General features: G+C 34.6%; 6 protein-coding genes across 7 annotated transcripts in view; 5 read left to right on the top strand and 1 right to left on the bottom strand.

Moving 5' to 3' along the window:
- LOC131602503 (glucosidase 2 subunit beta-like) overlaps window positions 1-5048 on the top strand; it is a 15168-nt gene extending 10120 nt beyond the window's left edge. Inside the window, exons 8-17 of the mRNA XM_058874633.1 lie at window positions 2526-2835; window positions 2919-3023; window positions 3111-3212; window positions 3300-3357; window positions 3478-3546; window positions 3686-3773; window positions 4216-4277; window positions 4393-4444; window positions 4526-4610; window positions 4686-5048. Of these exons, the coding sequence (XP_058730616.1) occupies window positions 2526-2835; window positions 2919-3023; window positions 3111-3212; window positions 3300-3357; window positions 3478-3546; window positions 3686-3773; window positions 4216-4277; window positions 4393-4444; window positions 4526-4588 (909 nt within the window). The 3' untranslated portion in view covers window positions 4589-4610; window positions 4686-5048. The remainder of the gene's footprint in view (window positions 1-2525; window positions 2836-2918; window positions 3024-3110; window positions 3213-3299; window positions 3358-3477; window positions 3547-3685; window positions 3774-4215; window positions 4278-4392; window positions 4445-4525; window positions 4611-4685) is intronic.
- A 10852-nt stretch (window positions 5049-15900) lies between these two features.
- LOC131602500 (pyruvate kinase, cytosolic isozyme) lies at window positions 15901-18333 on the top strand. Its single transcript, XM_058874630.1, has 3 exons — window positions 15901-16235; window positions 16450-16911; window positions 17186-18333. The coding sequence occupies exons 1-3, from the start codon at window positions 16008-16010 to the stop codon at window positions 17996-17998; spliced, it is 1503 nt and encodes a 500-aa protein (XP_058730613.1). The 5' UTR covers window positions 15901-16007; the 3' UTR covers window positions 17999-18333.
- A 5206-nt stretch (window positions 18334-23539) lies between these two features.
- Window positions 23540-27143, top strand: LOC131602499 (pyruvate kinase, cytosolic isozyme-like). The gene is made up of 3 exons (XM_058874629.1): window positions 23540-23861; window positions 25314-25775; window positions 26071-27143. The coding sequence occupies exons 1-3, from the start codon at window positions 23634-23636 to the stop codon at window positions 26881-26883; spliced, it is 1503 nt and encodes a 500-aa protein (XP_058730612.1). The 5' UTR covers window positions 23540-23633; the 3' UTR covers window positions 26884-27143.
- Window positions 27144-27795: 652 nt separating this feature from the next.
- On the bottom strand, window positions 27796-32823 carry LOC131602501 (uncharacterized). 2 transcript variants are annotated; one of them, XM_058874631.1, is made up of 5 exons: window positions 32393-32823; window positions 32110-32303; window positions 30835-31153; window positions 29614-29710; window positions 27796-28383 (listed from the first exon to the last, which is right to left on the bottom strand). In XM_058874631.1, exons 1-5 carry the CDS (start codon window positions 32498-32500, stop codon window positions 28346-28348), a joined length of 756 nt encoding a protein of 251 aa, XP_058730614.1. In that variant the 5' UTR covers window positions 32501-32823; the 3' UTR covers window positions 27796-28345. The 2 variants fall into 2 exon arrangements, with proteins under 2 accessions (XP_058730614.1, XP_058730615.1); XM_058874632.1 differs by having other exon boundaries at window positions 29618-29710.
- A 3959-nt stretch (window positions 32824-36782) lies between these two features.
- LOC131607365 (RGS1-HXK1-interacting protein 1-like) lies at window positions 36783-40074 on the top strand. Its single transcript, XM_058879382.1, has 8 exons — window positions 36783-37051; window positions 37375-37441; window positions 37922-37999; window positions 38779-38831; window positions 39052-39188; window positions 39276-39340; window positions 39469-39527; window positions 39618-40074. The coding sequence occupies exons 1-8, from the start codon at window positions 36884-36886 to the stop codon at window positions 39705-39707; spliced, it is 717 nt and encodes a 238-aa protein (XP_058735365.1). The 5' UTR covers window positions 36783-36883; the 3' UTR covers window positions 39708-40074.
- Window positions 40075-46738: 6664 nt separating this feature from the next.
- Window positions 46739-50306, top strand: LOC131602498 (transcription factor Pur-alpha 1-like). The gene is made up of 5 exons (XM_058874628.1): window positions 46739-47344; window positions 47416-47463; window positions 49168-49308; window positions 49421-49663; window positions 49761-50306. Exons 1-5 carry the CDS (start codon window positions 47033-47035, stop codon window positions 49911-49913), a joined length of 897 nt encoding a protein of 298 aa, XP_058730611.1. The 5' UTR covers window positions 46739-47032; the 3' UTR covers window positions 49914-50306.
- Window positions 50307-72089: the final 21783 nt, after the last annotated feature.

The following is a 72089-nucleotide window of genomic DNA, read 5'->3' as shown; positions in this document are numbered from 1 at the left end:
ATAACTTGTGAGCAGAAAGAACATATCATGAAAGTGTCTGCCTTCCTTCACGGAAAGTTACCATTGTGCGTGTGTGTGTGTGTTAGGAACCAAGGAATTGAATTCAAAGGTAATAGCTATTTTATCGAAAGATCAAGAAAGAACAAAAGATAGAGAGAGAATAGGAGAGAAGAGAAATATATCCTCCAAGGGTCTCCCCTTCTATAATGGAGTCTACTATATTCACAAAAGTTTACAAATCTAAATGACTCCCTCAACATCCATGTATGCTCCTATTTATACATGAAACTCTTTTAACTAATCAATTAACCAACTAACTTCTCTAACTAACTCCTCATTATCCTATATTGTTACTAAATCCACCTTTACCGCATCATAACATACTCCTCATTATCCTATACCCTAACAATACACCCCTTCTCAAAATAACATCATCCTCAAGGTTGAAATCTACGAAGTTCTTGTTTCATGGTTGTTAAAAAATGAAAAAAAATTCTCCTCTAGGATCCCACTGTTGGGAACTTAACGAGCCAAACTCTGTTTCAGATCAGCCAGTTTCAGATTTTGAAAACACCGGGTCTTTGCTGGTGCATCTCTAATTTTGATTACAACCTCGATGTCAACCAATGATTCTTGATCTCCAAAAAGTCATTTTCATTTATGTCTCGAGTTAGAGTTCCTTTAGAAAGAACAATAGAGGAAGGGAGTTTATTTGTTCCTATAGTTTTATTGATAGAAAAAGTAAATGATACACGAGAGGATACTATAATAGAGAAAAAGAGTATATACGTTTCTATAGTTTTATTGATAGAAAAAGTAAAAGATACACAGGAGAGGATACTCTCCTTACGCCGGTTTGAAGCCAGTCAGAAACTAAGATTTTCCATCGATCCTTTCATTGGGAATGGAAGTCTTTACTTATAGACTTCTTGTACACAAGGATTAAGGACAAAAATCAAGAACAACTACCCTAAAAACAGAAAACAAAAACTCACTATTATTAACTAAGGCTAGGGAAAACCTTACCGATTCCCTTTATTCCTAAATCTTTTCATGTGATAGACCATTGTGGGGTTAGTCTTTACATTATTATTCTTATCATCTCTATCACCTTGCTCCCAAGAATCCATTATTTTCTCATCATTTCACATCCGTTTATCCATCCCTTGATCCTTTGCAATTTTGTCTTCTACATTTCCTTCTCTCAGAATTTAGGTTGGGCCGCCTAACTCATCCCTACAAAATTGGCTTGTTGGATGAGGATTGCCTCCATTTATAAACGCAACACATGCCATATCTCTAAGCAATGTGGGACTAAATCCACCCCTCAAACCCAACACAATGAAGGTGGTAGGGGCTACAATGAAGACAATCAAAATGCCGCAATTAAGGCGACTAGGGGCGGACCTCAATTAAGGCAGAAATTCCAACACAATGAAGGTGTTGGGGGCTACAATGAAGGCAAGCCAAATGCCACAATTAAGGCGACTAGGGGCGGACCGCAATTTAGTGCCTTTATTAAGATACTCAATACCAGCGCTTGGAATTATTTAACATTTACAGTAAGAAGCAATAGTATTAAAGGGTCCCTTTACCCAATTTCTCACTTTTCGTGAAACAAATAGTTTCGATAAACATTTACAATCATATAAAAGCTTTCAATTAAGATAAATTCAGCAACTCACCTCTATGAAACACCAAAGTCTATTCCAGTTTCAATGGATAGCTTCTATTGACCAGCCTTGAGAGTTGTGACATCCAATAATTTGCTGTCTCAAAATTTAACTTAAAAGCTTAACCACATTTTCTTCGTCTTCAAACACTTTAACCGCCTCATTAACTATTTGAGCTGATGATGAACTATATTATAAGAGTGTTTTTGCATCAAGATAAATACAATGGTTTGTCATGTGTTTAAAAATGCTACTAGCTTTTGGTGCCACAATATATAATCAAGCCATCATACCATCTTAGAATTTGGGTTGAGCTTCTAACTCAAGCTTATAAAACTGACTTGTTCGGTGAGGATTGTCTCCATGCATAAACATTTGTTCAAGACATATCTCATCCGGTTTTAGACTTTTATCACGCTTGGAATGTTAATATGAATGGTGGGTGGTCCGACAGAGACCCCCTGATAGCAGGTGGCCCAAGTAGTCTTGAGTAGACCGATACCATCTTAAAATTTAGGTTGGGCTTAACTAAACTTTACAAAACAGGATTGTAAGTTGAGGATTTTTCCCACTTACAAACATTTGTTTAGGTCATATCGCATCCGATGTGAGACTCTTTAACAAGTCTTAAACACGGTCATTTTTAACGTCTAACTGCATGTTTTGTGCCCTTTAGAACTCATCTTCAGGTCTTCTGATATCCTTTCTCTCAGGGGAATTCTTCTTTCCTATTTGAACTGTTAAATTGTACGAAGTTATGTATATTAGTTTAGTTCAGAAATAACTTAACAATATTCCTCCACTTTTCTCATCTGTTTTTTCTTTTCTCTTTGCGCGTATATATATCTTTAGGGTAAAGATGTATCTGAAAATACTGATGGATTATCAAAGGCAGAATTGGGCAGGCTTGTTGCTTCTCGTTGGGTCAAAGAAGATGTTGGTGCAAGAAGTGCTGAAGCTGACACTGCATTAGACAATGAAGATCAGGAAGATATTGCACACGGAACAACTAATGGCGAGAGTGAAGGATATGCTTCTGAAACTGACGATGAAAACAACAAATATGACGAAGATGTAAATGACGACGAATTTCAAGATGATGAGAACGATGACCTTAGTTCCTCATACAAATCTGACATTGAGACCGAACCAGACTTGTCAGGTTTGTTATAGATATTACTACAAATGTTTATCAAAGTGTGGTATATAACAGATTTGTGATTAAGGTAATTCAAATGAACTCAGATGTTAGCACAACAGTTGATCCTTCTTGGTTAGAGAAAATACAGAAATCTGTATGGAATATTTTTCAGTCTGTCAATATATTCCAGGCACCTGTGAACCAGTCAGGTACACATTAAACATTCCAGTGTTCCACTACCCATATATTTTTATCCAGATTGATATAACTTACACCTTTTTCTTTGGTGGCTTTAGATGCTGCTCGTATACGCAAGGAATATGACGAATCAAGTACTAAGTTGTCTAAAATACAGTCTAGAATATCAAGCCTGACACAAAAGCAAAAACTTGATTTTGGTTAGTATATGCTGGTAACATTTGTATTGTAGAGGTTTTAAGTATGGATTTGGCTTGAGTAACTGAAGCAAAACTTCAATGCTACAGGTCCAGCAAAGGAGTTTTATTCATTCTATGGTCGTTGCTTTGAGAGCAAGCAGAACAAGTTACATTTTTTCTTTCCTAACAGTTTTTACTTTATGCTGTATTTGGCATTTTGTAAATCTGAAAGTTAGATACTCCTCTCCTTTTCATCTCACTTTCTGGGATGCAAATTTTTGTTCAGGTACACTTACAAAGTCTGCCCCTATAAACAGGCTACTCAGGAGGAGGGCCATTCCACCACCCGTTTGGGGTAAGGTTTTGGTAACTAGTTGATAAATTTTAGCAGACCGCTTTTCTCCAGTTCAAATTAATTTAAGCATCAGTTGGTGAAAACAAACAGTTTCATATTCCCTGTAAAAGAGATGAGAGTAATTCAGTTTTCTTTTCAGTGGCTGGGACAAATTTGAGGATTCATACAAAGTAATGGTGTTTTCTAATGGTGATAAATGCTGGAACGGTCCTGATAGGAGTTTGAAGGTATATAGGTTTTTGAATTTTAAAAATTATGCATCATTTCTTTCAGTTTTGAGAGGACGATATTGCATCTATTCATTCTAAAACAATTAGATTCAAATATACTGGTATGCTACTTATAGGACTATTCTGTTTGTATTCTTTCTAAAGTAATTATATTCATTTGGGTTAGATGCATAAGTGTTTGAGACATACTTAAGAGTTAAGAACTTATTAATAGATATCTCAATTCATTTTGGGTTTGAGACGTACTTTTGGTGTGTTATAGTTGGTGAGCCTTTTGCAACAGCAGTTAAGTTCAATTTCAGTTTCCTTACATTTCCCATAAAAAATAATCATAATAAATTAAATTACTAGACTGTGGAGTTTCTCATGGAAATAAAAACATGAAAGGTGGTTCAGATTTGTGGACGGTCAGTAATTAATGGCTGTTTTTTTTGAACAGGTCAAGCTAAAATGCGGGTTGTCGAATGAGATTACTGATGTAGATGAACCAAGCCGTTGCGAGTAGGGATTGTTATTTTTTTTTCTCTGCTCCTTTCCCCATTTTTCTTCCTTTTTGTCAAATTTTTCTGTCATGTTTTCCTTTCTCTCATTGCTGCATCTCATGGACCTATGGCAGGTACGTAGCTTTATTAGCTACCCCAGCCCTTTGTCAGGAAGAAAAGCTGAAGGTATGTAAACTGATTATTACATGATAATTAATATTGTCCTTACCTCAATATGGTATTAATGGTGACTGTGGAACGTAACAGGAATTACAACACAAGCTAGACTTACTGAATTCAGAACAACCAGAAAGCCATGATGAGTTGTGAAAAACCAGATGGAATTTAATTGGTAAGTTTACTGGCATTGTGATTCCTTTTCTTTAGTGATTTGAATCCCGAGATGATCAAATTTTACTTCGAACAGATAGTATGAAGATCGCGGAACAACCGAAGAAATCGTGCCCTTAAATTTTGTATGCTAGAGCTTACCCATATTTGATATTGGTTGAGGTTAGGGAGGGGCTAGGACTAGAAACGAGTTGGGAGTCCTTATGGCTCGTGCGGTTTGGCAATATTCTGATATGACTAATTCCTTAGCACATTTTTCTTTTATTAAAATCACAATGACTACCTGGTATGTGACTCTCCTTCAGACTGTCCATTCCATTTTCAAAGGAATGATCTTTATACTATTCAATCTACTAGACGGCCAGAGGTTCTAAAACAATTTTTTGTTCAAATGAGTTGACATTATTAATATTAGATGGCCTAGTGGTTTGAACTACCATCTTATACCGTTTTAGTGTGATTTGTAGTTTTTTCATATTTTGTTTTCTTGGACTTGTGAACGGGTTCAAGTTATTCTGCTGCAAATAGTTAAATAATGGGGAAAGTTCTTTCACTGAATTTTCAGACGATAACGAGTTATCGGCTTTTCTGAAGTGATCAACACATCTATATAACCTCTATTTGAAACTACGGGTGTGCATGGTTGGTTATTTTTAAAAATCAAATCATAACCATTTTAAAACCATTTAAATGGTTTGGATTTATAACCATATCCACATTTTATTTAAAATTGGTTATAAAACCGGTTATAAATTTGGTTATGATTATATAACCGATTTTTAAAAAAAATCCAGTTTTAAAAATTATTTTTTCCGAAATTTCTTTTTCCAAAAAAAAATAATTTATTTTGAGAATTAAAATATTTGGATTTGGATATTAATCGGGTTATTACCAAATCCAAAATAATTTAATCGGTTAATAACCATTTAATTATATCCAAATTATATAAGCGGATAACCAAACCATTAATAATTAAACCGGTTGTTAATCATTTAATTATATTCGAATATTTAAAAATAATTTAGATTTGGTCATGAATTTGGGCATCACAACCGGATATTTTGTACACCCCTATTTGAAACTACATTTTTCTTGTGTCTCAACAAAGCTTCCCATTTTTCAATACTAATTTTGAATTTTATCTTAACTAATAATTTATTAAATCAGATGCCACATCATCGCATTAATACTTCAACTCTCCTTGTGCCTCATCACTCATAGTATTTATGTGTCATATTCCTAAACTCATCTTTACTTCTCAAAATGTTAAAGCATTTATTTATTCTCTATTGGAGATTATACCTACGTTCAAACACTAACAAATGTGAAAATATATTAATCTAATAAAATACTTTTTATATTTGTCTTACAATAGTTTTTTAATTATAAAAATAAGAAAATTAATTTTAATATAGGTTTAAATAGTCTTTACATCTTCATGTAAGTTTGCATGTTTTTTTTAGTTCCTAAATCATTTTTTTTATGGAGTCCTTAAATGTTAGTCGTTAACGTTACCAATCCGTTACAAAAAAGAGGGGGTGGAAAACGTCCAGTGACATAGGAGGACGAAATTAAAAAAAAAGTAATTTTACAAAAACATCTTTCTCAATTCATTTCCAACTTTCATTTTTTCTTACCTTTAACTTCCATTTTTTTCCACCTTCACCTTCATATTATGTTCTGCAAGCCGATGAACATATGAAAAAAAAAAACAGTTTAAAAAAATTTCGGGTTTGTATGACGGTTGGGGATGAAGATATGAACACAAACTCAGGATTCTGGATTAAATAGTCATTTTGTCCTTGTAAGTTTGTATGTTTTTGGTTTTAGTCTCTATAACCTACTTTTTTTTATTAGTTCATAATTCTGGGTTTGCATTCAAATCTTCATCCCCAATTTTCATAAAAACTCAAGATTTTTTCAGATCGATGAGAACATATGTGTTTGTTTATGAGGTATTTATGTATGATTATTTAGTGATTGCTATATCTTTTATTGCACCAAGGTGTATTTATCAAATGAACATAGAGTGAAAATGATATGTGCTTGTTTTAATACAATGTGTTTTTAACCAAATTTAATAGAGAACTTGTTTATCGATTAGATTGTAAATACTAAATACATACAATTAAATATAAATCAACATTTCCTAATTGTTTTTGAGTTGTACTTGGAATGGGAGGCTTATAATTGTGTCACCACCTTTATCTTATGTTCTAATGTTCTGTAAATCGATGAAGATACGAAAAAATTGTTGGGTTTGTATAAAGATTGGGAATGAAGATATGAACACAAATTCATAATTCTAATTTAAATAGTCTTTTTTATCCTGTAAATTTGCACTTTTTTTTATTTTATTCTCTAGAGCCTAAATCTTTTTTGGTTTTAGTTCTTAATTCTGGGTTTGTGTTCACATCTTCATCCCAACAGTCTTACAAACCTAGAGTTTGAGCAATTTCATTCTCATCTACTACCCATATATATTCATATATAGTTATTGTTTTGCCGAAGTTTATATTGTCTTTTAATATTTTATTGACTTGATGGACAAACTTTATTATCTCTCTGGTAAGAATCTGTACCTACAAAACAATAACAACCTCAGTCTCAACCTAATGAATATGTACATGCAACACAAGAACAACCTCAGCCTCAACCTAATGAATATGTACATGCAACACAAAAACAACCTCAACATAACTTGGAATTTGAAATGTACATTCTCATTGATCTATTGCAGCCACATATTGAGATTTAAAACGGATTAGAGTTTCCAACTGAAGACATATCCATGTCTCACTGTGTAGAAGTGGAAGGAAACCTGTAAAAACACTAATTTGAACATAGGAAGAAGAAGAAAGGATGAAGGAGAAGAAGGAGTTGAAATACAATTTTATGCAAATTTTGAATTTAGTCCTCTTTTTTAAAACTATCAAACAAGAGTTTCCACGTAATAATAGAGTTTCAGAATAGAAAATTAATTTCACATCATCACTGTTTGTCACATTATTTTTTAACAGAAGTTTAATACTGGGGACTAATGGCAAAAGAAAATCAATAGTTAAGGACTCCATCCAAAAAAAATTTAAGGACTAAAACAAAAAAATACACCAACTTACAAGGACCAAAATATTATTTAAGCCTTCAATATATCTTTTAAAAAATTTATTAATTTTAAAAAATTAAATGGTACAATATTCACTCGTCTTACCATTTACCTTAAAGAATAATGTCATGAGAAGCTGAAAAATGTGATTGTTGCGATGGTTCAACCATGGCCGGGTCCTATATCGTGATCTAGCAATCTAATACCATGTTAAAAAAGTTAGAGAGGTTAGTTAGAGTTCTCATATCCATAGAGCACAAATACAGTTGTTAACGTTATTGCTCAAACAAATATAAACTTGGATACATAAATTTTTTTCCTACTTAAAATATGGGGATGTGTACTATACATTTTGGCATCCCTAAAAGTTAATTTTTAATACCATAACAATTCTAAAGCCTCTAATATATATATATATATATATATATATATATATATATATATATATATATATATATATATATATATATATATATATATATATATATATATATATATATATATATATATATATATATATATATATATATATATATATATATATATATATATATATATATATATATATATATATATATATATATATATATATATATATATATATATTTGTCTTGCACATTGATAATATGTAATGTTTAGCGTTTAGTCTATTAAAACAATTTTGCCTTTATTTTAAGGAATGTTCTTAAAGGCTTAGATTCATGAGTCATTTTGAGCTAAATATTTGAACAATACAATTAACTTAAATAAGTATATTTTCTCAAATTTTAAAAATAATTTCTTTTTGCTTTCTTAAATTTTTTTGAATCTAAACACTAATTTTTCTTTGCTTGCTTAAAATTGGAGTAATGAAAATACCACTCAAAACATATATTTTTAATTTTAAAACAGTTATTACATAATTTTTAAAAATAAATTACATTTGAAGTCTCTTATAATCTTAAAATATGATAAATTATGAATACTTTTTTTTAGCTTATATACATATTTCACTATTATATTATTCATATATCATGATAAACATGAAAACTAAAGACAAACAATGCATTTCTTTTTTAATTTTTAAAATATGAGAATATAAAGTTTGTTTGAAGTGATTTATAATTTGCCAATTTTTTTTTATGATAACAATTACAGAAAGTAATAATAAAAACAAATAATAATACTTAAAATAAAAGCTCTCATATTTCAACTAGTATCACTTCAACGTTAAAGTCAATGATATTAGAGATATACCTATAATATTACTGTAGCATTCTAACAACTAAGTCAATAAGATAATAGAAGTGTAACTTGCAAGAATGAATAAAATCTTACTTCAATGTGGCGTGTAGTCACACTTATAAATGGATGGAAGAAGGTTAAAATCCTTTTCAATGGGTATGACGTGGAATGCAAGAGATCGTATGATTAACTAACAATTGAGATGAATGAGTTACTTGAGTCTATGCAACTCTGTGGTGAGAGTCTACCATTCCTCAGTTCTGAGTAAAAGTATTTCGAATTAAGCTCTGGCCATTATGGCCAGCCCAAGACAACTCTTTTAATTTAATTTCAATGATTTGTATATTTTACAATGTAAAGTGAACAATAATGAACATTAATCATTTATTGATAAATCAATTAATGATTTTTTTAAAAAATAAATAAGCTACAAGCCTGCAACTATAAGGTAGAATAATTAAAACAGTATAAGCTGCAAGGTAGAATACAAACATTTACACATATTTCACATCAATTCAATAAATCCATTCTCACACCCACTTCAACATCATAGACATAACAAATACATATTAATCATTAAATGTATGCAATGAGACTAACCACATCAACTCGAATCATATGGATGTGGTATCATCTCATCTAAAGGTTCTTCATACGAGTTGTGTCCACCCTTCTAGACCTCGAACCCACCTTTCTAGGTTCGGGACAAGTCACGCATCCACCATTCTAGATTCGTAACTCCCCTCTTTCACATCAACGACACAAATAATGTATGACATATAATTGATGCAACAACAACAACCAATATGCTTATGTTCCCCCTTAGAAACATAAACATTATACAACAACATAGTCCCCCCCATTGAAATTACCACCACTACAGCAACAATGCATATTCACATAATTATCCACAAGCATCAACATATGCATTCATACAATCAATAAAAAAATTCAACAATCATATTTAGATTAAACGAAAACCCGAAACACAACCACACAGTAGCATAAGCATTAGGATTCACAGTCAACAATATAGAACAACAAAATTGATTCATGATTATTTCACCTTTACAATAACATGACAACACGTTGCACATGTTCATATAATTTCATCTTCGTTCATCATATATACATAAATAAACTCCTAAACCATCACCATAGGATAGAGCTCCACATTAGCTCTCCAACGCTTCAAACCGTGCATTATTTGGAGTCACGTAGCTCAACTTATGGTCAAAACAACAAGTGAACCAATATACTACACTTTGGGAACAATCAATTACACCCTTCTCCATGTTACTGATTTTTCACGTTTTAAGGGTGAACCAATCGATTACATCCTTTGGACCAATCGATTACACTAAGCTTTCTGCCCAAAATTTTACTATTTTCAAAGGAACCAATCGATTACATGGGAAGCCCAATTGATTACATGTTGTATCAGTTCAAGAATTTCATGTTTCAAAAACTTTTAATCACTTTTAAACTATATCCAAACACACCTTAACATACCAAAATAACCTCTTTCAAAAATCTAACTTTATACACCATTTAATCCACTATCACCACATCATATACACCGATTAACATATTTTTTAGGTTTATTTTTAAAAGTTTCAAGAACACATCCATGGAAGAACAATCAAACACAACACAATAGGTTATTACATGAATCAACTAACGCGACTTCATCCATGATAACAAAATTATTATCACAACTAATCATCGAAATTCAAACTGACACATACCAACAACAAATCATGACATATTCACATAAATCCTATTGGAGGTTAAAGACTCGTTATTCTACCCTTCATGCATTATACCCATTAGAGAAGTAATTCTTCCCTCTTACCTAGCTCTCATAGCAAAAGCAACAAGCAGCTTTCTAAGTGATCTCCTTCCCAAAGCCCTAGCTCTCTCTCCAAAAGCTCTTGCTCCCTATTCTTCTCTTTTTCACGTACTGACAAATACCCTTTAACTATCTCAACTCCTCTTTTTATAATAACAAAAAACCCTAATTTGGTTTTTTCTATTCTATCATCACCTACTCCCAAAATCCCTACTTAATCCTTCTCCTTAAATTTCTATTTTATTTTAATTATTTAATCTAATCAATCAAATATTCTACCAAATACCCATATTTTCTCATTTTAATTAAATAAATCAAATAAATTGTTATTATTTAATTATTAAAAAAATTCTTAATAATTCCAAATAATTCTAACGAACTTTTACTCTCTCTCAACATCCCTATCTCAAGGTTACACATCCTCACAACCCATAATTATTACACACAATAATCAAATAAAATATATGAATTCATCAATAATTCAAATAAAAGAATAAAATTGAACTAGGGTGTTACATCCATAGTCGCCAAATCCTTAGAATCCAAATCACAGTGACTTTGGGTTGCAAGCAACAGTTCAAACATCTAAGAATTTTTATGACTAATTTCTCATTTGTGAATGTTTCCCCAAAGTTCTCATATGACTCACGATGTGAGTGAATCGTGTTTGCATTTGATTTATGTCTCTTCAAGTTTCATTCTGAAGAGTTTATACTCATGGGTTAATGTGCCCAACATTACCCTCTTTAACTCAGTAGTACCTTCATGGGTAATTTGGAGGATGTACCATATTTTCTTAGCCGTTTCGCAGTGAGAAAGTCACAAGTACTCATCAAGACCGAGTGTAGTGGTGATTATGTTCTTAGATTTCAAATCGCGTTGCACATTCTCTTTATCCTCCTTGGACCAGTCCTTTTCAGGTTTGTTTAATACAACAACATTGACGTCATGTGTGGGGACAAATAATCATTTTTCACAGCCTTCAAAATACCATAATTCGTCCCTTCTATGAAAAATTTCATTTTCTCTTTGCATATATTTGTCCCCACACATGATGTTAATTCAGCACCATTAACATCATGTGTGGAGACAAATAATCATTTTTCATAACCTTCAAAATACCATGATTCGTCCTTTCCATGAAAAATTTCATTTTCTCTTTGCATATATTGTACCCTTCTCCATTTAAGGATGAAGGTTTATTTAGTGAATAACTTGAAGATGTTTTTTCTCCTGAGACGATTAGTCCTTAACATGAGTTAGTCTTTGATGCCACTTGTTGGACAAGTGACTTCAAGCACAAGAGGGGGTGAATTGTGGTATTTAAACCTTTCTCAATTAAGATCGTATCAGGAAATTGTAGTTGAGTAATCATAGTGGAAATAAAATACTAAAAGTAAATTGCATAAAAAAAGGATAGGGTTAAAAGGATTGCACCTGAGATTTATATAGGTTTGGCTGAACGTTGGCCTAGTCTTGTCCCTAAAGGTCTTCTTGAGAGTTTCACTATAAACTTTGAGCTTTTGAATGTTATGCCCACGAACCTTTAGTACAATATGATCTAGAGAATTTAATAGGCTTATCCTCAACCTAATGAAAATTTTTATCCCAGGCTGAACTATCAAACCGTTTAGAGATTTATGGTTGATCTCAATAACCAAAAAGCTTTTTCTGGCAAAGCTTAATAAACCAAGAACATAGATTTTTTAAAAGTTGATATCATTAACCAAACTCAATCTCTTAAAGGTATCACACCCTTAAGAATATAAATGACTAGCACGACCACTTACAAAAAATTATCTTCCTTACAAGTGAAGCTTCACTTAGTAGCACTAAGGTAATTCGAAGTGAATAGAATATTTTCTAAAGAGAGGGAGAGAGATAAATTCCAAATAAATATTTAAACGTTGGAAAGTGTCGTGGTTTGAAGTGAGGGAGAGCCTTTCTTAGATAATTGATTGTAAGACCCAAATAAGAAAGTTTGGATATTGATCCGTTGCAAGACTTTAATGTGTTATCCTTATTGATTTTATAATCGATCATCACTCTTATAATCGATTAGCATAGTGTCATAATCGATTGGCTGGTTATAAAAGTTTTACCAATCGATTGACACGTCTTTCCAATCGATTAGAAGGTTAAGAAGGTTTAAAAAAGGTCTTGAATAACTTTTTAATCATTTGATTTTAGCTTAGAAAATCATTTTAAGTGTGTGTGTGTGTGTGTGTGTGTGTGTGTGTGAGTTGCCTTACTACTCAAATGCTTGTGATGAGCTTCCAATTTTTTTTTCATATGCTTTTTCGCTTCTGCTTCTTTCCACCCTTTGATGCACATGATTATGTTTTCTTCTTCTTTCCACCCTTTGATGCATTTTCCTTCTTCTTTTTGCCACCTTTGGGAATGGCTATCCCAAGAGCCTTTTTTCCCTTACTACTCAGTATATTGTGTCCCATGGCACCATATTTATGACATGTAACAGTTTTAAGCTTCCTAGTAAGTACATCGGGATTTCTTGGTTCATCATTCACCTTATTACTCATCTTCTTGGGTCAACCAATGGTCATTCTCAGCACTGGTGGATTGATTGGTAGCTGGCTATCCAAAGGCCACAATTGTGGCCCACTTGTAGGAAGATAATATGTGAGTAACTGTTGTTAAATGTAGACTTCCTTCATACAAAATGTAATACATATGTCAGCACAAACTAAGCCACAAATTTAAACATAAATCAAAGACATATAGTGAATGCATAAACCTATAATATTCAGAGACATAATCTTCTGGTTTTTCTTGTTTTCCATATACATGTTATGGCTACAAGGGATTCCAATTATTCCCATTTTCTACATGCATATGCCTCCTATTTTAGATTTATATAATAGGTTTATATGCCATTGGTCACACCATAGATGACTAAATCATCATCACTATGTTATGTGGGAATCCAATTTTCTGAGTGTTTTTTCTTCTTCTCAAGGACCAATTATATTCTAGGGAAAATATCACTAGAGTAGTTATTCATTAGCTCATTTTGACTAGTAATTCTCTTAGTTAAGTAATGTTTAATTCTTTTTAACACGATAATTATGGATTTATCCATACATTCTAGAATTGTCCTATTAAAAGCCTTACACATATTATTTACCTATATATCATACTCTTTTCCAAGTTCAGCCTCATCTACAACATCAGGGTTATCAATGATGTGCTATACATACACGTCTACCAACTTAAACCAATTAACTTTGGCAACAAATTTTAACACATCTTAATCACAATTTAGGGGTCTAAGACCATGTGAAAAACTATACATAGGATTCCAATATCTTAAACACTTAATATTCGTATATCCCAAATTTTTAATCAATTTTTCCAACGGCATATAGGACATATAGTCCACATCCCATTCCCAATTCATTTTAAAACTGTCTATATTAACGTGCCATTTAACAAGGCTGGATACTAACTGTTCCATATGATGAATTTGTAACCTAATGTGTTGACCCTGACTTAGAATGGAATAACAATAATCAAAATAAACTAATCACGTTAAATAATAATTAGATTCAACAAATAACATCATTGGACGACTTTCAGATCAAAATAATTGCATGCATTTGGGACCACCTTTAGAATAAACTAACTTTTCGGGACCACATGTTTAAAAAAAAGGTAACATTATACAAATCCCCAAACCCAAAACCCATAAATGAAAAATGTGACAACGAAAGAAGCAAAATAGAAGGAACAAATGAAAACCCTAAATCCATAAATGAAAAACGTGAGAGTGAAAGAAGCAAAATAGAAGGAGCGAATGAAAACCCTAAACCCATAAATGGAATTTCACTTACCTCAAACGATATTTCACTTATTCCTTGCTTTTCGATGACGATTGGGGAATATCCATCGTGCCATCCCGTTCGCAGTTCCTTCGATGCTTGAAATAAAATGAAATCATGAATTTATGGATGAAATGTAAACATTCAAGAAATGGATTTGAACGATAATTCACTTACCCAAAAATGGATTTGAACGATAATTCACTTACCCAAAAATACTTTTAGTGCCACCTACACAAAATAGGAAAAGGACTAAAAAATCTGAGAAAAGTTTAATAGAGGGATCAAAAGGTTGAATTATTTTAAAAGGGAAGTAAAACGTTAAAATAATATAAATAGATAGATTAAAATTGCATTCAAAATAATTTTAACATTCGATAACATGCATATTAATTATTAATGATTTTAACTTAATCAAAATAACAAAATTTAAATCCAAAAAAAAAAAATTTAAGAAAAGATTCAAAATAACTTTAATTTTTTTACAAAAATTTGATTTACAAAAAATATCACAGTAAAAAATTAAATATTTTCTATAACTTTATAAAAAATATTTTAATTTAAAATTAAAACAAAAGCGCCCAAAGCTAAATTTATTTTTTGATAAACTAAACTTAGTCTAAGATTTAATTAAAAGAAAGTCAGATTCAATTTTAATTGTGTTAGTCCCAATTAAATGATTTGGCACAGAATCGAATCTTCAAAAGCATCTCTATGAAAGGAAAAAGCACGTGACAGACAATTCCAAACAAAAAAACCTGAAAAACAAGTAATATTATTTATTTATTTATTTTTTATAAAAGGTAATAATTTTTAAATACAACAAGTATAGTAATTGGGAAAAAAATATATATATTGAAAATTTATTTACATTGTCTATCAATCATGACAATGTTAAATATTACGACTATATAAAATATTAAGTCACACTGATATTTTAAAAAAATTATATAACATGATTGATTAATAAATTTTATAATAATTATTTTAGACTGTATGCACTTTCTTTAATCCCATAGTAATTAATTATTTTGAAGATATAAATTAAAATATTCAACATAAGTGTTTGGTTTTGTTTTTCTAATTACCACCCACCGTAATTATTTACTCATGTTTTAATCAGTAACACCACTCAACATCGCAATTAGTTTTTTAAAAAACCAGTAACTATAGTTTTTTGTAATAGGAAAATAAATAAATAAAGTTGACCATTCAATTTTAAAAATAATATAGCTAACTAACTCCTGTCTCTATTTAAAACCAAAAACGACTGCGTCACTCTTATTTTCCATCACATTGCTGAATCGAAACGCAGGTCACACATTTTCGTCCCTTTTCGCATCCCTCACACAAACCAACTTTCTTCGTTGATCTCAGATGGCGACGGTTATGGCGGACAAGAAACCGAAAACGAAGATCGTCTGTACCCTCGGTCCCGCATCCAGGTCCGTTCCCATGATCGAGAAGCTTCTCCGAGCAGGCATGAACGTCGCTCGTTTCAACTTCTCCCATGGCTCCTACGATTACCATCAGGAAACCCTAGATAACCTCAGAACCGCCATGGATAATACCGGTATCCTCTGCGCCGTCATGCTCGACACTAAGGTATGGAATAATGACCTAATAATATCGATCTATTAACGGTGTATCCATTATTACAATTAGATTTAAATTTCTCATTGATAAGATGATTTGTGCATATTGTGTTATGTATCTTGCATTGAATGCTGAATTGGTGTGAAATGAATACAAGGTGTTGCTATTGTTGTTGTATTAATGAAATGAACATGGCATTGTATTTATTTACATTGTTTTGTAGGGGCCGGAGATTCGAACTGGATTTCTCCAGGATGGGAAGCCGGTCCAACTGAAACAAGGTCAGGAAATAACCATTTCGACGGACTATAGCATAAAGGGAGATGAGAATACGATTTGTATGAGCTACAAAAAGCTGGCTCAAGATGTGAAGCCGGGGAGCGTTGTACTCTGCGCTGATGGTACCATATCTTTTAAGGTTTTATCGTGTGATATAAAAGCGGGTTTGGTTAAATGTCGCTGTGAGAACTCTGCTGTTCTTGGTGAGAGGAAGAATGTTAATCTGCCTGGAGTTATTGTGGATCTTCCGACTTTGACTGAGAAAGATAAGGAAGATATTATGGTTTGGGGAGTTCCGAATAACATTGATATGATTGCACTTTCTTTTGTTCGAAAAGGTTCTGATCTGGTGCAGGTTCGGAAGTTGTTGGGGAAACACGCTAAGAACATACTTCTCATGTCCAAGGTATGGTGTTTTGTGGGTTCCTAATTTTATTTCATAAAAAATGATTGTTGAGCTGGTTTAAAAACAAATTAAGTTATGAATAAAGATATGATATCATTGAGATGCTTATTGCATATACATTAATGTGTGTTATTGAATGTCATCTAACAAAATTTGGGTTGTTCTTTAGATTTCGGTTCCTACTGATATTTGTTATCTAGTTCTGGTACATATTGTATTTAATTACTTATTTCTGGTTACTTTTTCTCTTTGTTGCCTCAAATGAATATCGCAGGTTGAGAACCAAGAAGGGGTTGCAAACTTTGATGATATCCTTGCAAATTCCGATGCATTTATGGTGGCACGTGGTGACCTCGGAATGGAGATTCCAATCGAGAAGATATTTCTTGCACAGAAAGTTATGATTTATAAGTGCAATATCCAAGGAAAACCTGTTGTTACTGCAACCCAAATGTTGGAGTCAATGATCAAATCTCCCCGTCCAACCAGAGCTGAAGCTACTGATGTTGCCAATGCAGTTCTGGATGGCACAGACTGTGTCATGCTTAGTGGTGAAACTGCTGCTGGAGCTTATCCAGAACTTGCTGTTCGAACTATGGCTAAAATATGTGTTGAAGCTGAGAGTACCATTGACTATGGTGATGTGTTCAAAAGGATAATGGAGCACTCACCAGTACCCATGAGCCCATTGGAGAGTCTTGCTTCTTCTGCAGTTAAAATGGCCAACTCAGCTAAAGCAGCAGTTATATTGGTTTTAACTAGAGGAGGAAGTACTGCAAAATTAGTGGCTAAATACAGGGCAGGCATGCCAATTCTTTCTGTCGTTGTTCCTGAGATTAAGACTGATACCTTTGATTGGTCCTGCAGTGATGAGGCCCCTGCCAGGCATAGCTTGATATTCCGAGGATTGATTCCAGTACTAAGCGCAGGTTCTGCAAGAGCTTCTCATGCAGAAACAACAGAAGAGGCACTAGACTTCGCCATTCAGTATGCTAAAACAAAGGGTCTCTGCAATAACGGGGATTCTGTGGTGGCTCTCCATCGTGTGGGTGTTGCATCGATCATCAAAATCTTGACTGTGAAATGATCTCCCATTAGAAGTTCTTCAGCTGCTTTTGGCAATTTTGATAGTGGGAAAGAAGTCTTTTCATATATTTTTCATTCTTAATTGGATGCAGAACATCAATCAGAACTTTTCTTATTAAGGATGTTCCCTGTTTTATAATTATCCATATGTCACTGTTTCTTAGTCTTGTTATTGTTGTCACTGTGGTAAGTGGCAACCGCCTTTCATTTTTGCTGCATGAAGCTTTTGTAAAATCTATAATGCAACCGATTTCTGGCTTCTCAGTTTTGGTTTGTTTTGTGGTACGTTGTTTGAGTACTAAATGTTTTGATAGAGAAAGTTATGATTGTTTGAGTACTATATGTTTTGATAGAGAAAGTTATGGTTGTTTGAGTACTATATGTTTTGATAGAGAAAGTTATGGTTTTGTGATTGAGTTCTTTGTCATCAATTTGAAATTTGAAGGGTCTATTATATCTTGTAAATTTGAATAAATTTAAATAGCATATGCAACAATAGAATAGTAATAATAAACCCTGGATTTGTTAAAGAGGTAATTATTATTTCAACACCCTAATTTTTAAATAAGAAAAAATTTAGATATAATTTTTTTAAGTGTTATTCAGGCTATTTTTTAATGAAAATATGACAAGCGTATAATTTTCTCATCCACATATACGATTTTTTTTTTATAATTTTTACTCCTTATATAATATTTAGATATATTTATCATATTTTCATTAAAAAATGAGAAAATGGGTCATGCACTGACAGTGTAAAATATTTTTACACTGTCAACCAATTACCACCATGCATCTAATTAAAACATTCTTTTATTTAAAAAAAAACTTTAATGACATGGCACATTCATGACTCCCTATTGGATGACAGTGTAAAATTATTTTACACTGTCAGTGCACTACCTTTTAACTCTTAAAAAATAGTATAAACCACATAAATTTTTTTCTTTTAAATATTCATTGAACATTTCATTTTATATATATCTCTTTCTCTATTTCATATCAACAATTTATCATATTTATCAAACTACTTTTTATATATTTTTCTCTATTTCAACGTGCAGAATTAATTTTCTTAATAATTTAGTTGTTATCTGAATTGCCGTTTACACCATGTCTTAGAAGGGTCCTAGTTGCCATATAGGTGCATTAATTCTGATTTCGATAGATGTCGACACCTAGGGATGGCAAACAGACCCAAACCCGCGGGGCTCACCCGCACCCGAACCCGAATCAACGGGTGAAAACCCGAGTTGACTGGGTTTGAGTTCGGGTTCGGGTGCCACCCGATATTTCAGGTGCGGGTTTGGGTAGTGTGAAACCCGCGCCCGAAACCCGAAATCACACCCGAATATATATATATATATATATATATATATATATATATATATATATATATATATATATATATATATATTTTATGGAAAATTCTAAGAAAATTGTAGGAAAAATATATTTTATGTATTTTGTTGCGGGTTTGAGTTTGGGTGAAAAAACCCGAACCCAACGGGTTTGGGCGTGGGTGTTATTTTGTCACCCGAATAGCTTTTGGGTTTGAGTTCGAGTTTAGGTGGTAATTTCGGGTGCGGGTTTGGATAGTATAAAACCCGCACCCGCGGGCACCCGTTGCCATCCCTATCGACACCAAGTGATTCACTTTTGGTTCATATCTTGGTGATACAATATTTTGATGCATTGTAAATCAAACTATTATAGTTTCTTTCATTGTGGCAATAGATATCCTCTCTATTTTTTTTTATCATTGTGACATACAATTAATATTTATTTAATTTTGATTATATAAAATTATAATAATAAAATTCTCAATTTCTTTTAAGAAATAGAGATAATCTTTACCCAATTAATATTTATTTAATTTTATGCACATAAAATTATAATAATAAAATTTTCAATTTTGTTTAAGAAATAGAGAGATACTTAGCAATGAGGCTTAAAAATATGTTCATTGACCATGATTTTCGGAAAAAATTGAAACACTGTTGAAGTTAAATTGTAACAACAAATTTAAGTATAGTTACAATTCTTCTACATTTTAGACGCGGTTGCTTTGCCTGCTAGTAACACGGAAGGTTCGTTTTTGGATATGTCTGACTTCGAAATTCTTAAAAGGTTTCGAATAGTTATCCGTCCTCCCAAAGCTCCTAATATAGTTGAGGTTATTTGGAAACCTCCTCCGGTGTATTGGACCAAAATTAATTGCGATGGAGCTTTTTCTTACGATCACTCCGCCTGCGGTGGCATTGCGAGAAATTGTAATGGTGATTTTTTGGGAGCTTTTGCTATCAATTTGGAGGTGTCTAATTCGCTCATCGCCGAACTTACCGTTGCAATGTTTGCTATTGAGTTCGCCCATGAGAGAAATTGGCATAGGCTTTGGTTGGAATCCGATTCCATGGTGGTGGTCAAGGCTTTTAATTCTCCTTATTTGGTCCCCTGGATAATTAGAAATAGATGGGTGAATTGTATAAATTTAATCACTAATTGGAACTTTGTGGTCTCTCATATTTTTCGGGAGGGTAATAGTTGTGCCGATGAGCTTGCTAACATATGTCTAATCTTACTGATTATTCCTACTTTGATTCAATCCCGACTAGTATAAGGACAGATTTTGTAAAGAATAGGCTCGGGCTGCCATTCTTTAGGTTCGTCAATTCGTGATAGAGTTTTGGTTGATGTCCCCTCTATCTTTTTGTAACAATCTTCTTATTTATATATAAATCTTCATTTAAAAAAATTTGTAACAACAAATCAAACAATAGAAGCTTGATCAAGTCAAACACATTGATACCGAGTTCTTAGATGGCAATGGAATAAATATGAAGCAATGAATTTTCAATATAAAGCGGACAAACTTGATACTAGCATTTTCTCAAAAAAACATTCTATCATACTAATTGCATTTTAGATCTTATCATCTTTTTTTCTTTTTATTTCTCTTATTACTCTATACCTCTTTTAATCTTATTTTCTCTCTTTATTATAAAGTCATTTTATTTTGGAGAGAGAAAAAGAAAGTGGAATTAACCGGGATAGAGAGAAATAGAGAGAAAAAATAGATGATAAGATTCAAGTCCGACTAGTTGTTATATAGTGTGAAATTAGTCAAATCCAATCAAACAATGAAATAAGTCACTCTAAAAGTAATAGCTTAGATTGGGCAATACCATGGTCACGCCACAAAAAATGCACTCGAGCATGCTCGATTATTAATTCGAGACCGCGTAATTAAGATCATATCATGATTGGTCTACAATTGGCATTCGAGAGAACAGTCTAATTAGAGGGTTGGGTTGTAGAAACCTTAATCCTCCTCTTACAAAGACTAACTTATAGCTGAGGTTTAGGTACACTATTTTTAACCCTAAAAATCTCGTATTCATGGCTCTTACTTACTTGGCTGTCGGAGTGTTTGCAAGCACATCATCCCCTTTGTAGGGTAGTCAATATCCTCGACCACTAATCTCTCCCATAGATTGTATATCTAAGTCTAGTAAGGATTAGTGGATACATTTGCAGGTAATGAACTAAACAATTTTATCACTCTTTTACTCTAAGATCCATGGCCAACACGAGACAAGGCCGACACATTGAGACCACCATTATCATAAACCCATATCTTAATCAAGTCAACGACATAACCACTTGTGATCATTTGCCATAACACCTTTGAATCATCCACGAAATTAAGTGGTTCTTTTATGCCTTTTAGGAATTCAGAAGGTTTCTCTTTCTATTAGAAGGCAAGAGACAACCCTCCCCTTTTAAAACCTCTTGGATGCGTTTTAATAACAATCCCAGGTCATTGTCGCCTAAGGCGAGTGTTTAAGTCACATTGAGAATGAAAAACATGAACTTCAATTGCTTCTAATTAAGAAACATGACACATACCAACATGCGACAACATATCACAAATAGGTGGCATTCTCCATCCCATTCCAGCTCACAATTCTATGTCCTCACCATTGTTACATGCCTACATTTCCTAGACCTATATCTAAGAGGAAATGAAGGAATAGTCATGATAGGTTAAATCCACAAAAGATCACTCACCGGATCCAAGAGGAGACATGGTCATTATAATAAAGGTCATAAAATATCCCTCCTTTGAAAGTGGTTTTTCGTCACCATGACATTGTTGCTACAATTAATATTCCTCTTTCGAGAGATTCTAGATTGAGGGAGAACTTCATTGGCTTCACACTTTTACCAATCAGGTAAACAAGTATCTAGTTACAAAGTCTCTTCAAAAACCCTTGTGAGAATAAGGAGTAATGGGTAAGTGAGAATGAATTGAATCATACATTTTTATTCACGTGAGACGCCTTATATATGAAAGTTGGTTCATGTATTTGTGATTCACGACTTGAAATGTGGAAGACCGTTGGAGGACATCGAGCGGTTGCCAGAGATCTTTAGCCTAGATTAAATGTGGAATCTTGCAACATAATTAGACTACACATTCTTCATTTTAACGGAATGATCTTGAACTAATGATTTGACTTTTTTTAATCAAGCCTTGGGCGGACTTAAAACATATGTCTTACTATAAGAAGAGGTTGGGGATTGGGTACCAGTATATGAATGACAATTTGGCCCATCCCTAGTGGGTATCCACAAAAATATCCATAATGGGTAGGGTAAAAACCCACATAAATGGGCATGACACGGTATCAGATAATTACCCACTTAATTAAGTGGGTATGGGTGCGGGTATGTGCAACTTAGTATCCAACCTGCCCCATACCCGCACAACATATATATTTATATTTTGATTTATATTATCATATTAAAATAAATGTCTATAAATTTTCAAAAATACATCGATGTTAAACCATTACACATGTAACATAAGTATTAATTTATTTCATAATTTAACAATAAGTTTTTTGAAAACATTTAAATATTATTAAAAATTTAAAACAATATAATATTTTATAGTTGAAAATATTTATTTTTTATTAGAAATGCAGGTAACAGATACATCTATGAGTACTTACATACCTAGAGAGTATGAGTACGGGTGCTAAAGTTGTTACCCAAACGAAAATACTCAAATACGGATATTTATTTCAACCGCGAGTATGAAAATGGATACTATAGTATCCTATCTATACCCTGCTCATTGCCTTCCCTATTTGAGTACAATAATTGAGAGATGGTAATATTATAATCGTAAGCGGTGATAATGTATTATTAGATTAAAAAATCAATAAAATCCAAAAATCTTAAAACATTATTTTAAAATTGAATCGTGTGGAGCATCTAATGCATTCCAAGCTAGCCATTATCTTATTATTATAAATTTAAATAAATAAATGATAACTTTAACAATGATGCAAATTATATGTATAAATAAATTAAAAAGAAAAACAAAAAATAGTAAACATATTTTAAAAAATTAACACAAGATATTTCTTTTTTTAAAAAAATGACAGTTAATGTACCATGGTTGATTCCTGGTCAAGAAAAGATACTTTGGTTGAAAACACGTAGTTGGCGTGAGACTCTCTTATAGAATATAAAAACCATTTCTATTCTATTCTATTTCTATCTGAGAGTCAAAGAAAGCGTAACAAAACTCAACAAAGGCAAAACAAGAAATTCTCCGATCTACGATGTCGACGGTTGTAGCAGAAACCAAACCCAAAACCAAGATCGTGTGCACGCTCGGACCTGCATCTAGGTCTGTTCCGATGGTTGAGAAACTCTTGCGAGCAGGTATGAACGTCGCTCGCTTCAACTTCTCCCATGGCTCCCACGAGTATCATCAGGAAACCCTAGATAATCTTAGAGCCGCCATGGAGAACACCGGTATTCTCTGCGCCGTCATGCTCGACACTAAGGCACGATACTTACTTCTACTTTATTTATTATACATCTTGAGTTTCCTTTGATAACCGTCGATGTTTCTGATTTCAATAGAGTAAGATAATGAACTTAAGATAGTTGCTACTTGATCTCTAAACATGTTTGGATAAGATCAAATTTAAGCTGTTAATAGTGACCTTACAAACCGTACATGGCTGAACGATAAGATTAGGTCTTGACTTGTATAAAAAGATAAAATAAAGTCAAATTGTTTGCATATAAGCTATAAGCTGTTTTTATAAGCTATCTTCCGGAGTTTATGGAAAAAAGCCGAAAATAACTTATAGACCTTTTATAAGTTGTTTCTTATACTTTTATAAACAGTCTAACAAGTTTGTGTGAGATCTATAGACAGAGTTATCAAACCTGGGAATAGCGGCGCCATCCTCTCGGGAGAGCGGCGTGGAGCGGTGGCTGGCTGCTACGACGTACCAGTTTGTGTCTCAGTTTGAGATAGTGTCTGCTTTTTGGATTTGAGCGGATCCGGGAGCGGGGCATTTCCCTGCCCGGAGTGGATTTCAGTCCACTGTCTGTTTTGAGTGCGAAAAACCATATTTACCTTTAAAAGAAATAAACGTTGGAAGAATTTTTCTGGAATGTCGCCCAGTTTTCCCTGACTTAGAAATCAAAGGATTCGTCTTCTCGCTTCCTCACGCGTTTCCCCTTGATTCTCATCACTTCCACCCTTAACTTAGAAAACTCTCTTTCGTCTTCTCACTCTGCCGACCCCTCTCTTCTCAGATAGGTTTTTGAAAGTTCTTACTTTTCATTAGAAATATGTTTTATTGTTATTATTCATATAATTAGTCCAAAAAATAACCAAGTAGTGTTTATCCCGGTGTGTGCTATCCCATTTTTGGTGTTGGCCGCTCTGCTTTGTTATTTGGAATTGATAACTCTGCTTATTTATTAAAGCTCAAATAAGGCAATTCTAATAGATTTAAATGGTTGTAAATCTATTATTGCTCTATGCCGGACTAATAGTAATACTAGAGCATCTGAAATCCCTGGTTGTTACTCAATTCTTAATCTTAAAGTGAAGAATCTGTTTTTGATGATTATTTGTCATTTGAGGTAGATGACATGAATGCCACATATAAGAATTCATTGTAGAAGATGTAGGGTGACTTGTGGGACTCGTTTTAAATTCTTAAATAGGTGTATTGATGGAGTGGAAAATTTCTAAGGTTCTTATAACTGATCTAGTATAGTAGGGCTCATGAAAATGAAGTTAATTTGATAGTGTTCACCATTGGAGATGTTATAAGTTTCTAATCAAATAAAAGGTGAAAAGAAATAATCTTCTTTTCAATCATACATGGATGCCTAATATTAAATTTAAGTAAAAGACGCAGCAATGCTCTATATTTTAGTTCCTTCATGGTGTACCTTTCTTTTTATGTATTTACTTACTTACACTGCTGCAGGGGCCTGAGATTCGAACTGGATTTCTCAAGGATGGCAAGCCTATCCAACTGAAACTAGGCCATGAGATAACTATTTCAACTGACTATAGCTTAAAGGGTGATGAGAAGACGATCAGTATGAGTTACAAAAAGTTGGCTCATGATGTGAAGCCCGGGAGTGTCATACTCTGCGCAGATGGAACCATATCATTTACAGTTTTATCATGTGACAAAGAACAGGGTTTGGTTCAATGCCGTTGTGAGAATTCTGCTGTTCTAGGAGAGAGAAAGAATGTTAATCTGCCTGGAGTTGTAGTGGATCTCCCAACTTTGACTGAGAAAGACAAGGAAGATATAATGGTTTGGGGAGTTCCCAATAAAATCGACATGATTGCGCTTTCTTTCGTTCGAAAAGGTTCTGATCTGGTGCAAGTTCGGAAGTTGCTAGGAAAACATGCTAAGAACATTCTTCTCATGTCAAAGGTATGTGAATATGGTATATTAAGGATTTCTGGTTTTATTTCATGGAAATGATATGTGATTTTTGATTAGTTTAAAAATGTTTTTAAGAGTTCTGAAATATACATGATCACATGATGTCATAGATATGTTTATTGCATCTGCATTGATGTATGTATTGGCCGTCATCTAACAATATTTTGGATGCTCTTAAAAGAAAACTATATTTTGAGTTCATACTGATACTTGCTATCTCGGGTGCGTCTTATGTTTAACAACTAGTTACTTTTTTTCTGTTACTTCAAAATGAATATGGCAGGTAGAAAACCAAGAAGGGGTTGCAAACTTTGATGATATCCTTGCAAATTCAGATGCATTTATGGTGGCACGTGGTGACCTTGGAATGGAAATTCCAATAGAGAAGATCTTTCTCGCACAGAAAGTGATGATTTATAAGTGCAATATCCAAGGAAAGCCTGTTGTTACTGCAACCCAGATGTTGGAATCAATGATCAAATCTCCCAGGCCAACCAGAGCTGAAGCTACTGATGTTGCCAATGCAGTTCTGGATGGAACAGACTGTGTGATGCTTAGTGGTGAGACAGCTGCTGGAGCTTATCCAGAACTTGCTGTTCGAACTATGGCTAAAATATGTGTTGAAGCTGAGAGCACCCTTGACTATGGAGACGTATTTAAAAGGATAATGCAGCACTCACCAGTGCCTATGAGTCCATTAGAGAGTCTAGCTTCTTCTGCTGTTAGAACAGCCAACTCAGCTAGAGCAGCTCTCATATTGGTTTTAACTCGAGGAGGGACTACTGCAAAGTTGGTGGCTAAATACCGGCCAGGCACACCAATTCTCTCTGTTGTCGTTCCTGAGCTTACGACTGATACCTTTGATTGGTCATGCAGTGATGAGTCCCCTGCAAGACATAGTTTGATATTCCGAGGATTGATTCCAATACTAAGTGCAGCCTCTGCTAGAGCTTCTCATGCTGAAACAACAGAAGATGCAATAGAATTTGCCCTTCAATGTGCCAAGACAAAGGGGCTCTGTGTTAACGGGGATTCTGTTGTGGTTCTGCATCGTGTGGGCACTGCATCAATCATCAAAATCTTGACCGTGAAATGATCTCACAAAATTAAGTATTTATCTGTTTTTTGGCAACATATTTTTATGATGGGAAATAATGAACTCATATATTATACCATCTCCAATCTACGTTGGATGCAAACCATCAATTAGATGTTGTTATTGGGGTTTCCCCTATTTTACACGTCTCTGCATATCCCGTTTCCTTATTATTGTTGAGACAAGTTATGAACTCTTCATTTTTGAGATCATGTATGAATCTTTTGGTACTAATACGGCCAGCTTTTGGCTTTTGCTTATTTTGCCGAATTAATGCAATTTATGTCTTGATTCCGAAGTGTATGATTATTTTGCCGAATTAATGATTATGTTTATGGTTTCATGTTTAATTATGTTTATGGTTTCTGGTAAATTTCCGGCATATTAGAGAATAAATTGAAATATTTTCATATTTATCTTACAATCCTATAGTTATGAAACGAATTTCCTGCATTTTAGAGAATAAATTGAAATATTTTCATATATGTTTTACAATCCTATAGTTATGTAACACTTGTTTCACAGAAAGTGAAAGCAAGCTAGCTCGTCAACTTGGATCGTCAGTTTCAAACAAAAAGTGCCAACACTTGTTTTCTCTGTATTCCGGCATAGCCTAAAGCCCAAAAGTGAGCGCCTGCTTTGACCTTTTCATAAGCAACGAATAGTGCATGATATTTGAGTGTTTAACTTCTTTGATGAAAGACTTAAAGCCTTAATAATAATAGAAAATGTGATAATCAAGTAGTGACCTAGGTGATGACTACTAAAACAACCACTACTTATGCAATACTGTCAAATATCAAATCTCTGTTGAAACTTAATCCGACATGAAATATCAAGTTAAAGGACTTTGAATTTGTCAGTGTAGATTTTACCATTATTTTTATTTTATCCTCAAAATCAATGTTAGTATTGACTAGTAAATGTAACATATTCAAAATTACTACGCTTGCTATTCAATTCAATATGAACACTAACTGATTTCATAGCACCTTTAATATCATATATATCCTCATGGTATAGTTCTAAAAAATAAAAAAATGAAAAAAAGCCCCCCTCTTGACTATGGATTCACTAACTAGACTCCTAAAATTACTGCAGAAGAAAAAGGCAAGAAAAACCCCGGAACAAATTCTAGGCATATTTTCCACCTACATGCAGCATTCCAAACTGCTTGCTCGTATGCAGATCTGTCAAAAACGTATATATTGGTTTCTTAAGCTCAACTTCGGACATATTAGATAGGCAGTGGTCATCAAATATTTTGGAGTTTCCACATATTGGATTGAAGGAAAGACCTTGGATGTCATTTTCGTCGTAGAATGCACCAGTGGCATGCCTATCTTTTGTGCCAAAACATTTACAATGAGAAGTTTGTCAACAGATGCATATGATACAATACCCACTCCCAAGCTGCTGCATATCAATACAGAAGTGAAAGTAATGCATTTCGGTCTCTATTTTAAGCAAGTTCCATCTTGTGATTTATACATTCTCTTCCTGCAAGGATAAAAACACACAAGTTACCAACTAGACAGCTCTGATTTGGGTGGGTAAAAATGTCGGTAGATGACTGGACATGCCATCAACTTTTAAGTAAGAAACAAATGTGAGAAATACGAAGGGATGATCTTATTCTATTGAAACTGTATTTATACACAATAGATATACGGTACCAGCAAACAACACTACAAAGAATGGCATAGTGCAATCTTGCACATCGAATAATTTCGGAGGTCATTCCATTTATATTATCTTCATTTAGTTAACTTTTTTTTTCCAATTTCATGCTTCGTCATTCTTGATTGAGTGAACAAGAACTTAAGGGGCAGACACCTAACCAAATCTAATCATAGTCTGACACCAATCTCGATAGGAATCATGTCTAAAATAATGAAGTTAAGGATAGGCTATTAACTATTCTGAAGAGTAATATCAGGGTCAGGGTAGAAGTAACAGGAAACCAAGGTGATGGTAAATTGCAATGTCCTCGGGACCAGGCTTGCACCAGTCAGCAGTCATACTGATTGTTGAAAATTAATAAAACAAAAAAATGGAGAAAGTAAAGACAATCATAGCATTATTAAGAGAGTACTCTAGGAAAAGACATCTGAAAGCCTTGGCAAGTTGGCAGTGAGTTGTTATTAATGCACATAAGATTACGAGGAAAACTAGAACATAAACGTAAACATAACTCCCCATCAAAAAGACCATATAAAGAAGACAATTGACTAATTTTGCCTTAAATCAACTTTCAATTGAAGGAAATCACTTAAGCCCTTAAAAATATGACCTAGAATCCAATATGTGGAAACTCCAAAATAAACTAGAACACAAGAAAAGTCGTTGGAATAAAAGCATAACTGAAAGTATAAGTTGTTTCACAATTTACACATAGCAGGTCCCTGCTAGGCATGATAAAATTGCACTTAGTAAACTTTTCTTCTTAAAGTATATCAGAGTATAACCCCGAACACGCTATGATTACGACAAACATCTAAACTGACGACAGTTTAAGTTTTTTTTTTTTTTTTTTATAAAAACAGCATAAATGAATAACATGTCACAGCAGACATCCATCAGTGTCATTCAGTAGAGTGTGTAATAGATCAAAATTCTCAGTAAATTTTTAATATGAGATCAGGGTAAAAGAGGTTCTAGGCAAAGTAATAGATTGACAGTACTGCAAAAATTGAGTAGACTACAAAAGGGTATGTAGTAAGAAAATACCTACATTCACAGCCTGAAAAGATCTCTCGGTGGATATCTTCTGAGAAATTCCAGTGGCTGATGTTGACCCATTCTGGGCATTGTCATGATAGGGCGTCTAGAAACAACCAAACAAATGAAATAGATAAAGCCGAATGAAGTTTATCAGAACAGTAAGAAAATGAATAAAATATTAAATTAAATAACTATAATGAAGGTTCCTAGAAAAAAATTACGAGAGATATCAAACCCTTTATGTGGGAAACCTAAAACTGTTGGAAGGAGTTGGGTGCTCCTTTCAGTCCTTTGAAACATGATACCTATAAGCAGAGCGCTCCTCGCGGCATCAAGAAGAAAAAAGTGTGAAACTTCATCACTTGATTGCATAACATGTGACTAACAAGCTGGGGAATGAGTAAAAATTGATTGGTTTGATAAATCAGGCAGAACTTTTATCCTTCTTTGGAATAGGTGTAGTTCAAATCCCAACGATGAGAACTAGAAACCTAAGGGTCACTGTAAAACTTAATGTCCTCGATAAAGCTTTTTTTTCTTCCTTGTCCTTGTCATCAATGAATTTCCAATAAAACTTATAGGGTTTTCAAAAGAGGTAGAGTGGTAACTACAGGTTATACAGGACTCTATTACCAGTTTCATCTATCTTTATTCATTTACCCAGTAGAGAAGATCCATACCCATACACTTCTTACCCAAAACTCGCTTCTAGGTTAGTTTTCCACAACTTACCTCAGGACCAAGAATAACTCCTATACAGTTATTTTCTTATCATTAGAGAAAACAATATTAATACTTTTGAAAAGTCTGCTGTGTCCCTGTTGGCACTTTATTGACCACTGGATTGTGCAACAAGATTTAATCCAATACTGAATATAACTGCCAACAAGTTAGGGTACTGGTACATTTGAGATACCAGAGCTGAAAATTTTGCCTCCCTGTAGAGTGGTACGGTCTATTTAGCACGACAGTTCTGATGGAAGGCGTGTCTGGTGTGTGATGCCTGTCAGTGTCCGACACCAATAAATGTGATTACGTTCAATTAATTAATTTCTTCAAATTTTTACCAGTGTCAACATGTTAGTGTCATGTCTAGTATACACGTCTATGTCAGTACTTTATAGGTTACGGGTAAAATTGCGAAGTGTAGCGTCTAACAATACCAACCGAAAATTAATCACTGAAGCAAACATAAACATATATAGTTTTGTGAAAAAATTAGCCTACCCCGCATGTAGATTTGTTTTCTTGATTATCTTCAAACAGGGATGAGTAGTATGCCGGATCATATATAGAGCCGCCAAGTATCTCATTGGAATTTGAGCATTGCCTCGCTACTGCAGGTGTCGCAGGACTCAAAAAACTACTTCGTAAGTCATAGTCTGCTGCTCGAGAAGCTGTGTCCATGTAGGATGCACCCAGCCTATAAATTTGAATCCATAACAATGAGGATGATAGCCTCACTATAAAGCCAACAATTTGCATAGCCAAGGTAAGTTTCACAGAAAATATAAAAAACTTTGCATAACCGTCCGAAGAAATATTCCTGCAAACACACATAATGATTTTCATCAGATAAGAATCAAAATACAGTCATGATCATTTCTTTGATTCATACAAATATAGAAAATTGTTTATGTGAACATTCTATACTCTATTCACTCTATAAAATTGGTTCATATGAGCATATATTCTATATTCTGTTCACTCTATACTACAGTTACTTCATATTGATAAAAAGTCCTGGGGTGCAAAAAACATTGGCAGTGATGTGGCTAGAGTGCATTATGATGATAAAGAAAATCCACTAATCACAATAACCAAAGAACATCTTGCCATTGATGATCAAAGGATACTAGGAATAAAGGTTATCAAAGTAATCAAAGTATCCTGCAACCATACCACATCATTGGCATATGCTAACAGCAAAACTTGTTGAGATACTCAGCAACACTGATATTACACAACAATATATATATACATATATATATATATATATATATATATATATATATATATATATATATATATATATATATATATATATATATATATATATATATATATATATATATATATATATATATATATATATATATATATATATATATATATATATATATATATATATATATATTTTGTTACTTTTGAGCTTGGAATTGCATTTCTAAGGGCCTAGTATAGGCTAAAAATGGAAAATAGTAACAAAGCAGCTATTCTCAACGCCATGGAGTTGTGCTTATATTTGAAATTTCGACTGTAATATACACACCAAACAAGATAACTGGAACTGGGAAGTTCGATTCTGTTTTCAAGCGTGTTTCCAATAATCCATTCAAACAATCAACAGAAATGCCAATGTCATCTCTAACCAATTGCACAATATGAAATGCATATACATGGCAACCAAATTCTTGAATTGCTCTTAATTATAGTCTATATTACAACAAGTTCAAGAACATCAGCATAAAAAATAAAAGAAACGAAAAACAAACAACTCACCAAATTTCGCGAGTGAAGAGAATGAACCAAGAAATATCCAGCAAAATAGAGCAAAAGAGAAGGAAAGCATAGGTACGGCCAAGACTCTGACTACTACTCTCAATTGCAACCAACGCAAACAACGAAATCGCAAGATTTATAAGCGACACACCATTGTACGATGCTCCCAAGGATCCCAACAACGCGCAACCAATCTTGCATTTTTCAATACACACAATCATATCATCAAATTACATACCAAAACATTCTTGATTGAGGGAAAACGAAGGTAAAACAAAACTACCTGAATGTAAATGAGGATAACAGCGAAAGACTGAAGGCTATCGTAATCGCGAATCCATGGCTGTACACGATCTCTGAAATTGAAACAGAATGAACAACAAAGCATCATAAAAATTGAATGCGGGAGATGAAAATCAATCGGAATCGGAAGGCATTATCATGATCGTTGAGGTTTTCTTTCAGAGTTTCTTTTTTGTGCTCTCTTGTTGTTCTTGCTGGCGAGTAACGAGCGGTTACCAATTTTGGGAAGAAAATCTGTAGTTGAAGGAGTAGTTGGAAAGAGAGGTATCGGAATTGCAATTGCAAGTTCTTGGGATGAAATTATAACCCCCTTTCGACAATTCCACCTGTAAGTCTCTAACCAACTTTTTCCCTGCTGCTCTCTCTCTCTCTCTCACTAGCTCTAAGGGCAATTCTATTATGGAAAATTATTTTCCTATTAAAAATTAAAAATATATTAATGGTGATTAGTTTCTTTGAAAAGATTAGTTTTTGACAAAATGTATGGACACTTCACATTCATTCATAATATAATACTATTACTTAAAAAGATTATAAATTTATATTTTACTCATAAAAAAAAATAAACAACTAAATTAAATCCGTTAATGACTTTATCTATGATTGTTAACAAAGTGCTCTATCATTGTCATATGTTTAAAATCTTTTTCAGCTAATAGTGTAGTTTTATTTCAATATAACTTTTTAGTATGATTTTCATGTTTTTCAAACACACTGGCACCCTCTTAAATAGGGAGGTTAATGAAATCATGAGTATTTTAAAAAATAAATTGATCATGTTAAATTTTACTTATATTAAGTAGTACTTTTCATAAATTTTACTTACATAAAAACTAAATTGATAGTAAGTGATTAAATCGATAATAATATGTCAAGGGAAAAGCTAACATGTGCCCCAAGGGCACAAGTTAATGAAATATTTATAGAATTATTTTCTTGGAACTTGTGCATTCAATATATCGAAATTTTAAATATGACTTTATTGCATTTAATTATATTTAACTTTTTCTAATTATAGTATTCTTAACATGTGCCCTAAGGGCACATGTTAGCATGACCCATATGTTAAAGTATAAAGACAGTGACTATTAAACAAAATCAATAACCTTTTTGAAATATTTATGATATCATATACCATATACCTATTTGAGAGTTTCTATGTAATGATTTGTATGAGATAATGAATATAAAGTGTAATAAATTAAAGTTTGAATCTCGACTCTTAGACATCTCTAATGGAGTAACTAAATCAAATTCACCTTAAATTTTGTTTCGACACTGACCAAAGTGTAAAAGTGTAATACAATGATCTAATATAATATAGCTAAAGAAGTTTACCACTAGCTGATGAATATGTGGACTTTCACTCAGAAGCTTTAGATAAAAGTGTGTCTCTCGTGCTCGTCTCCCTTGTTGATCAACTTTCAACCGTCTTCCTCATAAGGTAACTATGAGTCACATTCAAGTATTCTTCTCATTAACACTTGTATAATTTCACCTCTCTCAAACACTAACTTGAGCATTGGAGTGTTAATTTTGTAGTTACCTATTCTTTAATTACCAGAGACCTCAAGCATCATACTAGAAGCCTTTTCATATCACACATTCTATATTCCAGTAAATAATAAGTTTCATACACTACTACAAGTGGTTTCTACAATGTCATGTCATATTTATACAACTCATTCATGTTTTGCTCCAATGATGATTAAATGCAATTCTTAAGAAATTTATGCTTTTATTGATAAAACTAATCACTATTAAATGTATGATATAATATCTTATTTAAGTTACTCCAACCATTTCTTTTCTACTCTTTGTGCCACATTATGGTCCCTCTAATGGTGAAAAAATCAAGGAACATTTTTTCATTCTATGAAATCCTTCAAGATACTCCTTTACGATATGCTTAAGAGTCTCAAATGATAAAGTTAAAATTGAATCACACACATGTTAGGATTGATTAAAAATACACATGTTGAAGAAGTCTCGCATCACATAGTTTTATGAAGGAAGATGAAGTCCAATGATTATATATAGGTTTCAAGTTCTTCAAAGTCTCACATTGCTTAGTTTTGTGAAGGAAGGAGGAGTCCAAGGCTACATATATGATTCAAGTTCTTCTTTACAAGATTCTATGAAATCCTTCTAGATACTCCTTTTACAGGAGTTATGGTTGACAGATAATACAGGTCGAGACACGATAAGGTTGCATAACATACTTCGGTTCGGAGGGAAAAAGTCAAGCATCCCAGGATCCTTTTACCTCTGGACAAGTTATGGCGGAGGCGACATCAGATTCTAGGGTTCATGTCTCTTTGCCTTCTTCTTCGTTCTCCCGTAGCAGACGAGGTTCTCATGCTCATGCCTCATTGCCTTCATCTTCACGTAGAGTCGTAGACGCATGAGTTCACCTATGCAGATACTTGAGGCAGGAGAGGCATCATAATCCCAGGCTATATCTCAGGTACGCCAGTCCTAGGCCACACCGACAGTACTTGATGCATCTCAACCCTAGTCCCAGACCACACCAGTGATACCTGATGCATCCCAACCCTAGTCCTAGGCGGCACTTGAGGCATCACAAGTATCCTAGTCCCAGTTCCGGGTAGATGAGGCCACACAAATGACACCTGATAATTTTGGATGAGGGCCTTCTGAATTATCACTGCTGCCTCTTTACTCGAACCATGTAGCCAGACATATCTGGGACGGAGAGGTGAAAATTAGTTGGAACTATTAATTTTAAAAAATTGTTTTATTATTAAGTTTTGTTAGTTTGAATCATTCTTGTTAAACCATGTATGCAAGAACATGATCCGCTAAAAATTATCAATTATATACGAAAGATCAGTCGCCTAGAAAGAACCCAATGAGCCATGGTTTCAGGAAGTGTTGAGAGATGGCATGCGGAGACGTCATTGTTCCATCTACCACATGGTGAGATAACTATCACACTAGACGATGTCGCATGTCTACTGTATCTTTCGGTAAGAGGAAGGTTTTTAGATCATGGGAAGTGTGACAAGGAAGAGGGACTTGAATCAATGGTAGAATACTTAAGAGTTACCCCACATATTGTTATGAAGGAGATGGACAAGACTCGTGGTCCTCCTGTCAGATTTAGCTATTTGCAGTAGGTGTTTGAAAAATAGATAGTGAGAGCATGACTGGCTGATGGTGATGCTGAACAGGTAGGGCAACACAGAGCGTATGCTATGAGAGCATACTTGTTGTATTTGGTTAGCACTCCCATTTGTGTGGACATGAGTGGGACTTATGTGGATGTCATATACCCACGGTACTTTGAGGACTTTGAGCGGATCCATGAGCACAACTGGGGGCCGCTTGTTTGGTATACTTGTATTGTAAATTATTTGAAGGCTATAGGTGGAAGACGAAGTAGATGACTGACAACATCACACTTTTGACAGTAACATTTCTCTGTCTTATATTGGTTTTGTTAATTATTGCAACACTGTTGCTAATTAATGATTCTTGCTTTTTTAGGAATGGATCCTACAACACTTCCCATGCATCTCTAGTTGATCTCCGTTACAAAAAATTGGCGGAAAGGACTAACGTGGATCTTTTTTAACAATTAAAGGACCACTTTGACACTTTTTAAAGATAAGGGACTAAATTGATCTAGTGGTTAAATATCTAGCATAGCAAACAAAATGGCCACAGTTTGAATCTAGACTAAAGCAAAAATTTTGGAATGTTTTTTATAATAGTGACTAAATGATGCACCTAGAGTTAAACTGGACTTTTTTTAAACACGTAAATAGCCTTTTTTTCAAGGATAATAATAATAATAATGTTTAATTGCAATTTTGGTGGCCTATTTTATCTTTTTCTTGATTTTGATCCTTCTATTTTAAAAATTTAGTCATTTTTTTAAATTTTCTGTGCAATTTTCGTCTTTTTATTTTGTTTTTTCTGCAAAATTAGCTCATATTTTTGTCCATTTTTCAACGAAAAATTTAAAAGATGACCAGAATCATGATTTTAAAAATGAGAAATAAAAAAAAAAAGAACAAAGTTGCAATTAAACTTAATAATATAATAATAATAATAGTAATAATAATTTCTTTAGTTACGACTGTACTATTAAAATAGAGAAGAGTAATGCTATTTAGTACGAAGTAATTTGAAGAAGAAATGCAAGAATGAATATGTGTCACTATTTTAGTGGTGAATTTTAAATTAATTTAAATTTAATTTTTTTAATAGAGATCATAGGATTGTTGTGATAATAGATGATTGAGATTTATTCTTGCATTTTTTCTATTTTCTTACTAATAAGAAATACTAGCTTTGTACCAAAAAAAAAAAAAAATAGAGAAATTGGTAGGTTAGAGAATAGATTGGTGGTTTATTCTTAGCTTACCCATATTGTTTATTTGCGAGTTACATATCCGCCGGGACGGAACAGCCATCGAAAGCAGTGTAGCGCTTCCATCAGAAAATGGCAGAGACAGATTCGTTGCCCTCTTCCAACGGAGAAGACGCGCCCCCCTTGCCGACATCGGCCTCCGCATCACTATCGTCGATTGCAGAGAATTTTCAGCGTTCTGCAATTGAATCTGCTCGTACTATGCAACACAGCTCTTCCACTCATTTTCATACCTTCCAGGTTTCCTCCCTTTTTTCCCCCCAATTCTTCATATTCATTGCGCCATAGGCAACATAGATAATGTCAGTTAGCTTTATTTACTGAAATTTTAAGCGTCTTCTTAGTATTCTTACTTCTTAGAAGTTTTAGGGTGCGCTGAAGTTTTAGATATCAACATAGATAAGATCAGATTGGATCCAGAACTAACATATTGTCTTCTTTCCGTATTCTGTCCTTTCTTGTATTAATACAGGAAATTCCTGACCATGTGCAATCACTTTTTTATCTCAATAAAATACGATCTGCTCCAAAACTCATCCAGATTATCTTTGATTATTTTGCAGAAGTTTTTACCAGAAGTAGTGTCACAGTATAGAACTTATGAAGACGCTTTCTTCAGTAAAGTTAAAGGTGATTAGATTTTAAATAGTATCAAACTTATGAACGATAGATATGCTCATCAATTTTGAAGCACCTTTTGATGGTTTGGTAAAAATAAGGTTGAACTTTTGTGGCCATGTGTAAAATTTGCATTTATTTTCAAGTTGGTTGAAGCAAAATGCTTGCATTTCTAGGGATTTATCTTCCCTCCTTCACTTGTCATGGACCTTGTGGTACAGGGTTTGTTTTTATGGCCTCTATTTGGTGTTAAAACTATAGTTGTTTATTCTATGGTTTTGACATTGATATGCAGGAAGATCAAACTGCTTGCTGTGTTTTGAATCTTATGGTTTTTTCATATTAGTATTTTTATTTGTGTTATATTATGATATTCCTTTCACCGTGAAGGACTCTTGCATATGGAGGATATCTCTAACATTTTTGAAAAAGCAAAGTTTTTCCTCCTTTGTCATCACCAAATTATAATCTTAAGTCTTAACCCTTTTACAGATGGTTTGATGGTAGCACGGGAGAATCCGGCTTTAGGTGTTGGTTTTGCTGTTTCTGCTGCCCTTCTTGCTATGAGAGGTATTTTTTGCACATAAAAGTACGGACAGACCCACATCGTGGGTTGTATGGGCACTGGCCTACACTTAATCTTGAAAACAATTTTTTTTAGTATTTAATACACTAAAAAAATAATATAACAAAAAAGAAAGACATATGTTATAGATTGTGCCCACTCTATCCTTTGATTTTATTTTTTAAATATGTGAGATGTTGTTATAAGCATGGTTATCAAAATCTCGATTTAAATCTTAAAATCTTGCGATTTTGCGATCTCACTCGCCCCCAACGATCTAGGACGAGTTTCTTTTTAGGTGAAGATGTGATGTCAGACAATGGGGTCAATTAAAATAAATAGCGGAAGACCTATTAAAACTTTAGAATGGTGAATTCCTCCATTTGGTAGACTATTAAATTTTTTTGCTGTAAATCCCTGCTGAGGTTGTGATAGTTCTCCCTGATCTTACATGAATGTGTGCCTCTGCCTCCCCTAATCTAAGTTATTTCTCATAAAAAAAAACTTTAGGGTAAACCATAAAGAAGATCTTGCTCAAACTGGTTTTTGATATAGTCGAATGACATTGATTGATGCATGCAGCTGATCCTACTTGGTGAGGCATAACCTATTTGTTACTGTTGCTGCATATATCTTGGAATATGAGATCATTTTAACGCTTGTACTATAAATTGGACATGAGTCAAACTAATTTTATCTAGTGCTATTTTATGTGTCTCAAGTCAACTGAATTTGTAACCATCTTGTATGCTATTTTATTTTAAAGTACTTAATCTTTTTGCAGCTCCAAGAAGATTTCTGTTTCGTCAAACATTGGGTCGATTTCAGAGTGAAGAGGTATTATTCAGTTGAACTATCAAGATGCGTCCCTAGCCTATGTCCTCACATACCACCCCTCTCTATTTGTAATGCATAAATCATATATGCTTTTTTATTATATTGTAGCCTAATATTTAAGGTGTTCTATCTTTAGATCTTATACAGTTGTCTTTCTTAAACGTTTTAATATTTCATATTCTGTTGTTTGTTTCACCTTTTTTCATGAATACCTACGAAGGCACGGTATGCAAGTGCTGAGAAGAGTGTGAAGGACTTGAACCTCTCAGTAAATATACTGAAGAAGGAGAGCATAAAATTACTTCAAAGGACAGCTCTTGCTGAAAAGGAAATGAAATACGGGCATAACGAACTGATGTATGTATTATTATTCAAGGAAAGGATGTATGAGTTATTTTATAACAGATGAAGTATGACTGAATGTTTTACTCCAATGATGCATAGGAACACTGGAGCCCAATTACAACGGCTGGCAAAATCATCATACAAGGTTGAAGCCAAAGCTACTGGTATGCTCTATAAAAACAAAATTAACACGAGCTTCTTATACGATTATTTTATCTTCTTCATATATGCTTTGGGGATGTGATGATATCTACTGTTACTTTGAAATTTACCCTCTATTGTCATGCTGTAGATTTAATAGACAGGCTGCGCGATATACCTAGTCGGGATGCTCTGGCACTTCGAGCTGAGGCAAGCCTATGACTCTGTATTTGTTTTTCTATAGTGATGCAATTTTAAATTACTTACTGTTTTTTTTGTCATCCACAAACACATGTCTAGGTTGCCTCTTTGACTTCAAATTTGAAGCGGCAGAGATCGGTGCTGGACAAACGGATAATGAAGATATCTGAGTTAGGGATTTCTGTGTGAATCAGCGCACGAGTTTTGGTCCTTTCCTTAATGCACACCCATGTCGATCATTTTACTTTTTTTGGATAAGTTCTCCTGAGGCGGATAGCTATACTTAAGATGCAAACCCATTCTCTGGGGCATCTGTATTTTGTTTAGTCAATTCAATGAATATGTAGATGGGTGCTTAATAAAAAGGTGTGACTGGAAAATTTTCTCAAGATGTTACAGCTTTAGAGGAGTTAAAAGTGAGAGAAACCTTAGAGTCTGTTTGTTCCAGTTTTTAGGCAGCGACTAATGTTGCACACTTTTGAAAGCTGAGACACCACCTCTGTACTTCCTCTATAGGATCCTTTGTTTTGAATTTCTTAGCTAGGCTTTGACCCAATGGTATTTTTGTTTTTTGGAATTGCTCAAGAAGGCATTCTAAGGATTTCTACCATATCCTTGTGAAAAATAAAAAATTCTCTAAATTTCGGAGATGCAACTCCGAACACACTCTAAACACGCAAAATCCATTCGTTTTTGAAGCACGCTCTAAATATTTGACTAAACTTAATCTTGAAATGTATCTCTGTAAACATTACAGAGGTGTATTTCCGTATCATACTAAACCAAAAACAAACTTAGAGACAAAAAGATGTAGAATGTAGATAAATGAACATTGATAACATAAAAAACGAAACATTACATAGCTAATTGTTAACATAAACTGAACATTACATTTCAATATTCAGACGGACGTTCCAACATCTTCATAATATCATCGATCTTGCACTCGTCACATCTAGCTTGATCAGACATTATGTTTCGGTTGGAAAAATGCATTCCACACAACCCTTATATTTGCACCCGTCTTCAGTTCAAAGTTGTTGAACTCAATCTTTACTTTGTTGTCAATCGAGGGTGAACGGTACTCGAGTTTCACAATTTTTTTATTGTCGAGTATGTTAGGAGATTCTCCAAGTTAACTTTCAGATTTACAAGAGGGGTGTACTCATTTAACTTAAATTCAATTGAGAGTTTCACCCCATTGAAGTAGACATATGCGACATGCCAATTGATTTTCATTCTGGTGTAATGTGATTTGGTAAAAAAATGACACGAGAGCCCTATACTTATACTAGTTCTAGGCCAATATGAACCTTAAAAATTCTATCTTGTATTAGGGGAAATTTCATAAATGCATTTTCGGAACCACCCTATCATGGGATTACGGAGATGCATTTCCAAAAAACACACAACACAGAAGTTATTTCATAAACAATGAGAAACAAAATCTATTTTAGAATGAAAAATGGAGAAATTTTCTAGAAACTTAAAGATGCATTGAAATCTTTAAAAATGTATATATTTGACATCTGTAATATTAATACAAGATTACATACTAAAACATGTATAACCGCATAAATACTCCATTGAATAAAAACTAAAATGAATCAAAACATGTGTCACCGACTAAATCTATATTTATAAATTGTACCACCTTTGATTTTTGTTTATTTGATTCTCTTTCGATCTCGCTCAACTTGGTGAACTCTTGCATCCTTTTTAAAAAATGATTTGGCCAAGTCTTAACTTTCCTTGACGAATGAGTTATCCACTTCGGTGATGTTAGTGGTATAATGCATCCCGATTTCAAATAATCTCAAACAAAGTGTCGCGTTTTTGAAAGCCACCTGATACACATAATACAATTATTTGGATTTGGAGGAAGGATATATTGCAATGGAAAAAATATTTCTGAGAAATTGCATCTTGTCAGCTCAATACACACTCTTTAATACACACTTGCTATAAGATGACCCATTTCAGGGAAACACATCCATTTATCTTTCAGTATCGGTCAACTAATGCAAGGAATAATAGATTCATTAATTGCATCAAAATTGTTTTTTTCCTATATAGTCGTGTGTATGATTCTTTATGACCCTTCAACTCTTTGATACGTTGTTGGCAGACAAGTCTGTAATCCTCTTCTCCTTTACCAAGCAAAGCAAAAATAACTCAAAAACCACAGTTACCTTCTCTCTCAACATTGACAATCTGTTCAATGTGACTGTGCATGAAAACCAACATCTTGTTGATGAATTAGATTTTTGGTAGAGGTGGTGAAGGAGGTGGTTTGCTAATGCGAGTTTCTTTGAAAACACATTTTTAGATTTTTGAGTTGGACAATCTGAAAAAATATTTAATTAATTAGTTAATTAAATTATTTTCGGATTAATTGTTGATAAGTTGTTATATGTTGTGTTGTGTTGCTAAGTTGATTAATTAGTTGATTAGTCGATCGGTTATTAATAGTATCATTTAGTAGTATTAATATTAAGAATAATATTAATGTAAATATTGGTGTTATGTGTGATTATTCGTGTTGGGCTTATTTTATAGTTGTGTATAGCAAAGTGGGGGTGTAGAAATAAGGCCCGATAGAATAATAGTATTATTATAATATTAGTTAGTTGAATAAAAGAAAACTAGAAGTTGCAGTAAGACAAAAAAATAGGTTTTCAGTAAGAGAAAATAAGGATTTTGGAGAAAGAGGAACACATAGAAGTTATGGAGAGGAACAATGGAAGAGAGCCAAAGCTAGAATTTGATCGGACAAAAATTGTAGAGTGGTATCCAATTCAAGGTAAGGGTGAGATTCTGACTCTATAATAGGGTATATGATGATTAGTATGTGAGATTGAGTCTATGAAATCGTTCCTGTTTTGTGTTTGATTTATTGTGGCTAATACTGAAAACTTGTTATTATCAATGAATTGTTGCTGAAAAATTGTTCTATGTGGATTGGTAATTTTATGTTGCTGTAATGGTGTGGTGTTGGTTGAATTTGATAAAAAACTTTAATCAAGTGGAAAACTGTAAATAGGTGAGATTCTGTAAGTTGCAGAAAATAGAGAAAAGAAAGAAAAAGGGATAGGGGGCGCCCACCCCCAGGTGAAAGGAGGGAGGGGCGATCACCCACAATGGAGATGCAATAAGGGAGCGTGCGCTCCCTGGGAGAATGATAAGAGGGGGCAGTCACCCCTTGGTTTGTGGGGGCCACCACCAATTGCTAGTAGCACTTTATTAATTAAATGTTATGTATTAATTAATTAGTTTAGTACATGCATCAATTAAATAATTAAACATAGCAGACTAGTATTTGGTTATAGGTACCAATGAGAAAATAAAGTAGCAGAAGCTTTATGCAATAGCAGTAGAAGTAAGTTTATAGCAGTAGTAGAATATCAATAAGTTTATAACAGAAGGTTAATTAATAGGTTTGGAAGATAAACTTTAATAGAAGTATCAAGTATCATTAGCAGAGTTAAGTAATTAGCAGAGGCTTAATAATACACCTTAGTACCAAGTAGAAATAATAGAACTTGTAATCGATAATTATTTGATCGGTATAGTTGAATTATTCGAATATTTACGGAACGTTGGTACATATTTTGGTTGATTAAGTGTGTTACATATTTTCTGAAAAATATGAACTTTCAGGTGGTGTTAAATTTTGTTGAATTGCCTTTGATTATTGGCAAATAACAGGTTGTAGGCTTATGCCAAAGTTGATTCGTTGTTGTGCTGTTGTTGTTGTCATTGTATGTTGTAGGCTTATGGCTAATGTTGATGTGGTTGTTATGTTGTTGTTGTCGCATTCATTGTTGTCGCATTCATTGTTGTCGCATACATAACATTTCAAGTTGGAGATGATGCTCAGTAAGTTGGCCTTGATTGACAAATATTAAGTTGGAGGCTTATGCCTTGTTTTTAAGTTGAAGGCTTATGCTTTGTTGACGCCTCTATTAACTGGAAGTTTCTAAGTTGGGAGTTCTGCTCCATTGGTACCACATGCATGTGCATTGTACAAGTCGTATTTCGTGTCGCATATTTAATTGTTGTTATTATAATATAATGATGTTTGTGTTGTTGAATTGTGATGACTGACGTTTGAAAGTTGTTGAAGTGGTGATTTTATACGATCTGATCTAATACATTATTTATCATACACTCAATTATATGGTTCGATATCTCACCCCTTCTGTTTGAATGTTACCCTTATGTTGGTAATGTGCAGGTAATCCAGAATGAAGGCTGTTTACCTTCAGTAGTTCGAGTCGGTGTCGTCTCTCTGATACATAACACTCGGGGGGATGAACGCATGTTTTCTTTATTGTTGATTTTATTTCCGTTGCTGAATTTTAAGTTGAATTTTGTTAGATACTTTGTCGTCCATGTTGGACAAAGATGTTATGTTATTAAGTTGAAGTTTATGAATCCGCTGCGTGGTAATTTAAAAGTTGTTATATTTTGAAGACATAAAGTTGTTGCTATTTGTTCATCCAAGTTTTAATGTGTTATGTATCTATATTACATGCGATTATATGTTGACGTTTTAAGTTGAAAAATGTGGCATCCTATTTGTGTTGTGACTCTGATTTTAATATTATCCTTCGGGTAGAAATAAGGTGTTACATTAGTGGTATTAGAGCAGGTCTGTCCGTCCGACCAAGTTGTCGAGTCAGTAGAGTAGTGTGATATTTGAATACTGTCTTAGTACGTGACATGTGTGCGAAACACTGTCGGTACTTGTTTGCTTTCTAATAGATTGTTGCAGGAGTTAGTTTGAGATAAGTGGGGGAGAAGCTTTACTTCTTGGATATGTTCAGTTGTAAGATGTTGGTTCAGTGTGCTGCTGATGGAGACAGTGCAAGTATCATTGAAGTTTCGTTGTTTCCCGAATCCAAAAGTGACATGGATTCAAGACTTTGTTTGTTAATCAAGTTGGGGCGTCTTGGTGGAGAATGATCAGACATTGCTGATGTGCATAGGCGACGCTTGGCCCCGGCTAGGGTGGGCCATTGCCCAGGCTGGGGCCCATTATTATTTTTAGTAGGAGTAAAAAAAAGAGATTAAATATTAAGTTAAAAAAAAATGGTAAAAATAAAAAGTAACTAAAACATTCAGAAGAAGAAAGAAAAAAAGAGACCGGGAGCTAGCAATCCACCGCCATCCGCCGACGACCAACAAGTCTTCTTCGATTCGGTAACTTTCCTTCTTCAATCTCCATTAATGTTTTAGTTTTCTAGTTTGCAAGATTCATAAAAGATTTGTAATGGATTTGGATTTTGATTTAAGAGAAAGATTTGTTTTTGTTTTGGATTTCTTTCCAAATAGAAAAGAAGTTGTTGAGAAGAAGAGAAAAGTAAGATATGTTTTGAGTTTGTTTTTAAATAGAAGAGAGGTTGTTAAGAGGAAGAGCAAAATAAGATATGTTTTGGGTTTTATTTCAACTAGAAGAGGGGTTGTTGAGATTTGAGAAGAAGAGCAAAATAAAATATTGATTGTTGAGAGTTGTTGAGATTTGAGAAGAAGAGCAAAATAAAATATTGATTGTTGAGAGAGAAGTTTCTTTTGTGTTGGATTTCTCTTCATGATAATTTAGACTTTTAATCAGATTTTTTACTTTGTTTCTTTTAGTGGTGTGTTTCAATTCAATCATCTTATCTTATGTTTCCAAAATGTTTGTTGTCAATTTTGTTTGGCTTTCCAAAATTCAACCTTAGCTCAATAATTTAGTTTAACAGGTATAAGTATAAAATTTCCATCATAGACTTGAAGGATACAAGGAAATTACTCTATCTATTTTAATTTCTTCTATTTTTGATTTATAAAACTATTTTATTTTAAAGAGACAATGTTTACTCTATCCAGTTCAATTTCTTATATTGAATTTATTTTAAAATTATTTTATCTAGTTCAATTATTCTATCTAATTCAATTTATAAAAAATAAAATTTATAAGGAGACAATGTTTACAATGAATCCACAAATTGCTTCCATACAGATCTTGTTAAAAATCTCAAAAAAGAATAGTGGGTCAAACAATGACTAACTCTATTACTTATTCTATTACTTATTCATTTTTATAATTGCAACTTATGTATTTGTTGCAACTTATTGAGTTTATTGTTATTGATTGTTTGAGTTGTTTTATCCAATGACAGAGATGAGGAGATTTTTGGTTGATAGAGAAAGTATTGAGAATGTGAATGTTAAGTAACCGGAAGCCGAATTGCAATCACTACCTAATATTGATGGTTATTTATATATTATATACAATGAATTTACAGTATTTAAATGTTTGCCCAGGCTTTATAACTTTTCTGGCTTCGCCACTGCTGATGTGTACTTCTCGTAGAATGAAGAGTAATGTTGTAGCTGTTGATATACGAGTAAATCCAAATCCATATGTCTCTATAAATATCCCAATATTATGATTTAAAAGAAAATTCAGAATACACAAAAAACACCCTAAAAGATACAGAGCTTCTCACCTCGTGTGAGCTTGCTCTTTTCACACCGAAAACACCTTCAAAACAAGAATTTCCCAACACCGTGAACTTGTCCGAAACCACCAAAAATTCTTAAAACCTTTGGTCACCCCTACCAACATAAGGGTATCATACATATATACTTTTTAACAAGTACACCTATAATTTTGAATTTTTTTTTAAATACACGTAGGGAAAAACGGATAAAACAAATAAACTATTCTCGATAATGAATTAAGACAAATTAATCATATTTTATATAATATAATTATAAAAACATATATTTATTGGGTTACCCTACCCTACCAACTCCCATTTGAAAATCATCCTCCAATAATTAATGAAACTTTTACTAAAAATCAGTATAAAAGTTATAGATATTTCATTCATATATATATATATATATATATATATATATATATATATATATATATATATATATATATATATATTAATTTATGATAATGAAAGATTTTTTTTTGGGCAAAAAACTGCATCAATAATTTATGAGTGATTGAATAAAATTAGTGTTATTTTTTATTCATTTATTACATTTTTTGATCAAATTTATTATACTTTTTTAATATGTAAGAATCGATCAAAAAGAATGAAGTGAGTAATTAATTTAGAGGACGCAAAATCCTAATTTAGGTAAAAAAGACCCAATTTATTACAGCAGCAGCAATTAGAAGCAGTATTTTCAAAGCTACAAATTGAGAAAGTTACTGATTCTTACAAATTGACTTATGAGGTGAAAAGCGAGATTCACATGAAAGAAGATATGGATCTACGAATAATAGCCTTGTAGACATCGCATCGGGAAATACGTCATTGTAGTTGTTGTAGCACCTCGCTCCACATCCAACTCTAACCAAAAGCCACTTCACACTCCACTCTCCGTTTCACCACTCTCATGCTAATTTCTAACTCTAACTGTCGCTATTCTAGTTGTTGGAGCTTCTAACTCAGATCTGGTTCTTATTTCTTCAATTTCAATTATCTGTAATTGGATTGAGGTAGATGGAGGGAAACTCCGGTGGTGGTGGTAGCGGCGGCGGAAGTGGTGGAGGTGGTAGTGGTGGCGGTGGTGGTGGAGGTGCTGACGTGGAGCTTCTTTGCAAGACGTTACAGGTTGAGCACAAGCTGTTTTACTTCGATCTGAAAGAGAATCCTCGTGGTCGTTACCTGAAGATTTCTGAGAAAACCTCTGCTACTAGGTCCACCATCATCGTTCCATTCTCCGGCATTTCGTGGTTTCTCGATCTCTTCAATTATTACGTTAATCCTGATGATCAAGAACTTTTCAGCAAGGAATTGCAGCTTGATACAAAGGTAGAGTAAATTAGTAATTCGCTTAACCTAATTTCTTCGCTTCTTGCTCTAATTTCTTTTTCTCTCTACAGGTTTTCTATTTTGACATTGGGGAGAATAGGAGAGGCCGTTTCTTAAAGGTATTTTCACATTCTCAATTACTTTCAGTTAAATGTATTTTGCTGTGATATGTTTGTATCATCTGATTCTAATTATGATATGAAGTTCAAAACATCTATAATTTGTATTTTTCGATTGGCGATTTTAGCGAATGTGTTTCTTCCTTTTCCGTGAGGAATAATGAAATTCAGTTATTATAACATTGAAGAACAGTTTTGAAAGAGGTAGAAAATGAGGAATATTTTTAGCTACTTACCAGTTTACAAGTCGTTTATTTTTTGGAAGGAGTTTAGTATATCTGAAGTCCCTGGACAGCTACCAACTGAGCTGACTTAATGGGACGGAGTTTGGTGTATAACATGCTGGAATTAATGACCTTGTGATTTTCAATGGGGATTACTTGTCAAAAAGGGAAATGGAAATTTTAATTTCGATTTTGCAGTAAATGTTGGTGTTGAGTTCTTGTTAGACATTCCTAACGTGGTTGCTTGAATTGCATAATACTATTGTAAGATCTAGGAATTTGAATTTCACAGCATTCCTGGTCATAATGGTGGGTAGATAGATAGAGAGTAAATTGTTTGTGGCTGTGTTTCTGCAAAATTACTTTAGTAGCGGTGGAAACCAAACACCTGCACAACATGTTGAATTTGTATCTCTTGAACTCTGTAACTGCAAGTAAAACTCTGTTTGCAATGAGAGAACGAGAACATATCAACACAATATAAATAATTTTATGTTGAAGTCCTGCCGTGGTGGAATTTCTGATTTATCATAGGCATTGACTTCTGAAGCTTAGTTTAGATGTTTGTTTGGCGATTGTTGTTAGGGTTGGTCATGGAATTTTTTATTGCTAAAAATCATCATCGACTTGGCTTTTTGTTAAGATACTCAATTGACCTTCAGCTTAATCTTACCACGTAACTTATATCAAACCTACTCAATTGTTTAATCTGCATCTTGTATCTTTTAATCCTTCCTCCCTTCAAATCCTGTTTCTCAAGTTCTATTCTAACTCCAAGATGGAGTCTGGAAAAAAAATCAGGGAGTTTTCTCCTTTATTGAGCAGTACAAAATATGTGGAAGTGTGGACCTTTTATTTTGTTTGCGTAAAATCTCCTGTGTTCAGTATTTGGGGGGTATCTTCAATATCCCCTTTTATCTTCTTGTTGCATGTTTGTTGCTCCTATCAAATGCTTCCCCTTCATTGTGAATTGTTGAAGACCAGGCGATCATTCTGTATTGGAAGTTTAGGAATGTTTGTCTGTTTTTGCACGTGCTGTTACAGAATGGAAAAACTTTTGCTATTTTTGTTGGAACAGCATTTATTATAAATTCCTAATAGTTGAATGAAAATCAAGCTTTAAAGCATGCATCACAGTGGAATATAAAAAGAACAGTAAAACCGGTCTGCACTACAAGGAAGTAGCCATGCAGTCAAACTATTATATTAGTCCCTGTTAATAGATTTGAATTTGGTGACACGTGATGGTAAGTAGCATCTGCCAAAGCTTTTGCAAAAAACTCTGGTAATTGGTGTTTCCAATTACCCGAAATTGTTCTAATGAGGCTACATGTAGTCCCTCATAATAAGCTGTTATTTTGGTTTGCATCCTTTTGGCCTTAGCTATTACTAGGTGTATTTTGGAATTTCTATTTAATGGAATATATTACATGTATGATTATTTTGTTTCAATATCACGACTCTAATTTATTTTGCGAAGGTGTCTGAAGCTTCTGTCAGCAGAAATCGGAGCACTATAATCGTTCCTGCAGGAAGTTCCAGGGATGAAGGGTGGACAGCATTCAGGAACATTTTGGCTGAGATTAATGAAGCCTCAAGGCTTTTCCTTCTGCCAAATCAGGTTATCTTCTTTTCTGATTAGACTTTTTTTTTTTTATGCTTAGCCACCGAAAATTTCCTAGCTGTCTTTTTTAATGTGTTTAAACTCATCTATAGTTTGTATTTTGCTACAGCAAAATTCTGAATCCTCAGAGCGATTAGTTGGACTTTCGGATGATGTTGGTGCTGGCTTCATATCTGGTCATAGTACTCAACCTGCCACCTCTTCTGAATTGAATGTGGACAGGTCTGTTGATTCACCAGCTCAGGAAGAAGTTGGGAACTTGGGGGTCTCCAAAGTGATCAGGGCTGATCAAAAAAGATTTTTCTTTGATCTCGGGAACAACAATAGGGGCCATTTTCTCAGAATATCTGAGGTGTGTTGCCATTATGTTATTGTTATCCTTCTTTCTTTATTTTGGTATAGTCTGGGTAGAATATTTTCTGCTGTAAATCCTTGTTACTTCATTGCAGGTTGCAGGTTCTGATCGATCCTCCATCATTCTTCCACTGTCAGGGCTCAAGCAGTTTCATGAAATTGTTGGTCACTTTGTGGAAATCACCAAGGACCGAATTGAGGGTATGTCAGTTGCTAATGTCCGCACAATTGATCCCCCTCAAAGATGAATGCTAACTTGGGGCTTGTGGTGACAATAAGTAGTTCCCCTCTGCCAAGGTTTCGGTATGGATATATGAATTGGTGTTGTCTTTGAATCTGATTTGTGCTATTTTATTTTATTTTTCTGTAGCCTCTTCCTATTTATAATATTGTTCTACAATTAATGCTTTTGAAATAAACCAAACACTTGTTGGTCAGCAGAATAATGAGAAATATCTCTACAAGGTTAATTTGAATAGGTAATAACGGAAGATAAACAGACGGTAGACTTGTACTTGATTGGATAGTTTGGCAATGGGGCTATACTTTGTAATAATGATTGTTTATTTCGCTTTCCTGCACATATTTCACATGGATTTAAGTTCTCAAACAGGCTGAGGTATAGACACGGATTCAGATCATATTGTAGGTTTTTCTGTATTATTTACATGTTTTGTAGGGTTACTTTCCTGTCATGCATGAACTGAAATTTGATCGTTACATCTGTTTCTATCCACATTTATATTACGGGTGTTTTAAAAACTCACCTCGGAAGGATAGAGTTTGGTGGAGCTGCTTTCAGGAGTGAGTTTCTGGTTTTACAATTAATAGATTATTTGAGCAACAATGTATATCACTCTTTTGAAAGCATTAAGGTTATGTTATAGCGGAATAAAAGTGAAATTGAGCTGAACAAAACAAAGTGAAATTATAAGCCTCCCCAACTAAGTATTAATTGAGATATCTCTAGGCCAATCCACATCTCAACATTTATGGTAATCTTCCATTTGAGAGCGAGTGTGTTTAATCGTCTCACTCACACCATAAGGGTTGTCAAACTGACATGTATGTCAAACTAACATGTATGTTCTGATTAGGTATGTCTAGCAAAAGTACGTAAGAAAATGGGGCGGACATTTAGGAGGTTGCGGACTTAAAGTCTTGGTCCACTCTGCATAAAAAGAGTGGGCGCTACATCTTTTTAGTATAAAAATAGAAAAAATTTATGTTAATGTTTGCGTTCACAAAAGTTTGGAAAAAAGGGAGGTGGACATATTAAAAGGTGCGAACTTAAAACTGTAGTCCACTCTGTAAAAAATGTGGGAAAAAAACGAGCATGTTCAATAGGTTGGATCCGTTTTGCCACACCTAATCTCTGTAGCATTATAGAATTTATTGTATCAGTTTACGTTATTTAATTTGATACAAGGTATATTTAAGACATAATTATATCATAGATCTTTTAAGTTATTTTATTGTAACAAGTTGGTCCCTTAAATTTTTTTTACAACAATTTGGTCATTTAAGTTAACAAATGCGCGCACAGTTACCCTCTTTTTAACCCTTTTCAATCTTTGATAAAACCAATCATCCAAAATATATAAAATTGTAACAAAATACATATATTAGCATCATAAATACATAAAGTAGCATCCAAAAAATATAAAGTTAAATTCTAATTAAAAAACAAAAAATCTTAAAGGACCAAGTTGTTACAAAAAAAAATTTAAAAGACCAACCTATTACACTAAAATCACTTAAAGGACACTCGGTGTAATTATGCGTATATTTTAAGATTTTAACTCTAAGAAAGGATATTATGATTTAAATACCAATCAATTCAATAGTATTCATTAAATAGATTGATTTACAATATCATCTAATTACTATCAACATAGGTAATCTACACTTAAATTTTAGATGAATGTTTAAGGATATTTTTGATAATTTTTTTCCACTACCAGTATCCGACCCACTAAACTATCTAATCTGATTCGGGGGTCAGTTGTGATATCAAGTGGTTTAAATCCTCTCTCGATCGTAGTTGTAAAGATCGAACTGTAATCATCTTTACCAAGTCTAGCGCCAATCACCACTGAACTAACAAATAATGTTGGTGATACCTTATTATTTTCTTTGGAATTCCCATGATGTTCTTGATTTGAGCTTTGTCCATTTACTCCTTTTATCGTCAAATTTAATCTTTCAAATGAAGTTTTTTAATAGAGATGAAGATGTATTGGTTTTTAAATATAGTCAGCGAGACAGCATACAAATACATCATGGGATTTTACAAAATGTAAATACTCATTAGACCCTAATATAAGCGTACCACATTCTTGGAAATCCAAAAGTGCCACTCCCCCATCCGGAGATGCATCACCGGACGCACCCAAATCATAACCAAATACGCTATTATGAGTTCCAACCCACTTTAAACAAAATATAATTCAGAGATGCATCTCCTTAATGTATTTGGGAGCATCCGAAATGCATATCCTAATTATACACCAAAGAATTTTTAAAGCGTGGTAAATACAAATGAGACATTATTTCAGAGATGCATAACCGAAATCCTCCATGATTCACATTACAATAACAACATTATCCAAATATCATGTTTTATGAGACCAAAATTTTATACATTAACTTATATTAACTTAAATTACGTAAAATCAAAGTAAACTTAAAGTTAAAGAATGATAAACATTCGTACATCAATATAAAATAGTGAAGATAATTCATACAAAGAAAGAGTTCGGAAATACATCCAAAAATACCAAAAAACATAATACATTCCAATGTAAACTATTGGGTATGTCTAACCTCCTGCCTCATCCGCCTGTATCGCATATCATTCTGTAACTCGACAACCATGGTCTGCACGAGTGATAACTAAGGAGAACCATCCTCAAAAAGTCCTGCCTCTATGGCTTCTATATCCATCTCTACAATATGCTGACATACAACCATCACACTCTTTGCCTGCTTATCCCAAACCTCAAGTACTTCCAGGTTAGCTTGGCCTAGGTGGTTCTCCAGGAGCGTACGACGTCATGATAGGGTGTTAAACCCTATAGAACCATGTCAATTAGTCCTTAACACAAATCCAATGTACATGAGCTGGCTCCCGACAATACTCCTCTAGTACCAGGTGACTCTGGAAATCATCTAGTATCACTTGTAGGTCTCTACCACGGATGCTGGGAGGAGCAACCTCATAGGGAGGTATCAGAATGATCTGCGTATAGACAAAGTGGCGCATCACTCGCCCTGAAAAATAAGAATGCATAAGAGATGACCTATAAGTCAAACATCCAGAATATAAAGAGATGACGTCAAACGGTCGCTCAGGCGGTGACCATCTGTAGCAACCTGCCCTAAAATTAAAGGTTTTAGAGTCGCCACCTATTCTGAAGGGCGAATAGGAAACCCTACGCAGATATGAGATTCAGGGTAAGTTATTATAATCAGGTTGAGGGAAGGTATTAGGCACCCTCAACCCTTTCCTAAAGGCTAACATTGCAAAGATAAAGGTTTATGGCTAATGAAATGAAAAAGGCAAAAATTAAGATTTAAAACTGAATTGAGATTTTTAGGGGGGAGACTCGCCTTGTTACCAAGTGCCTACGTACCTCCTTATGGAGGATCAGAGTCAACGTAGTTCGGGCACAGGGTTGTACGCCTTTGAATTTATTTTGTGATTTGATATTGTTTTAAAGGCTTTTTGAATGGCCTATTCGTAGTTTGAATTTGATTTGAACAATGTAAGTGTTTTAAGGTTTGGCATACAACCCTGATTTGATTTGGCACCGTTAGATGCGGTGACCAATGGATTTGGTCAGTATAGCTAACGGATTAAAGGCATTGCTGATTGCTCAGATCGATAGATTGATCATCACGGGCAGCAAATTGAAATGTATTTTAATTGGTGTATCTTTATCTCTCGTCTACAGCGACTAATGGCTTTAGTCGGGTCGAGGAGAGAATTAATTTAGAATTATTAAATTAATTAAATTGATCCAAATTATTTCTCGCCTAATACGACTAATGGGTTTAGTCGGTTCGGGGAGAAAATTGTATTGAATTATTAAAAATATAAAAAAACATTAAACAATTATCTAAGTTATTAAATAAATAAGAAAAGAAAAAAAGGATTAATTTAGTTTTTTATTAATTAATTGTTTTTCATAGCGCCGGGGGGTGTATGTTATTCTGAGTTAGTAATTCAAGGGTGTGTGAATAGCAGCTGGGTTAAGCCCACTAAGATTCTTGATCCGTTAGATTGGGTGAGGGTGTGTTCATGGCGCTATGATGTGTGTTCAGGTTTGGAGCGTTGGATCTAGATCTAAACAAATCAGAGGGCCTGCATGTGTTTATGATGAAGGCGCATAGGAAGGGATGGCACACTGAATCATGTTCAGTGTTGCAGACAAGTGGCCATGGGAGGGCCACTTGTCATCATCCAACGACGCATCTTGTAATATAAAAGAATGCCCTTCCCCGATTCCCTTTCTTTTTCTTCCTTTTTTTTCTCTCTCTTCTCTCCCTCTCTCTCTAGACGCTCTCTCTTTTCCTGTGAACGTACCCAGAAAACTACCCTCAGCCCCACCGTAAACCACCATTGGAACCACCACGCACCGCCATAGATCCCAGTTTTCGGTTGAATATTCAACCGGTAAACTCAAATGTTCATACATCCCAACCCAGAATTTCCCAGATCAATGAAGATCTCTATGATCTTCATCCCCTCCGCCCACTTTGTTCATACGAAAATCCGGAACCCAACAACATAGACTCCATAAATTTCAGAAATTTAAATCAAACAATGCAAGCACACATGCAGATCGGAAACACCAAATCAAACCCTAAAGCTAAATTTAGATCTTAGTTACCTTAAATCTTCAATTTCTGGAACGTGTGAGCTCCAGATTCCGGCCTCCCTCTTCTGATCTCTTTCTTTCGTGTTTGCAGGTAATCGAAGGTTGAAGATGCAAGCGGCGGCGCAAAAGTTCTTCCTCCAACAATTTTTTCCGACCCCTTCATCTGATTTCTCCTTTTTCTTTTATAGAGTTAGGGTTTTGTTTGATTAGGAAAACTTAGATTAAGATTTGATTCGCTTCTGTTTTGCAAAATTGTTTGTCAATTGATTGTAATTGATCCGGATTTTTATTGTAATGAAATATTTGATTTCCTTTGAGTTTAATTCAGATTTGAGTTCATTATTGATTGAGATTTGATTTAGTGAAATTGTGTTATGATTCGGTTTGATCTGCTGGGCCTGGGCGTGAGATTCGCAGCTAGGGTTCGTTTCAGGTTGTAGCGGCGCCGCTGGTGGTGCAAGGGGCTAGGGTTTACGCGTGAAAGAGAGGATGAACAGGACCCGGGTCGGTTTGACCCGGTCCAACTCCTGATCCATGCGTGGCCCAAACCAATGACCCTGTTTTTCTTATTCTTTTTTTCTCTTTTTGGCCCAAAACGCAACAACGAACATTAACCCACAAAAAAACTTAATAATCCTGATTAATTAATTTTACTAATTGACTAAACTAGAAAACCACCACAATCATATTGACTAGTTTAATGAATTGGTAAAAATAAAAATCCTATTATCAATAATGTTTTAAAATAATCCTAATATTAACTAAAGTACTACTAATAACTAAATTAATATTAATATTAACTAAAGTACTAATAGTAATTAAATTAATATTAACATTAGCTAGAATACTAATGATCAAATTAATATTAATACTAAAAGCATAACAATAATTAGTAAAAATTATTTTTTTTAAAAATATAATAGACAGTCAAAAGATGATAAAACGAAGGGTTAGATGGGCTAAAAAGAATTGGTCCTCAGATTTTTTTGCTATCCACACCTTGTTTTATTTTAAACCAGTCTATATAGGAGTTTTATAGGAGAGCGAGTTTGATAATAGATATATCAAACCCTATGGCTCCTAATTTTTAACTCCCTTAATAAATTGAAAATGAGAATCATACCGGGTAAATTTTGGGGTATGACACCATCGTATGGGCAGAAGTTAACTTCATTTGATACCAAATAGTCAAGAGATACTCTAAATGGATCGACAATACCATTCCCTTTATATGGAACAAAAGCAGTTGCACGAGGCCAGTCCTCATTGTATTGTGTCGTAGCTTCCCACCCGATGATGCGAGGGAAGTAGGAGATGATCCATCCTTGAAAATGTTTCAAATACAATATTAATAACATGTATGATAAATGAATTATGAAAATATTAGTAACAAGAAATTATCATAAACAACACGTAACACCCTGTCATCTATTTTGTCTTCCAAAGACAACTCTCACCCAACTTCGAGTACAGGTAGACCATACAGGCGACCCCTCTATTGTACTCGTGAATCACAGTCAGGTATGTAAAGTACTTGAGGTATACCACATCGACATATGTATCACTTTTGTCCAAAAACATGGACGTGCAAACCAAAAGTAACATGTAACATGTAACACCCTTCTAAACCCCGCGGAAATAAATAGAATAATTCAGAGTAAACATGAAATACAAGGGTATCACAATTAATTCAAAATAAACACCAGTTCCAAATGTCATGCCACACGAGGAACAATTTAACATAAAACACCATTCATGTTCAACACAGCGGATTATAATTCATAACGTTGCATAGTCACCATTCATGCAAATTAATCCAAACCAAGTCTAAACAATAAAATCAAGACTGAATAATTCATCTCTAAACTAGCGTTCCCCAGTGTTACAATCAGAGCATGAACGACACGACTCATGGATGAACTCTAAGAGCTATCGTCACCAAATCAGCTAAGCCGCGACTCCTCAATCTGAAAAACAACATGTAAGGGTGAGTCTCATTCACAATTAACGAGTATTATATAGTCGTAAGCAATAAAACGTCGAGAAGTTATTAATCACTCAACCTACATATATACAATCATTCCAATACTTCACATTCGTCAAACATACCAAGATACATCATCAATCACAACACAATTCATTCAAGCCATAAGATCTTATAATGCATATGAATGAATTGACACTAATGCATGTGGTACCAAATCATGGGATGAACCCATCCAACTGATCTACTCATCATCGAGATACAGTCCACCGACACAAATTCCGCACAATGGGAATTATGTCCTACAAAGAATCCACTCATCATCGGGATATATCATCAAATGCAAATGATTCATGAATGAATGCACACATATCACATACTTATATCATCATCAATACGATGCTTAACATCGTCCATTTTCATCTCATCTCATCAACATCGTAAGCATGTACATGTCTAAGCATCATTCAATCATTCACACATATTCACCACAATCGTCATATTAATATTAATCACATATTAATACAATCACAAATCATCAAACCATCACACAAACACATGGTCATATATATATAAACACATTTATACATATACAATGTTTCAATCCACCAAAGCAATTTAATAGAGTTTTTAAAATAAAGTCGGCCACCGCCTATTTTATCACTTTATCATGTAAAACATCTAATTAGCTTCGCAACGCCCAAAACGGCACATAAGTCGGACAAACGGATAAAAATTTATGACCTTCAGAATATTTTTCAAAAATCGTATGTTGTGCGTCGACGCATAGCCTACTTCAGGTCGACGCATAGAACTTCTACCACTCTCGGGTAAGCGCAAGTCGACACTATAGATCAACACAAATTTCCTGAATGTGTCGACGCAACTGACACTCAGGTCGACGCATGCAGCGTTTTATGCAGAATTTTGCTGCGATTCTGACATCCTTCCTCTCTCAATTTCAGTCCAATCACACCATAATAATTCTCACATCAAAACATCATCAAGCAACATAATATACTACAATTATAACACATTTTAGAGGTCTTCTAACATCAAAACTATTCATCAATTCATCAAAACCTAATATTCCTACTCATTCATCATACATCTAATTGACCCAACTAATAATCCTAAACAATTCTATCACTATCGATTACATAATAATCATTAACCGAAGGTTTGATCTTCGGTCTTCCCCTTTCCAAAGCTCTTCAAGTTTTCACGTTCCTTCTCTTCTCCCAAATGCTGCAATCCCTCTTTTCACAATATTCCTTCTATTTTTGAAAAATAGAATAGTTGTGGTTAATTGGCTTAGTAAGTTAACACCTCCTATTTACTAACCATAACACAAGCTCAATAACTATATTTTCCAATATTTCTCAATAATCCTCACAGTATCACCTATTCAAATTAAATAATTTATCCTCATTTAAATTAAATAATAAGAAATAATCATGGGGTGTTATATAACACCTCAATGCACAATATCAGTGGTACTCAACCTAGTCATCATCACCCTCGACATCTGTTAACCCACATTTTGTGAGATAATACATGCTTTAATATTTTTCATATTAGTAGTTAATTTTCTTTTTAATTATTTTATTGCATTTTAGTTACTTTCATTGTAATTTGCTTGGAGCATAATAGGTGCCCCTTTTTGTTGTTTTAATGTGTTTTGTGCTTATTTTAAGGTTGACTCTGTCGAGCTGAGGCAAGACTGCTGATGTACGTACCTGGGAGTGAAAATTCAAACAAAAGTTTGACTTAGCTAAAAATAACAATGAAGAAGACAATTGGGTTGAAGGACAAACGTGGAATAGTTATTACATTGGAAGGAATCTTCTTTGTTATGATGAGAAGAAATTCGGTTGAATCAAATGGATAAGGCTTGGAAGCGCTTGAAGACAAAATAAGGATACAATAATACATCCACCACTCTGATGCACCGTCTGCTCCCTGTTGTGGTAGTCTTCCGCAAGATGCTTTGTCCCTCACAATTTTTCCCTCGCACCTAATGCCTTGTTCACTAAGCAGAAAAGTCGATAAGGTGGCGTTGATTCTTGATATGGGCTTGATGTGATTTCCTTAAATCTGGCCAATGATCTAAGTCATTATATGAACTCTAATGCTTGCCTATAAATAGTCCTAAATGGATATTGAGAAAACAATTTAGTTCAGTAATTCCAAGATAAAAATATAGAAGAGACTAATGTGAAGGTAGTGGAAAGAAAATAGAGTTTCTTCTTTTCACCATTTCATGTACCTGTTATTCAGTCTTGGTGCGAATGAAATCTTCTCTTCCTGATTATCCATGTCAAGAAGTCTTCAAGTTACTCTTAGGTTTATATTTCTTTTTGAATATTTGTTTAAAGATGTATCCTTTTGTTGTTGAGCAATGAGAAGTTAATATTAAGTTGTTTTTATGTTAAATGATGTGTTGTTATGCCTTGTTTTATTATGTGATAACTTGTTTACAAATCTTCTTCTCAGAGTGATCAACTGAGAAAAAGATAAAAACTTATTGTTGTGAGAGATCCAACAACAAATGGATTTCATAATAAAAATGGTTAAAACGAGTAGGGTAGAGATATTCACTCAATTAGTTCTCTTAGAGATAAGGAACTACAACTATAAATGATTTTACAATACCAACAGACATATATTAGGGTTATAAGTGTGACTTAGAAATTTGTTCTCTTGCCCTAAGAGTGCATGTTTTGATATTATAGAAATACACTTTTAGATCACTATGACCTTTCCACTCTCACCAGCATTGTTTAGATCTGGTTTAGAAAACATACTAAACTAATAACACACCAATATTGTTTTTCTCCTTGCTTATGCTGAATTAAAAAGATAGTTTCTTGCAAAATAAAATGAGTAACAATTTCACTCTTTGTGGGTACAATATCCTTACTTTTATCACTTGCTACATTTTAAACATGTATACTTACATGTGAGGTTTTAGAATTTTACATAAAACATTTTTGGAACTGTTGCAGGGGAGTGCCAAGTTACATTTTGATTTTGTGTTCACTACTATTTTTGTTAGTTAAGCATTTGAGCCTTTAACCTTTTTTGTACTCTGGTGTTACGACATGTGTTTAGCTATTGCATGCACCCGTTGTTGCTGCCGTTATACCTAGGAGATCCTAAAACTGAAAGAACATTAAGACTACTTAGAAGATATCAGCTTACTGGACACTTACTAGGAAGTCTCACTCTTTCCACTCTGGCTGAAGAATAAGCTTTACCATCAATCTGGAATAACTTTAAAGAACTTAAAATAAGAGTAGTTAACATGTTTTCTACTCCAAACCTCCACAACTATCTAGAAGTCTATTCATGTGAATGAATACTTGTCAATCAGGTATGTTGCTTTGGCATCAACCTTACCCCAAAAACTATATTTGTAACTCACCATCAATCTTCCCCTTAATATTCTCCAAATCGTCATTGATCTTGTGGAATTTTGTCAACAACTCCACTATAGATTTTTTGTCTACCATTCTGAATGAATAAATGTGTTGTTTTATACACAACATATATGCCAAAGACTTGGTCATATACAATGATATAAGCTTTTCACACATCTAAGCCACCATCTTCTTCATAGTGACTTCCCTTAGAAATTTTCCTGAGACATCATATAATGAAATTTATGGTATTATCCATCATGTTGGTCTTCTCTGCTTGGGTTAAGAGTTGAGGTATCGATGCCTCACCCCAACGCTTCAAAACACACACACACACACACACACACATGCACATCATGAGTTAACATTTCTTGTGTATTTACTTTCAACATCCCATAATCACTGTCTTTAGAAAACTTCTCAATATTCCATTTAAAACCTTTGGTAATCGCTTGTAAACTTACTTATTTTCTCAATGATGGAGACAATTTCTTATAAAAACTAAAAGGTATAACCACACTAGACTATTGTTGAAATCTAACAATAATATTAATTTCGTTGATCGTAAAATTATGTAGGATAAAGAACGATGTCGATCAAAATAAATGGCCTCATGTAACAAAATAACATACAATTAATGTAAGAATATCAACAACAAAGTTATAGGAGATAACAAAACTTCCAAGAATTGTCATAAGAGATAACAAAAAAGTCACAAGAACGTAGTCAACCAAGTTTTCAAGAAGAAATCATATTTTTAACCCACGTGTTTCCCAATCTCTCCAACTCTTTATATATGAATCACAAAAACCCAAAGTGTATAGAAGAATTTCCTAATCCCCTTAGATACCTCCACATATTTCCCAAATTCAAAGAACTCCAAGGGATTTTACCATTGCCTGTCTAACTAGGAATACCATATTTTCCTTATATGTTTTTAATTGTCTGCCTAGCAATAGTGATAAACGATACATATTTATAACTGCTAAAGCCAAACAGATCCATAAAGGTTTTAAACACAACCCATTAACGAACGAATTCGTGAATCTCCTTGACCACTCCCACTGCCCTGAGGATCGTTAACCACCTCCACCCTCGTTACTGCAAATCTTCAAAGCTTTGGATGCCTCGTTTCTGTTAGATATTTCCAAAATATTATTTGGAACTTTAAATATCTATTAATTTAAAGCAATATTTTCTAGTAATGGTTGAATGACCTGGTGGTAAAGCAAGTTTATTTTATTGTAACCGTCTTGAGTTCGGTGTTTCTTTTCATCAAGTGGCATGAACTTCTCTATAAATAGTGGCACTTGTAAATAAAAAAAATACACATGAAAATAGAAATATACACAACTATTTTTCACCATTTCAATTATTCTAAATCATTCTTTCACTTTATTAGTGCATGAGGAAAGTGTAGAAAACAATTTTCCGTAAATTATTATTAAAAGATACACTTAGTGTGTTTGTGCAATTCACATTAAAGAATTCAAAGTATTCTCTGAAGGGACTTCGCCGTTAATCTCAATTGCATCCAATATACAATAATTGATGGAGGCGAATTGTTCCTAAAGGTTAGTGTGAAATTCACACGCTTTGAGTTTTAGTACGACATTCATCAACACCTTCTTTATTCTAGTGCTGTCACATTTCCACCAACAACCACAAATATCCAACACTTCCAAATCCCGTTCATCGCCGTTGATAACCGCCTAACCACGGTCTCTGTAGTTCTTATGAGGGTTCGGCTCCTTTTAAAATTGCACCAATATTTTTCCACTACACCATTGCAATACTTTGATTACTTTATGAAATATTGATTGTATATATTTCAAAACAAACCTTATGGCTCTTCAAGAAAAGCATTCTAACTCTGTCACTAGATATAGTTTACCACAATAAAACATTTTGAAGACATAAGAAATATCATTCAAATATTACTCACGTTAGCGATGCATTAAAAAAAAAGCGGTTAGCCATGCAAAATTTTCCAAACATTGCGGACGTTTCTAATCAATTATGTAATTTTTATATAATAATACTAATTAATAATCGGTTCTTTGAACAATATTATTAGGTTTAAATATGTTTCATGGTTTCACAAATTTTTCATTAACTGAGGCTGATGTGGCACGCCAAGTGAAAGATTGCTTGGCAAAAATCTAAAAACGATTGAAGTTGCGGGGGTTTTAAACCTCTATAAACTAACCAAAACAAAAACAAAAAAAAAAACAAAAAAAAAAATGTTTCTAAACTTACACATAAGTTCTGAACTTTTCATGAAAAAACTATGCAAGCCAAAAGTAATACCCATTGATAGATGTTAGATACATACAAATCACTCCAACACCAAACAAGTCAGATTCATACAATAATGATAGATATTTTATCCCTGGAGAATATATTAAAGATGTTGATACTGTTAATTTTCTGGTCACCCTCAATTTGTTTGTCAATCATGTCATTTTTCAGATTTTCGATAATTCTGAAACCTCAACTCCTAACTCTTGTTGAGAATCAAGTGTGAGTGTGGATAATAGTCCCACATTGGAAATGTGTGTGGTGACTTGAGCATATATAAGTGGAAGAACCCACTCACCTATCACCTTAAGGTTTTAGGTGGAGAAGTGGTGTCTCTCCCACAAAGGTGTGTTGCTCAAAGGAATGTCCCGGAATTATAAACAATGCTCCTGACTCGACCCTCCCCCGATGTTGCGCTAACAATGGTATCAGAGCCTTTGGTTCAAGAAAAAGGGACCGGCTAAAACTTGTAGTTGAAAGTCAACGGATACATGTAGTTGAAGAGAATCAACGGATACATGTAGTTGAAGTCAACGGATACAAGTGTATGTGGAAGAGGAGCTTCCACATGAGGGGGAGCATTGTGTAAGACTCACACTTGAGGGGGAGTGTTGAGAATCAAGTGTGAGTGTGGATAATAGTCCCACATTGGAAATGTGTGTGGTGACTTGAGCATATATAAGTGGAAGAACCCACTCACCTATCACCTTAAGGTTTTAGGTGGAGAAGTGGTGTCTCTCCCACAAAGGTGTGTTGCTCAAAGGAATGTCCCAAAAATTAACAATGCTCCCGACTTGACCCTCCCCCGATGTTGCGCTAACAATGTGTAACAAACACTCTCAAACCTTTGAGTAATTCCTTATCGTTAAAGATGACAATGAAGAAAAATAGGATTAGGGTTTGCGGAAATATTAAAATAGAAGGAGAAAGTATTTTCTGCAGAGTTTCTCTCTGCCCACAAACTGTGGAAATTCTGTTATTCACTTGCAACTGCAACTTCTGTGAATACAAGATAATGACTTGATTACAAACTAATGAGGGTTACTCCCTATTTATAGATTTAGGTTAGCTTTCTCCCTAAGCCAAAGCCCAAAACTATAAAAGCCCAAAATACCTATTTTGGAGCTAAATCAAATCTAATCTACTTTAAATCTAAATCAAATCTATCTAGATTTAAAAACAAACTTATGTGTAACAAACTGTTACACACTTCGACACACCTTGTGTTCGAGTAACAACTTCGACACAAGGAATTACAAATTAACACACCACCTAATTCATTGTGTCTAAGCTATCTACATTCATCATAGCTCTTAGTCTTCTGAATATTTCATCCAGCACTCCCTTTGTCGTGATATCTGCAATCTGATTCTCAGTTCTGCAGTGTTCCAAATTCATCTTCCCTTTAGCTACCTGCTCTCGAAGATAGTGGAACCTCATTTCAATGTGCTTGCTTCGACCATGTGCTATCGGGTTCTTCGCCAGATTGATAGCTGACATGCTGTCGATCTTCATGGTAATTGCTCCATGATCTTTACCTGTTATTTCTTCGACCAAGTTCACCATCCGCGTTGCTTGACATGCACAAAGAGAAGCAGTTATGTACTCTGCTTTGCATGATGATAGTGCCACTACTGGTTCCTTTCTCGAACTCCAAGCAACTGGTGCACCACCTAGCATAAACACATAACCAGCTGTGGATTTTCGATCCTCAGCATCACTACACCAACTCGAGTCGGTGTAACCCACTAATTTGCATTCTTTTCCCTCATCAGCTGCAGGAAATAGAATGCCATAGTCGAGAGTTCCTTTCAGATACCTCAGTATCCTTTTCGCCGCTGCTAGGTGTGATACCTTTGGCTTCTGCATGAATCTACTTATCATAAGTCTTCTGTATTGGGTTGGGTCGACATCCTCTTCATTTGGGTTCTTCGACAGTTGCAATCTTGTTTCAGCAGGTGTCGAAGTCGAATTGCATTCTTCCATCTCAAATCTCTTGAGAATTTCACTTGCATATCTTCTTTGATGCATCATCAAGCCTCTACTACCCTTGTAGAATTCGATACCAAGGAAGTATGAAATTTCGCCCAAATCTGACATTTCAAATTCCTTGCTAAGATCACCTTTGAAGCCTTCGATCTCTTTCTTGCAGTTACCTGTTATTAACAAGTCATCGACATAGAGACATAGTATAAGCAATTCACTCTTGCTTCTTCTTACATATACCCCATGTTCAGTTGTGCACTTCACAAAGGATTTCTCCCTTAGGAAACTATCGATCTTCTTATTCCAAGCTCTTGGAGCTTGCTTCAGTCCATACAGGGCTTTATGCAGTCTGTACACTTTTCTCTCTTCGTCGTGTTTCACAAACCCAACTGGTTGTGTGACATAGACTTCTTCGTCCAAGGGTCCATTCAGGAATGCACATTTAACGTCCATCTGACACATGTGCCAATTGTTCATGTTCGCCAGACCAACAACCAACCTGATCGTTTCGATCCTGACAACAGGTGCAAAGACCTCATCGAAGTCAATTCCTTCCTTCTGAAGAAATCCTTTCGCCACAAGCCTTGCCTTGTGTCGAGTCGCTTCACCTTTGGGATTACACTTCACCTTGTATACCCACTTCACATCAATTGCCTTCTTGCCATGAGGCAATTCAACAAGTGACCAAGTATTGTTGTCTTCGATGGACTTCAATTCTTCATTCATAGCTTTCACCCACTTCGAATCCTTCAATGCCTCAGTTGCATTAACAGGTTCGACATCTGCATAGAAAGCATAATGTACCAGCTCACCTTCATCATTGACTACATCATCTGATGTAATCACACATTCTTGCAACCTTGCAGGCATGTGTCTTGTTCTCTGAGGTCTGCCTGGGCCTGCATCACCTCTGACTTCTTCTTGTCGAACTTCTTCTCTTTCGACTTCAGTAGCTGGTTCGTCATAAAGAATTCTCACTGAATTCTTCTTGACATTTTCAGTCAAATCCCATTCTTTAAGCTCATCTATGATCACGTCCCTGCTGATCACTACTTGCTTGTTCACTGGGTCGAACAACTTGTATCCTCCAGTCGAATGATATCCTATAAGAATCATTTTACTCGACTTGTCATCAAGTTTTCTTCTTAACTGATCTGGCACATGTCTATGTGCTATAGATCCAAATACCTTCAGATGACTCAAGCTAGGCTTCACACCAGACCAACATTCTTCTGGAGTAATTCCTTCTAGCTTCTTCGTCAGACATCTATTTAGAATGTATGTTGCAGTCGACACTGCTTCTCCCCAAAATTCCTTAGGTAAATGCTTTCCTTTCAACATACTTCTCACCATATTCATGATGGTTCTTTTCTTCCTTTCTGCAGTTCCATTTTGCTGTGGAGTGTAGGGTGGCACCACCTCATGCACAATCCCTTCTTTCTCACATAACATGTGGAAGTCTTTCGACACATATTCTCCACCACCATCAGTTCTCAAAACCTTGAGCTTTCGACCATAGATTTGAACTTGGCAAATACCTCGATCACTTCACTTTTCTTCTTGATCAGGTAAGTCCATAGTTTTCGACTAAAATCATCTATGAATGTAACAAAGTATTTGTTACCTCCATTCGAATCCACTTGGATAGGACCACATACATCAGAGTATATGATTTCGAGAATAGCCTTCGACTTACTTCCTGCATCCTTGCTGAAGCTATTCTTGTGTTGCTTCGCTTGCACACATTCCTCACATACCTCGTTTGGAATGTCGATTTCTGGCAGTCCTGAAACCATATTCTTTCTTTTCAGCTCTCTGATGTCATTGAAGTTGAGATGGCCTAGTCGATAGTGCCATATCCATTCATCTCTGCTAGCTGCAATTGCAAGGCACTCGTGCTCCATCACATTGAGTTCGATCTTGAAGGTTCTATTCTGTGACATAGGAGCCTTCAAGATTAACCTTCCATTTGCATCGACAACTCTCATCATCTTATCTTCGATCGAAACCTTGTAGTTCTTTTCGACCAACTGCCCAATGCTGAGTAAGTTGCTCTTCATGCCTGGTATGTACAACACATTGGAAATTACTGACCTCTTTCCATCTTTCCTCGTAATCATTACATCAGCAATACCTTCAGCTGCTAGAGTATTGTCATTTGCAAATTTTACCATGTTCTTTATTGAGGGTTTTATGTTGACAAACCAATCTTTCCTTCCAGACATATGTGATGAGCATCCTGAATCCAAGTACCATTGGTCCTTGAATTTATCTTCATCTTTTGTTGTGACCATCAGCAACATCTCTTCTTCTTCTTGTTTTGCAAGCTTTGCATCACTTTCTTGACTTTTATTCTTTTCTGGACAAACTGTCGAATAGTGACCATACTTCTGACAGTTGAAACATTGAATGTGACTCTTGTCAGGTTTTCGACCACCACCTCTTCCTCTACCTGCAGCACCACCTCTCTGGTTGCCTTGATATGAGGGTTTTCTCTGATTCGACCAATTTCCTTCTTGCTGATTTCGACTAGTCGAATTGTTGTAGCCACCTCTACCTTTATTTCCAGTCCAGCTTCCTTTACCTTTCTTTTCGTTTGCTGACTGAGCCTGCAGAGCCACATCGCTCTTCGACTTGCCCGCAGCTCTTTCAGCCATTCTTTGTTCATGAGATTCAAGCGTCCCTTAAAGCTCTTCTTTTATCAATTTCGACAAGTCCTTCGACTCTTCTATGGCTACCACGGTGTGGTCGAACTTAGGGGCCAAAGACCTCAATATCTTCGAAACAACAACTTTTGTTGTTAACACTTCTCCACATATCTTGATTTGATTCACTAGTTTCGTAACCCTAGTGAAGAAATCAGTTATGCTTTTGCTATCTTCCATCTGAAGCAATTCATATGTTCTCTTGTGAGTTTGTAACCTCACCTCTTTCACCTTTTCTGCACCTCCAAAAGATTTTTCAAGAATCTCCCAAGCTTCTTTTGAAGATTCTATATCACTAACCTTTTCAAAATTATCTGGACTCAGACATTGATGGATTATAAAGAGAGCTTTATAATCTTTCTTCTTCAATTCTTTATAAGCAGCCTTTTCTTCCTCCTTCGCACCTTCTGCAAGCGGTTCTACCTTTTCTTTTACAAGATCCCAAAGATCTTGACAACAGAATACAACCTTCATCTGCTTGCACCAATTCTCATAGTTATCTCCTTTCAGAATTGGTAGTGTTGCTGGAAAATGCCCATTCGGATGATTCGTTGCCATCGCCATTCTTCTTGCCTTGAATCGATTAACCGGAGCTCTAGATACCAGATGTTGGAATTAGACTCTCAAACCTTTGAGTAATTCCTTATCGTTAAAGATGACAATGAAGAAAAATAGGATTAGGGTTTGCGGAAATATTAAAATAGAAGGAGAAAGTATTTTCTGCAGAGTTTCTCTCTGCCCACAAACTGTGGAAATTCTGTTATTCACTTGCAACTGCAACTTCTGTGAATACAAGATAATGACTTGATTACAAACTAATGAGGGTTACTCCCTATTTATAGATTTAGGTTAGCTTTCTCCCTAAGCCAAAGCCCAAAACTATAAAAGCCCAAAATACCTATTTTGGAGCTAAATCAAATCTAATCTATTTTAAATCTAAATCAAATCTATCTAGATTTAAAAACAAACTTATGTGTAACAAACTGTTACACACTTCGACACACCTTGTGTTCGAGTAACAGCTTCGACACAAGGAATTACAAATTAACAACTCTGCCACTATTTCTCTTGAAAGTACTCGGTTAAATTGGCGATTCACTGATGAACAACAATTTTTTAACCAGATGATTTTTAACATACTTATTATCAGGGCAGTGACTTCAGCTGGTTCATCAGAACTAATTGCTGTATCCTCATTATGCATATATGACATCTACAGAACTTACATAAACCCTAACGCAATTGGAAAACAAATCCTCGAAGTATCAAGAGGGGTGTTCTAGGGTTTGGATGTTTCATGGGAATGTTAGTAGTTATACTAAACAAAGCAGGAGTTTCTTTAGGATGGATGTACCTTGCAGTGGAAGTTTTGATTGATTCAGCAGTTATTCCTATTACTTTCATGCTTCTATGGAGAAAAGCAAATGCAATTGGAGCCATTTTAGGAACGGTATGCGGTTGCGTTGTTGGAATAATCACATGGTTGTCTGTTACAAAAAAAGAGTATGGAAAGATAAACCTTGATACAAGTGGAAGAAATGCACCAATGCTTGCTGGAAACCTTGTTTCTATATTAACAGGTGGAGGTGTTCATGCTGTATGTATCTTGTTGTGGCCTCAGAATTATGATTGGAGTACTACTAAGCAAATCACTGTGGTTGAAAAGGAAAAGACTGGTTTGCCAGAGTTTAAAAAAGAAAAGTTAATAAAGGCTAAAGTATGGATTGTAAAGTGGGGTGTTGGTTTTTCAGAATCAAGATTTTATTTGGGTTAGTTTAGAGGAGGTTTAAAACCCTCGCAATTTAAAATGTTTTTAGATTTTTGTTAAGTTGTCTTCCACGTAACATGTAGCCTCTATTATTGGAAACTAACGGGAGAGACTAATATTAAGGACTAAAAAGTTTGCGAGGACTATTTATTAAAAAAAAATTTAGAGGATTAAAATTGCAAGATCTCATATTTATTATTGAAGAGTAATTCAATATTCAGAAGATGGACTGATCTTCTGATGGTTACTCAGAAGATAGTATTGACCAGAAGATGCTGTCTGGGTCCCATTAGCTTAGCTGTTTAGTAGTAAGGGTACTTTAGTATTTTGTAGTACTGTTTGTAGTTTAGACTTGTTCACTAAGTTTACTGTTTTAGGGCTTATGTGGCAAGATTTTCTTTTCTTATAAATAGCCTTGTAGTAGCTGTCATTTATAACAACGCAAGTAGAATACAACATTTATTCTCTCATCTCTTTTGCGCCGTTATTCTATTATTCTCTTTGTCACCATCTTTATTCATTGTGCACCAACAATTGGTATCAGAGCTCCGGTTCCAAACACAGGGAAACACGAGTGAACGTGAGTTTGTGTGACTGTGTGATTGATTTTGTTTCTGGGAAACAAAGTTGTGTTGAATCACATTTTTTCTTGATTGTTTGTGGGTTGGGAAACACTGTGTGAGTGTGAGTGTAATCTGTTTTTGTCTGCACAAGTTTAAAGATGAGTGGAAGCAACTTGAATACCAAACTTCCAGTTCTTGATGGTAAAAACTGGAATAGATGGATGATTCAAATGCGTGTATTATTTGGTGCTCAAGATGTTCTAGATCTTGTCACTGGAGGATATATTCCGGTTGCAGCGGATGCAACGGAAGAACAAAGAGAAGCGCAGAGAGAGACGAAGAAGAGAGACCAAAAGGCGTTGTTCTTCATCCATCAGTGTGTGGATGTGAATGTGTTTGAGAAGATTGCTGATTCTATGACGTCAAAGGAGGCGTGGGATATACTGGTCAGGTGTTACGGTGGTGACGTATCAGTAAAGAAGGTGAAGCTTCAATCCCTGAGAAAGCAATATGAGAATCTCAACATGAAGAACAATGAGAAAGTCTCTGAGTATATCTCTAGAGTGATTGTGATCACTAATGAGATGAAGGCTTGTGGAGAAACTCTTTCTGAACAAGTAATCATAGAGAAGATATTGAGGTCACTTACTCCTCAATTTGATTATATTGTTGTATCCATTGAACATTCTAAAGATCTGGAAACCATGAGAATAGAAGAGTTGCAAAGCAGTTTAGAAGCACAAGAGTTGCGTCTGACTGAGAGAACTTCTGAGAGAGAAGTTGAGCAAGCTCTGAAGGCTTCTTTTGTCAAGAAGGACCAGAAGCATAGGCGTGGTGATAGATTTCAGAAGGAAGCCTCAACTTCTGATGATAAGAGATATCAGAAGGGAAAGGATAAGAAGAAAGTTCAATGTTACTGTTGCAAACAGTTTGGCCATTTTGCTAGAGACTGTTTGGCAAACAAAGGAAGGAGATCAGAAGAAGCAAATATAGCCAGAGGAGGATCAGATGATGAACCTGTGCTATTGATGGCTTCAGAGTCGGACAAAAGATGTTCGTCAGAATGGTGGTATATGGACACTGGGTGTTCAAATCACTTGACTGGAAACAAACAATGGCTGATAGACTTTGACTCTGAAAGGAGGACAAAGATCAGATGTGCTGATGATAAGTACCTATATGCAGAAGGTATGGGAAATGTCAAAGTCAAAGTGAAGAATGGAAAGACTGTTCTGATCAAGGATGTTTGGTATGTTCCTGGAATCAGAAGCAATCTGATGAGTGTGGGTCAGCTCATTGAGAAAGGTTTCTCAGTTGTTATGAAGAATAACCTCTTGAAGTTGTATGATTCCAATCAGAAGTTGATTATGCAATCTGAACAGGGAAGCAACAGAACATTCAAGGTGAATGTAGAAACAGCTGAAATAGAGTGTCTGAGTGCTGAAGGCTCAGAAGGTGATAGTAAGCTGTGGCACAAGAGGTTGGGGCACTTGAACTATAGAAGCCTGGGGCATCTAAGTTCTAAGAAACTTGTACATGGCATTCCAAAGATTGTGAAGCCTGAGAAGTCATGTGAGGTATGCATGAAAGGCAAACAACCCAGATTGCCATTCGTATCAGAAGTTGCTCCAAGAGCAAAGCATGCTCTGGGAGTAGTGCACTCTGATGTGTGTGGACCATTTCCAGAACCTTCACTTGGAGGAAATAGGTATTTTGTGTCTTTTGTGGATGAGTTCACAAGAATGACGTGGGTAACTCTCATTAAGTTTAAGAATGAGGTGTTTACAGAATTCCAGAAGTTCAAGGTGAAGGCTGAGAAGCAGAGTGGTCAGAAGATAAAGATTCTCAGAACGGATGGTGGAGGCGAGTATAACTCTACAGAATTCCAGAAGTTCTGTGATGATAATGGAATTGAGCATGAAGTTACTGCTCCTTATACTCCTCAACACAATGGTCTTGCTGAACGTAGAAACCGTACTTTGCTTGATATGACGAGAAGTATGCTTAAAGAGAAGAAGCTTCCTCATAATCTATGGGGAGAAGCTGTTGCTACTGCAGCATATGTACTCAACAGGTGTCCAACGAAGAGGCTGAAGGAAATTGTTCCTCTAGAGAAGTGGACTAAAGAGAAACAGAGTGTTAGTCATCTGAAGATTTTTGGTTCTGTGTGTTACAAACACGTTCCAGAAGCTAGAAGGAAGAAGCTGGATGATAGAAGCAAAGTGATGTTATTGGTGGGGTACCACAGTACAGGTGCATACAAGCTCTATTATCCAGAAACTAACAAAGTTGAAGTCAGCAGAGATGTCATTGTGAAGGAATCAGAAGTTTGGGATTGGAAAGAGTCTCAACCAACTTCTGATGTAGAGATAACTTTTGAAGAAAAATTAGAGTCAGAAGATGAATCTTCTGAAGACGAGTCAGAAGATGAAGCATCTTCTGAAGATGAGTCAGAAGGAGAATCTGATTCTGATCCAGATTCTGATGATGATCCAGATTCTGGTGGTAGTCATGATTCTGGAAGGGAAAACTCTGAAGACATAGGGTCTGGAGGACAAGCTTCTGGAGATGATCATGGAGGTGGTGACTCAGGAGTAGCTGACTCTGAAGTAGCTCAGCGACCACAAAGAGTCAGAACTATACCAAGGAGGTTTGCAGATTTTGACATGTTGCACGACACAGAAGTTGACTCAGAAGGAGAGGTCATTCAGTGCGCCATGTTAGTAGATTCTGAACCAGTAAGTATAGAAGAAGCGCTCAAGAAGAAGGTCTGGCTAAATGCCATGAAAGAAGAACTTGAGGCTATAGAAAG

Source organism: Vicia villosa, linkage group LG5, assembly GCF_029867415.1.
Source record: "Vicia villosa cultivar HV-30 ecotype Madison, WI linkage group LG5, Vvil1.0, whole genome shotgun sequence".
Lineage (NCBI taxonomy): Eukaryota > Viridiplantae > Streptophyta > Magnoliopsida > Fabales > Fabaceae > Vicia > Vicia villosa.
The sequence above is the reverse complement of the archived record's forward strand: the minus strand, read 5'-3'. Positions and strand labels throughout refer to the sequence as shown.

Excerpts from the sequence above, each read along its gene's own strand:
- LOC131602501 (XM_058874631.1), bottom strand. The coding sequence starts at position 32,500 with ATGATGCTTTGTTGTTCATTCTGTTTCAATTTCAGAGATCGTGTACAG. Across the intron at positions 31,154-32,109 it reads CTCTTCACTCGCGAAATTTG|GAATATTTCTTCGGACGGTT; the intron begins GTGAGTTGTTTG and ends GTGTGTTTGCAG. Across the intron at positions 28,384-29,613 it reads TTTTCAGGCTGTGAATGTAG|GAAGAGAATGTATAAATCAC; the intron begins GTATTTTCTTAC and ends TTATCCTTGCAG.
- LOC131602498 (XM_058874628.1), top strand. The coding sequence starts at position 47,033 with ATGGAGGGAAACTCCGGTGGTGGTGGTAGCGGCGGCGGAAGTGGTGGA. Across the intron at positions 47,345-47,415 it reads AATTGCAGCTTGATACAAAG|GTTTTCTATTTTGACATTGG; the intron begins GTAGAGTAAATT and ends TTCTCTCTACAG. Across the intron at positions 47,464-49,167 it reads GGAGAGGCCGTTTCTTAAAG|GTGTCTGAAGCTTCTGTCAG; the intron begins GTATTTTCACAT and ends TATTTTGCGAAG.
- LOC131602500 (XM_058874630.1), top strand. The coding sequence starts at position 16,008 with ATGGCGACGGTTATGGCGGACAAGAAACCGAAAACGAAGATCGTCTGT. Across the intron at positions 16,236-16,449 it reads CCGTCATGCTCGACACTAAG|GGGCCGGAGATTCGAACTGG; the intron begins GTATGGAATAAT and ends ATTGTTTTGTAG. Across the intron at positions 16,912-17,185 it reads ACATACTTCTCATGTCCAAG|GTTGAGAACCAAGAAGGGGT; the intron begins GTATGGTGTTTT and ends TGAATATCGCAG.
- LOC131607365 (XM_058879382.1), top strand. The coding sequence starts at position 36,884 with ATGGCAGAGACAGATTCGTTGCCCTCTTCCAACGGAGAAGACGCGCCC. Across the intron at positions 37,052-37,374 it reads CTCATTTTCATACCTTCCAG|AAGTTTTTACCAGAAGTAGT; the intron begins GTTTCCTCCCTT and ends ATTATTTTGCAG. Across the intron at positions 39,528-39,617 it reads CTCTGGCACTTCGAGCTGAG|GTTGCCTCTTTGACTTCAAA; the intron begins GCAAGCCTATGA and ends ACACATGTCTAG.
- LOC131602499 (XM_058874629.1), top strand. The coding sequence starts at position 23,634 with ATGTCGACGGTTGTAGCAGAAACCAAACCCAAAACCAAGATCGTGTGC. Across the intron at positions 23,862-25,313 it reads CCGTCATGCTCGACACTAAG|GGGCCTGAGATTCGAACTGG; the intron begins GCACGATACTTA and ends ACACTGCTGCAG. Across the intron at positions 25,776-26,070 it reads ACATTCTTCTCATGTCAAAG|GTAGAAAACCAAGAAGGGGT; the intron begins GTATGTGAATAT and ends TGAATATGGCAG.